The 69,407-nt window shown below is 32.0% G+C and overlaps 10 protein-coding genes across 11 annotated transcripts in view; 3 read left to right on the forward strand and 7 right to left on the reverse strand.

Annotated features, from left to right (window-relative positions):
- The first annotated feature begins 399 nt into the window (after positions 1–399).
- On the forward strand, positions 400–1,875 carry LOC107890763 (uncharacterized). The gene is made up of 3 exons (XM_016815294.2): positions 400–933; positions 1,035–1,286; positions 1,395–1,875. Exons 1-3 carry the CDS (start codon positions 577–579, stop codon positions 1,668–1,670), a joined length of 885 nt encoding a protein of 294 aa, XP_016670783.1. The 5' UTR covers positions 400–576; the 3' UTR covers positions 1,671–1,875.
- Positions 1,876–12,595: 10,720 nt separating this feature from the next.
- On the forward strand, positions 12,596–19,020 carry LOC107890764 (ATP-dependent zinc metalloprotease FTSH 11, chloroplastic/mitochondrial). The gene is made up of 17 exons (XM_016815295.2): positions 12,596–13,363; positions 13,452–13,605; positions 13,827–13,919; positions 14,121–14,206; positions 14,329–14,452; positions 14,831–14,950; positions 15,385–15,435; positions 15,627–15,688; positions 15,830–15,887; positions 15,993–16,118; positions 16,229–16,309; positions 16,671–16,800; positions 16,890–17,038; positions 17,402–17,683; positions 17,825–17,914; positions 17,993–18,046; positions 18,499–19,020. The coding sequence occupies exons 1-17, from the start codon at positions 12,786–12,788 to the stop codon at positions 18,649–18,651; spliced, it is 2,391 nt and encodes a 796-aa protein (XP_016670784.2). The 5' UTR covers positions 12,596–12,785; the 3' UTR covers positions 18,652–19,020.
- Positions 19,021–20,120: 1,100 nt separating this feature from the next.
- Positions 20,121–22,162, reverse strand: LOC107890765 (abscisic acid receptor PYL8). The gene is made up of 3 exons (XM_016815296.2): positions 21,707–22,162; positions 20,660–20,875; positions 20,121–20,504 (listed from the first exon to the last, which is right to left on the reverse strand). Exons 1-3 carry the CDS (start codon positions 21,824–21,826, stop codon positions 20,268–20,270), a joined length of 573 nt encoding a protein of 190 aa, XP_016670785.1. The 5' UTR covers positions 21,827–22,162; the 3' UTR covers positions 20,121–20,267.
- Positions 22,163–28,359: 6,197 nt separating this feature from the next.
- On the reverse strand, positions 28,360–30,482 carry LOC107892843 (probable trehalose-phosphate phosphatase D). 2 transcript variants are annotated; one of them, XM_016817882.2, is made up of 10 exons: positions 30,346–30,482; positions 30,106–30,253; positions 29,827–29,961; positions 29,637–29,708; positions 29,455–29,544; positions 29,308–29,361; positions 29,124–29,225; positions 28,946–29,023; positions 28,708–28,848; positions 28,360–28,606 (listed from the first exon to the last, which is right to left on the reverse strand). In XM_016817882.2, exons 2-10 carry the CDS (start codon positions 30,238–30,240, stop codon positions 28,439–28,441), a joined length of 975 nt encoding a protein of 324 aa, XP_016673371.1. In that variant the 5' UTR covers positions 30,241–30,253; positions 30,346–30,482; the 3' UTR covers positions 28,360–28,438. The 2 variants fall into 2 exon arrangements, with proteins under 2 accessions (XP_016673371.1, XP_016673370.1); XM_016817881.2 differs by having other exon boundaries at positions 29,827–29,967.
- A 6,305-nt stretch (positions 30,483–36,787) lies between these two features.
- On the reverse strand, positions 36,788–41,750 carry LOC107890766 (uncharacterized). The gene is made up of 2 exons (XM_016815298.2): positions 41,539–41,750; positions 36,788–39,435 (listed from the first exon to the last, which is right to left on the reverse strand). Exon 2 carries the CDS (start codon positions 39,298–39,300, stop codon positions 37,222–37,224), a length of 2,079 nt encoding a protein of 692 aa, XP_016670787.2. The 5' UTR covers positions 39,301–39,435; positions 41,539–41,750; the 3' UTR covers positions 36,788–37,221.
- Positions 41,751–44,909: 3,159 nt separating this feature from the next.
- On the reverse strand, positions 44,910–46,850 carry LOC107890767 (probable protein phosphatase 2C 8). The gene is made up of 3 exons (XM_041101107.1): positions 45,895–46,850; positions 45,402–45,507; positions 44,910–45,321 (listed from the first exon to the last, which is right to left on the reverse strand). The coding sequence occupies exons 1-3, from the start codon at positions 46,708–46,710 to the stop codon at positions 45,008–45,010; spliced, it is 1,236 nt and encodes a 411-aa protein (XP_040957041.1). The 5' UTR covers positions 46,711–46,850; the 3' UTR covers positions 44,910–45,007.
- A 1,806-nt stretch (positions 46,851–48,656) lies between these two features.
- Positions 48,657–55,086, forward strand: LOC107890768 (splicing factor SF3a60 homolog). Its single transcript, XM_016815300.2, has 13 exons — positions 48,657–49,001; positions 49,431–49,639; positions 49,733–49,846; positions 50,035–50,139; positions 50,257–50,399; positions 50,530–50,626; positions 50,872–51,036; positions 51,638–51,709; positions 52,298–52,456; positions 52,611–52,688; positions 53,299–53,427; positions 54,103–54,249; positions 54,684–55,086. The coding sequence occupies exons 2-13, from the start codon at positions 49,466–49,468 to the stop codon at positions 54,828–54,830; spliced, it is 1,530 nt and encodes a 509-aa protein (XP_016670789.1). The 5' UTR covers positions 48,657–49,001; positions 49,431–49,465; the 3' UTR covers positions 54,831–55,086.
- A 1,821-nt stretch (positions 55,087–56,907) lies between these two features.
- LOC107890769 (protein BOBBER 1) lies at positions 56,908–60,416 on the reverse strand. Its single transcript, XM_016815301.2, has 6 exons — positions 59,862–60,416; positions 58,521–58,693; positions 58,396–58,444; positions 57,539–57,705; positions 57,252–57,335; positions 56,908–57,117 (listed from the first exon to the last, which is right to left on the reverse strand). Exons 1-6 carry the CDS (start codon positions 60,217–60,219, stop codon positions 57,079–57,081), a joined length of 870 nt encoding a protein of 289 aa, XP_016670790.1. The 5' UTR covers positions 60,220–60,416; the 3' UTR covers positions 56,908–57,078.
- A 3,031-nt stretch (positions 60,417–63,447) lies between these two features.
- LOC107890770 (E3 ubiquitin-protein ligase SINAT5) lies at positions 63,448–66,205 on the reverse strand. The gene is made up of 3 exons (XM_016815302.2): positions 65,521–66,205; positions 64,202–64,588; positions 63,448–63,985 (listed from the first exon to the last, which is right to left on the reverse strand). Exons 1-3 carry the CDS (start codon positions 65,803–65,805, stop codon positions 63,623–63,625), a joined length of 1,035 nt encoding a protein of 344 aa, XP_016670791.2. The 5' UTR covers positions 65,806–66,205; the 3' UTR covers positions 63,448–63,622.
- Positions 66,206–68,159: 1,954 nt separating this feature from the next.
- LOC107892469 (CLP protease regulatory subunit CLPX1, mitochondrial) overlaps positions 68,160–69,407 on the reverse strand; it is a 6,875-nt gene continuing 5,627 nt past the window's right edge. The window contains exons 14-15 of the mRNA XM_041101108.1: positions 68,447–68,602; positions 68,160–68,353 (exon numbers count right to left, since the gene is read on the reverse strand). Of these exons, the coding sequence (XP_040957042.1) occupies positions 68,282–68,353; positions 68,447–68,602 (228 nt within the window). The 3' untranslated portion in view covers positions 68,160–68,281. The remainder of the gene's footprint in view (positions 68,354–68,446; positions 68,603–69,407) is intronic.

Consider the following 69,407-nt stretch of genomic DNA (forward strand, 5'->3'; position numbering starts at 1 on the left):
ACATACGCATATACATATCTCTTACACGTATAATAGGAGTATATATTCTGCTATTCATCAATGGTAATAGTAATAATATCGTGCGACAGCGTGGAGCACTGAAGCAAGGGTACGTCTGTGAAAATAAATATTTCCAATATCCATATCATTCTTTTAAAAAGGGTAAATAAGACAAATTAATGTTCCTCAATCCTCTCTCCATTTGTTTGCCATGTTCATTATTTTCTCAGTTATCTCGATTCATTCGAGAGAGCAGCAAGACGAGAAGCAATTGAAACGCGCCATTTAACCAAATAGTTCCCCTTTTCCCCAAATGACTGCCACGTGTTATAGACCACAAATATTCATGCATGAGGACACGTATATACTCAGCCACGTCTCTCTCCTACACTTCGACCACTTCTCCTTCTCCTTATTCTCATTTCTCTTTTCTTTTTCATTTTGATTTATCGACAAGAAAAGAACCCAAAACAAACTGATTACGCTTTTAATCTGAATAAAATTTTGATTTATCTTTCTTTTTCTGGGGAAGGGGAAAAAAGAAGAAGAGAAGTTGAAGCGGTTCGTTTCAGAATCATGGTGAAACTAGCCTCAGCAAGAGAGAGTCGAACGTACGGTCCAAGGCTGGCTCAAAGCAGGGCCGAGTACATGAACGCAGGGCTATATTTGTTTTCAACCATTGTGTTAATTTGTGGTTTTGCAGCAGAGTTTTCAAGGGAACCCAGATCGGGTCTTGTTCTAATGCTTATTGCATTGGGTCTTATAATTTTGGTTAACATCCATGACCTTTTGGCTCATCTCGCCGGCATCGATTATCGTTTCACTTTGATGGGTTTCGATCCCCAGCTTGCTCTCGTTGAATTCTCTGTTCCACTGGTTCAAATCTTAGGCTCACTGCTTCTCTTTCTGGGAATTCTCTTCCTCTTCATTCAGGTTCACAAATCATTCCTCAAAAAAAGAAAAATAGTTAAAAAAATTTCGTACAAAATGGTAGATCATTTTGGAATACGATTGAATGAATTGTTTTGATGCAGGCGGAGAAAGGGTACGGGTTTTTTAAACTGGAGAGGCATGCTTTGGGAATGCTTATTGCTGGACCGGTTTTATGGGTTGCTGGGTCGATTCATAACTCGTGTCAAATCTATGAGAGAGCCGATGCACATGTTCAAATCTTGCAACAGAGTGTCCACGTCCCGTTTTTAATTGGCAGTGTATTGTTCATGGTGGGAGCTATTCTCAACGGCCGCGAGCAAACTGGAGTTATTCGTCATGGTTTACAATTACTGGTAAGCTGATGTAGATAGTTTTTTATATAAAAAAGAACCAAGGAATGATTCATCTGGGTTTAGGTTTTATTTTGCTTTGTAATTTGCAAATTGGGTGTAAAAATGCAGGGAAAAAGATGGGTGTGGTTAGGGATATGTGGGAGCGTAATGTTTATGATAGGGGGGTTGACGAATGTGGTAAAGGTGTTCAAGATGCAGCAGATGAACGGGATTAGGCTTGAGAAATTGCGTGGCGGAGCACAAGACGGGTTGGTTGAAGGCAGGGAAGGGCAGGTGCCGCTCATTATTGACGACCTGCGGAGGAAAATGGAAGTTGATGAGGTCAAAGCCGCCACTGCTGCGACGCCCACGCCTTACAAGGATGTGCTTCTTGCTCGGACTTGAATTTGAATTTTACACATACATATATAATTAATTCAGAATTAATGATCAGCTCCTTAATTAGTCGCTAAAAAAAATATTATTCATTTCTTGTAGACATTATTACGAATCTCATCTTTCAGCTATTTTCCCAGATATCACATACTTTTTCATATGATATGTATTCAATCTTGAATGCTAATTTTTCATATAATTTTTTGAAAATTTATATCACCATTCTTCCGAGGGACAAATTTGGGGGAATATAGCTTGATCTCTTTAAGAATTTTAACAATAATCAAAATAAACTTTAATCATGATCCCTTTATAAAAATACAAATAGGTATTTTGGATCATTTTATAATCATCTTTCAACTACTATTAACTGTCAAATTTATCACATATATACAATTATTTTAATTTGTATAAATGAACAATTTCTCGATAATTTCAATATGCTTCTGGCATTTTAAATCCTTCAATGATTTTAATATAAATTTTACTATATAGTGACTTATAAAATGTTGTAGCAACAACTATCAGACACAAATTAAATCTTTTATGAAATTTCAGTTTAATAATATATTTAAAGGTTATTGTATTCACCACAAAAAAATATTATATTTTTTCATAATCAACGCCAGGGCTTAGCGAAAAACTTTATATTTTTATTTCGCTTTTGCAAAACTACTTTATTTGCACTCTCACTGGCTTTATACCTTTAGATATTTGGACTACTGATTCAAAAACTCCATAGATTTAATTGTACTTGAGTTGTATCTTTCTATTTTGACCAATTTATTTTATATTTATATTTCTCAATAGATTTATTCAAGATCCTCCTTTTATTTCATTATTTCAATAATAATATTGCATGCGAAACCATTGTCGACCACTTTTATTATCGGTTCGATGTTTTCTCAAAATGACATAATTTATCGAGATTTTTTATTTTCACAATTTTAATCTTCAATTTTAGGTACCTAAATCTTTTCTGGAGTTTTACTTATTAGTTATGTTTTGGGTCTCTTCTGGAGCACCTACCTCCACCATACAACCATCTAGAAAATTTTTCATCTTTGGAACTGATTAATATATATTTATTCTAATTAATTGTCCTACTGGACTTTGATTCAAATTAAAATATTAGATGGTATATAATACTTGGTTATTCTCATTAAGTTTATAAATACATCTGACAGTTAACTTGTAATGAGTTATCCTTGTTGAACTTCTAGTTCAAATTACTCTCCCCCTAATGTCAAGAAAACTATCGAATCAAAATTGTATTTACAAATCATGTCATAATTGAATCTAGTAGTGCAAAGACACTTGTAATTAATATATATTCCCAACTTTCTTTGAGGATTCACTCATTTTGTGCATTGTGGTGGAGCAATTGAAATATATACGCACATACAAAAATTCAAAGATGATAAATATTTAGCTCTTGATCGAAAACCAATTGTAATGGGGAGTATTTATAATTTATTAGCTTGATGCGTACAACACATAAATCAACAAAATCTCATGTTGAAATAGGAAGTTTAGTTATCATAAGTAATGATTTAGCTATTAGTTGGGGGCATTTGATAAATGATTCAACTATATTGTTTTATGTGTGAACATGAACTATAGGATGTTCAACTTTTATCCCGATTGACGTACAATAATTATTGAAAGATTGGAACATAAACTCACCAACATAAGCAAGATGAATTTTTTTAATTGCATAATCTAAAATTAATCATTTAAACAAGCAGTCTCGCAAACGACAGGTTGCGAGTTGATAATGCATGCGATTATTTTGTAGATGCATCAAAATCATATAATGTCAAAATCATCCACATGGTGAATGAATGAGCCCATATTCATTTAAAAAATGCAAGACATTAAATCTCAACTTTAGCTAGTGAGTTTTTAACAATCAATTTTTATTTAGAACAAGTAACAAATGAGAAATTTTTTTAAATTAAAGAATCTTCTAGTTCTTTAATGAATATTCATATGAATTCTCAATTAATTTTCACATCATATATGATCCAAGATGGTCTAACTGGTCACGCCAAGTAGTAAATGCATCTATGTAAGACCCCCAACCCGTATCCCTCGCCGGAACCGAGTTACGGAGCATTACCAGAGTTTATAGATTAAACAGACATAAATTTTATCATTTCATATAACATAACATTCATGTTAGAAACCAATCAAACTCATACATATTATCCCTTATTTGAGCCCTCGAGGCTCAAAATACTCGTTAGAAATAAGTCGGGACTAATCCGGAAACTCAAGAAATTTTTTGGAATACATTAAAAATTTTCAAAGCTACAGGGGTTACACGGCCGAACCACACACCCGTGTGCTAGGCCATGTGAACATACTGACTTGCAAACCTTTACAAGCCACAGGGGACACACGACCGTGTCACCTAACCGTGTGTCACACACGACTAAGACACACGCCCGTATCTCTGACCGTGTGGATGAAAATAGGCTATTTTATAAGCCATTTTTCTCACCCAATTTGGTGTCAACCTACAATCAATATTGTGTATATAAACAAGTCATATTATAGCATCTAAAATCAATCCCTAAACATGTAGTATATTCACATAAAATCAATATGCCCTTAGGCATCTTAAATGACCAATACAATTATGTTTAACCATATATACCATGTAACCAAGTAATCAACTGACTTTTATGTCTACTCGCATTAATACACAACATGAAAATCATTTACTAAAACTTACCATTTGGTACCAGTTGTACCACTTATTCAATAGAATAAAATACATATACACTTATTATAACATAGTACCAAATCACACCATGTAACACCCCTAACTCGTAACCGTCGCCGGAAGAGGTTAAGAGGCATTATCGAACTTTCAACTCAATTCAGATCGGTAATTCATCAAACATTTAACAAATATCATTTCATTTCAGAACTTTTCAATCATTGATATTCATAACATGCTTAAATCGAGCATACAAATCATAATTCATACATTGGGGACTGAACTGATAACATATAAAAGTTTTGAGAAAACTTAGAAAAATTTTCGAATAAGGGTCACATGCCTGTATACTCAGTCCATGTGGCATGAAATAGGCTTAGTTTAAGCCACTTTTCACACCCCAAAACACATGTACCTAAACCATTCATATAGTACCAAATTCACATACAATATGAGCAACTATAAACAACCATTTCAATGCACATATATGCCATTTCAAACCAATCATTTACAAACTTCAATCAATACCATTTGTGCATTTAAACATATATCAAACTAATATGATTCAACTTCATACCTATCCTAATATCAAATAACATTCACGCATTTTCCAATCACCAACTCATCACATACCAATGTTATCATATGCATCAAATCCTTAATAAGCCAACTTGCCAAAAAATATCATCTTATACACATTTGACCATTATAACAACTAAGTCAAATCCCATGGCTTAAGAACATCAAAACACATAACTATGCAATAGCTAAAGTAACCAAAAACATATTCTCATAAACTAGCCTATACATACCATATTTACATAACTTCCATGAGTTCAAAAGTACCGAGAAATCGACTGGATAGTGTGATGCTTATCTCCGACATCGTCCGAATCGAGCTAGCTAATGAACCTCTATAAAACACGAAGAAATAAATTAAGTAAGCATTAAAGCTTAGTAAGCCCGTATAATAGAATTAAACTTACCACACCGTATAATTTAAGCAATTAAATCAATATGTCCAACTCGAATATTCAAATGCCTATCACACATACACCTCAATAGGTTAGAGTCTTAAATATGCATATAACTAACATTTCATCCATGAATGATTCAATTTGGCATTCAACTCACATAGCATTTCATTCATACATTTCATAAAATCTCGTTTCTAGTTCCATACGTCCTCATAACACATCTTATATTTCATCTTTACAATTCACATAGATCATATTCCATTTCATTCTCAATCATATAATTGGTAATAGTATAATACCCGTTGAACCTAATAAAACATCGAAGTATACTTAGGTGATACACACTATGTGCATTAATCGGTAGGTAATCCTTCAATTCATTATCATTTTCGCTCTTTCGAACCATGATAGATAAGCTCATTTGGAGCTGAAGAACAGTAAGCTCATAAGAGCTGATATATCGGTAAGCTCATACGAGATGTGGTGAGTCCACAACAAATGTAGGAGTTCGACCAAAACGGTAACCCTAGTGGCATGTCACTTGTATCCTACGATTTTTTATAGTTCAAACGGGGCTCGGTATTATTCAATACATTTTAAATTAAGCAATTCAATATCTTTTATTTCAACCATCCAATTCACATATATATACCTATTCATTTCATACAATTACAATTAAATGAAAGTTCGATTCTGATTATACAAACCTACCTCAAGTTGTTCGGATGGAAATTATCGACTATTCGTCCGCTTTTCATTTTACCCAATCTAATCCCAATCTCGGCTTATCTTGATCTGTATATTATCAAAATGAGCTTATTTAATCAACTATTTATTCATTTTAGTCAAAAACACACATTAAGGCTATTTTACACATTTCCCCCTAAACTTTCACATTTTCTCAATTTAGTCTTTATTTCAAAACGACACAAAATACACATAATTTCATTAAACCTATGATTGGCCGAATCTTCCCTAGGTCCCTAGCAGCCCATTAATTCCATTTATTTCATATTTCAACCCCTCAATTTGCAAATTTTACAATTTAATCTCTATTTGGCATTTTTGTTAAAAATCACTTTACAAAACATATTAATCTATCAACAACTATTCATTTTCCATCATCAACATTCAAAAACATCAAGCTATCATCAATGGCAACTCACAAATTCATCAACCAATTCAAAAATTAGGACATGGGCTAGCTAGAATACGAAGCAACGATCTCAAAAACGTAAAAATTATAAAAAAATCGAGCTCAAACCATACCTTAATCAAGCTATGTACGTCTCGAACCGTAAGTGTTCTTCAATGGAGTTTTTCTTCTTCAATATTCGGCCAAGGAAGAAAGATGAACAAAATTTTGGCTTTTGTTTTATTTATTTTATCTTTAATTTACTTATTTACTATTTTACCATTAAAAAAATTAGTAATTACGCCAAATGTCACTCCACTGTCATCCACTAACTCATAAATAGCCTATTTACTACTTTAGGACCTTTACTTTAATGTTATATAACTATTAGACACCTTTAGCTTATAGAACAAAACTTTTACACTTTACGCGATTTAATCTTTTTTACCGAATTAAGCATTCAAACAATAAAATTTCTTTACAAAACTTTCACACATATATATATTCACATGCCGTAAATACCAAAAATAATATTAAAATAATTTTTTAACCTCAGATTTGTGGTTCTGAAACCACTGTTCCGATTTAACTAAAACTGGGTTGTTACATACCAAGTTATAAAACATACCTCATATGCATTTTCAACTACTATTTTGTCTTTCATTATTCCACACATCAACATTATAAGGCAAATTAAGCACATACTAAAATACCAAAACACAAACCAAATATATGACTAATATCAACAAAACACATATGGACCAACATTTAACCATAATAACCTATACATGCCATTATAACCAAAATCAAAACATTCAAAAGTATTGATCGAACCGATGGATAGTGTGATATAACTCTGACAAGCTTCCAACCCAGTCAAGCTTCCGATAATCTGTGAAAAGGATAAACAACTACGAATAACTTCCTTCACTTATTTTCTATTCTATTTATTAAACATAAACTTAAATAACAACATCAATTAACTAATTAATATATTTATTCATAACATAGGTAAGTTCAATCATAACATACGTAATTTCTCATATATATAAGTACATTAATCAACTCATCAATCCCTTTTTCATCATATCACATTTCAATTATGAACTTACTGTTTCATTGGTATAATACTAGACATAAGTATATACATCAATCATAATCTCAAGCTTGACATAATCCTAATCACTATCATCAATACATAAGTTAGTACATTTATGTATATAACTCATTTTCATGTTTCAAATCACTATCCCATTTTTCATTCTCATAAAATATCATCCAATATCAATCATAGTACCGTTTTATTTAATTACCCCTATTAATAAAACTTGGACTCAGACAGATACACGGATCTAACTAAACACACCACTTTAGCACCCAGTGCCTCATCAAATAATTTGAAGTAGTAAATTGACACCCAGTGTCTCATCGGTTAAACCGAAGTAAGTTGGCACCCAGTGCCTCATCGAATAAATCTGAAGTAATAAATTGACACCAGTGTCTCATCGACTCGAAGTCGAAGAAATCCCTAAACTCTTCCAATACTATGGCATGCCATCTATATCCAACTCAGTCCGATACAGTTAATAGGGTTCCAATTCATTTTTCAAATACAACTAATATTCATTTCAATTCAAATAATCAATACATTCAATATATATCAATTTCAATCCATAGTACCATTTCCCGATTAGAACTGATCTGGTAGATAGATTTCTATATCATGTCTACTAGAATATGAATCCCTCATTCTGAGGATTCGTCAATTTACCCATGAATGCACAAAATATATTCTCGGACCTGAAGATAAACTCAAATGCGTATAACTCAATTAACCTTTCAAATGAATAACCCACTTTGATTAGAATAACTGCGTCGATCTTATCTATCAGATAATAACTTTTCAGAATAATCCCTTCTTGTTGTTGTTAAGACAATCTAGATATACCATATATCATAATTCTCTCGGAATACCAACCGAAAATTACCACAAATTACATTAACTCAAATGAATTATGACATCCCATTATTGACTTGTTGACATAATTCAGGATTACCTGAGGGATGAAAACCAATGTACAAATTTGAGCTCAATCTTCCACCATCTACACTTTTGCCGATGTCAACCCTTGTCACGAAAACTAGAGAGGGATTATATATTATAAGGCTATTTCAATTATTAACATCGAAGCTTTGAACTATACCAAAACCACAACCATCAGATAGATTACAAACCATAATGCTATAATAGGACCAATGTTTCAACCATATAGATAGAATAATACCTCAATATCAATAATGCACTCCATAATAGAAGAGGAAAATCGAAAGTAGTCCCAATAATAATCAGTATAATAATACGATCTTTATACTCTAAGATTTGCATTTCTATGCTTCCATGTTCAAACCAGGATTTATAATAGTAATATATGTAATTATCTCCGACCCATAAATATCTTTTACAGATGAACCATATTTGATAGATAAAATTAAACCATAAGAATGACAAGAAAACTGATATAATAAAATCTCAAATATGAAGCTATACTGAATTTCTGAGAATATAAACCACATTGAATAATAAAGAGATCGATGATATCCTAAAGAAAATTTAGAAGAAGAATATCGCTCATACTCATTGGAATCAGTTGTGACAGAGACAACATAAATTACAAATATATATTTTAGAGCATCAACCAGTAGAAGAAATAAAATAACATCATATGTGTTTTAGCATTAAATCTTCTACCAAACATAATAGAATAGAATGCCAAAGAAAGATAGAGCAATTCCAATCATAAATCAACCAGACTAACAATACTTCCGTCTAACGTTATGATTAGCTAGTCTTTCCATATGATAAGAATCACATCTGAAAATGAACAATTGCATATGCCTTTGAAGATAAAAGAATATAGAATACCTAGAAGAGATCGCTGTAAGATACCCGACTATAACAATTGCATTCAGATATCTTTGCAATTTCTACACTATTCCTCTGACTACTAAAGTCCTCAATATTCTTACATTATCCCAATCACTAAATAAATCAATTTAAAAGAATTTTCAGTTAACCCGTTCTTTAGATACCATACCTGAATAAGTTGATTACTCGTGAATAACATTTTCCTTAATAGCAATATTGTGGATCCCAAATAATCTTCAGAAAAATTTGATATCTCTTCTAAAATCGTCTTTACTTGCTAACCCATTCTCAGTTCTGACTGCATTATTAATCATTCAACCACTAAACTCTTCGATTTCACACTTGTGAACTTAATCAATATAAATCTTGTGAATTTCTATTATATAAGACGCACAGGTAAGAGGGTGAAGGTCGTAAAACCTCAAAATTGACTCACACACACACACACACGCACACACATATAATATTCATCACCAAATAACATTCACTTTAATCAAAATTATACAGAATATAGTTCATATGAACTTATCAGGCTAAATTGCAGAAATACCAAGATTTAGGGACATTTTGGTAATTTTCTATTTTCCTCAATTTTCCACCCGATCTTGATCTAAATTTTTTTCATTCAATTTATTAATTTAAATAATAAAACAATTCATTTCATGCAATTTGGTCATTTTGACATTTTTACAAAATTGCCCCTAAAATTTTGCTTTTATTCAATTTAGTCCCTGAGCCCAAATCATGCAAATTAACCATTTTTAATGCAAACCCATGCTAGCCAAATATTAATGGAATTCAATACAGCCCAATTTTTCAATAATTTCACAAAAAAACCCTTGTATTTTTACTATTTGAATAAATTAGTCCCTAATCAAAAAATTCATCAAAATTACATAATAAAATACTTTTAAATATCAACCAACATCTCAAATTCATCATTTAATAACTAAAATCATATATATTCATCAATGGAAACATTCAAAATCTTTAACAAAATAAAAAACTAGAGTAAGATTTAGTTAGACCTAATTGTAACAATCTCAAAAATATAAAGATTACAAGAAACGGGTAAGAATTGAACTCACATGAAGCAAAATTGAAGAACCAGCTCAAGAAGCTTTCCCATGTATGTTTTTGAACCGAAAATTGGGAGAAGAATAAAGAATTGCATAGAAGCTTTCAAATTTCACTTTTATTTTATTTTAATTTCAATTTAATTACAATTTTCCCATTAATGGCTTTATTATATTATTTTTTTCCATTTTATGTCACCTCATATTTTTATTTAGGCATAATTTCTATTTAGGTCCTTCTTTATTTATTTATCAAGTCATTTAGTCACTTTATTATAATTAGCAAGTTTTACACCTTTTTTAGTTTAGTCCTTTTTAATTAATTAACTGTCGAAACGTTAAAATTTTTCAACAAAACTTTAACACTACCTTCATGAAACTCCATATATATTTATAAAAATATTTACGGCTCGGTTTATAGAAATGAGGTCCCGATACCTCATTTTCTAAAACCACTTGAACTAGAGTTTTATCACACGAATCTGATAATTCATTATAAGACATAAATTACTAATTTAAAAAATTTTTAAACTATATTTGACTTGTAAATATTAAATAATAAAATTTAAGAGCTTACTCACCGGATTTCGTGGCCTCGAACCACTGTTTTTGACATCACTGAAAATCGGGCTGTTACAATCTATATCAGTAAACTTCTGATTTACTTTAACATGTGTTCAATTATACTAAATTATAACAAATTAATAATTTACTATCATTCATTTCACTTTGTATCCACATATAAGTGTTCTTGTGATATTTACTACTGGAAATGTCTAAATTGATGTGAAGATTATAATGCCACTAAGTTAACAAACTAAATATAATTTCCAAACAATTATATGCAATATTCGCTTTAGGGAATATGCCAAAATCTTCAAATATCTAAAAAAAAATTTATAACTTCATGTGTATCCAACCATAATGAGCTTTAGATAGAATTACCATATTTTTTTACTCGTATTTTTCTTTTAAATTATTCCACAATTTAATTAGATCTTTCACAGTCAAATATTTTGCTTTCAACCCTTTAATGAGGATGATGAGAAAAAAATATCACAAAGATAATCACAGTCAATTCAATTTGATAACAAGAGTAATCAATAATTCAATCCTCTTTTAATTCATATGAAATATAATATTTTCCTCATTCACAATCTCAATATGAAATCCATTATTAATATATTTTAACAATCACAAGATATTAATATATTAGCTCTTCTGGAGCTTTCGACTAATTTTGTACTAGCAAATATTAGAATAATATTTATTTGTTTCAGTACCAAATAAGATAAATATTTTCTATTTATAATGATAGAATTCATTACTACATTCTCATATCGTTCCTCAAAGAATATTAACAGAAATAAAATATTTGGGCATACACCACATATGTGGCCAATAATCTTTCATATCACGTTCATAACATAAGTTATATTTACCTTTTGAAGAGCTATCTTGAGAACTTTCATTATTTTCTTATTTATTATTATGTTCCAACTTTTAGTAGTAAATGATTATATTTTTTATTTTCTTTATATTTGCATTCACTTCGGGGAATGCAATAAATTTAGTACGACAGATTTCTAAACGTCTCCATTGATTCTTTATTTCATAATCATCGTCGCAAACATGTGTAAATTTCAAATCAAAATCCATCTATTCATGTTGTCATGATTAGTCTCTAATTATAGTAAACATGATATAATAAATAAATTATAGTAAAATATACCTGAAAATCTGAGTGGTTAAAGGCTCTAATGATTACTTATAGTGTGCAAGCCTTAATTGAAGACTGAAATTGCAATAGCTCTAGAAGGCAATCGACAACAACTTGAACAACAAATTGTGCTGATAACTTATTATAAAATAAATAAACAGAGAATAAAGAAGAAAGAGAATAAAATTTTTATTTATAAGAAGTATAATTGAAGTAGAGAACTACTTCTAACTACTACTAAAATTTAAAGTATATCAAAATTTATCTAAATCTTGATGGAGATGGACATTCACTTAATAGCATATTCGTAACAAAATATTATTTATTGAGCTTATATTATAAGTATTATTAGTTTGATTTTAGAAATGAAAAAAAAAAGAAAAAAAATGAAGTTAAATGGTGAATGGAGATAAGGGGTGTAACTTTGACTTGCACTCGTTCCTTTCCTTCGTCCGAATAATCTGGTGGCCGTGGGTGGCTCTTCTTAACTTGTTTTTGCTTTTGATTCAAAGCTGAAGACGAAGAAGAAGCCCCAAATCTTCTCTCGTTAAACCCTGAAGCAATGATCCTCTCCCTTTCTCTCTTCTGCCCCCATCACCCTTGTCTTTCTTCTCCTCTTCCTATGCCACGCTTTCACCCTCCTCCTCCTTCCCTCTCTTTCAACCCCACTCCCTTTTGCCCTCCTCCACTTTTCCTTTTTTCCCGATTTCATCCCCATCCTTTTTCAATCCCTTGCTCATTGCACCCCGACAATGTTAACTCCGATTCCAAATTGGATTCCCATCTTGAACCTTCCACCCCTTTGGTTTCGGATGTTGATGGATTTGAGAATGCGGCCGAGGGGATTGAAGCGAATAACATCGATGAGGAACCTGAGAATGCGGTGGACAACAATGGGCAGAGTGATGAATTGGTGGGAGATAAAGGGCCCAAAACCAAAATCCCTGTCATGGTGTTTTTTATGGGAATTTGGGCTATGATAAAGAATGGAACGGACAAATTGTTAGCTTTGGATTGGTTCAGTTGGTGGCTGTTTTGGCGTCAGGAGAAACGTCTTGACCGCTTGATTGCCGAAGCCGATGTCAATCCCAAAGATGCCGCTAAACAAAGCGCTTTGCTAGCTGAGCTTAACAAGCACAGGTTTCCTTTCAACTTCTTTATTGTTGATTAATTTCGAAGCATTTTCTGTTTTTGATCCCTCTGATTTTTATTATTTAAAAAAAAACAGTCCCGAGTCCGTGATTAAGCGATTTGAACAAAGGGATCATGCGGTAGACAGTAGAGGAGTTGCCGAATATCTTCGAGCGTTGGTAGTCACTAATGCCATTGCTGAATATCTTCCGGATGAACAAGCTGGAAAGCCTTCTAGTCTTCCTACTTTGGTAAGAATGGCGCTACTTCGTGGCTTTGCTTTTATATTTGCATTTGATTCAGCTTTTCAATTACTTTAATATTGTCAAACTTGGTCGAACAGATGTAATGTCTTTGACATTTGACTTCTGTTGGACGTATCAATTGGTGGATAAGTAGTTCTATACAAATCTATGCTTTCTTATCACCAAAAGACTATATCTGATTTGGTCGATTAAAATTTAAAATGCAGTTGCAAGAATTAAAGCAGCGTGCATCTGGGAATGTGGATGAGCCCTTCTTAAGCCCAGGAATTTCTCAGAAGCATCCGTTGCATGTCGTGATGGTAAGTCTCCTTAGTTTACTGTTTTGTGTGGGAAACAATGTGGTTTACATGTTACACTTTTTGGATTAGTTGATGTTTGTACTACAATATGCGGAGTTGTGGACTATTATAACTTGTCCACAACTTGGATTCATCTTCTCTCTCTCCTTAGATCCCTTTGTCAACCAATTTGATAGCAGTTCTGTTTTCCTTTTTTGTTAGGTTGATCCTAAAGTTTCAAACAGATCACGGTTTGCACAAGAGCTTATTTCAACGATCTTGTTCACGGTTGCTGTTGGATTGGTTTGGTATGGATTCTGTGATTGTTGTTGTACTCCCTCTCTCTACTTTTTTTTTTTTTTTGTTGAACTGCCCAGTCCTTGCTTTAACTTCCTGTAGTTCATTTTGTTAACATGAAAGCTGTTTTCAGGTTAATGGGTGCTGCTGCACTTCAGAAGTATGTAGGAAGCTTGGGTGGAATAGGAACTTCAGGTGTTGGATCAAGTTCCTCATATGCCCCCAAAGAATTGAACAAAGAAGTGATGCCTGAGAAGGCAAGTATCCGATGCTTCTGCTAGCTGTCTAAATTGAGTAGACTGACATTTAGTTGCATTTGAAGACTTCATTTCTGTTTTCAGTATGCATAGATGGAATGGTTTAAGTAGATTATATTGGACTAGATGAGTAAGAAATGCAAATTTTGAGCACTGCCTGAATAATTGAAAAGTGTTCATGACTAGAGAGAAAATATTATAATTTGATATCCTTATTAGATAAATGATCAAGACCCTGTTCTGCTGACTATGCAAGTGAAATGCAGCTTTAGTTTTGGTATGGATGGGCTAGGGTTTAGGTCCCAGGGCCATTTATTGGAAATCTAGTAGATAATCCTGAAACTTGTTTTCTTTTCCTATTTAATACTTTATTTGCAGAATGTTAAAACATTTAAGGATGTCAAAGGCTGTGATGATGCAAAACAGGAGCTTGAGGAAGTAGTGGAGTACCTTAAAAACCCATCAAAGTTCACCCGCCTTGGGGGAAAGCTGCCAAAGGTTTGTGCAAGATAATATGGTTTTCGAAATACATCTCATTCTTTCTGTCTCCATTTGTTGCACTTGCTTGTGAATCTCTGTATTTCAGATTTTACTAAGGGCATCCTATAAAATAGGAATAAAATAGAAAAGATGTCAGTGACATCTATGCTAGGAGAACCAAATATATCAAGAAATTGCCCGAAGTCCTGTCAGCTCGTGTCGTAGGTGGGGAATTATAGATTCTAGGTTCTGCTTCTGAAGCTTTCCTTTATAGAGGTGAGAAAATAACAAGTGATTTAGGTTTTCTTTCCATTGTTTGGTCCATAGTGAATGATTGTGCATCTATGAGAACCACAAATTCTGAAATTTGTATCCTATGATTCATTTACTTCCAGAGTCTAAGGCTTTTTTGCTTTAATCTTAAGGCTGTATCATTCACAACTAAATTGCAGGGAATCCTTTTGACTGGAGCACCTGGAACTGGAAAAACTTTGCTGGCCAAGGTAATGTTTCATTTTTTATTCTCACTAATCTTCACTTACATATGTCAGGGTCTTTTTGTGCACTACATCTCAATTTAACCACCACAAAGAAAAGCCTATTTTGCTGCTAGTGGTTCAACACTTCCCTTTTGAAGTATGTTGCATATGATCATATACATATAATAATGGATTTGGCTTATGTCACCCTGAAGGCTATTGCTGGGGAAGCTGGGGTACCTTTCTTCTATAGAGCAGGATCTGAATTTGAGGAAATGTAAGCCACCCTCTCGTTTCATCTTTGCTTGGCCACCCTTTTCTATAGATTTCCATGTGCTTATTGTATCCCATAAAGTTGGTTCTGGGGATTATGCAGCATTATAGGTATCTTGTCTGACATTCTCTATCTCTATGGCAGGTTTGTTGGTGTTGGTGCTCGGCGTGTGAGATCCCTTTTTCAAGCAGCTAAGAAAAAGGTTGATGCTCATAATTACTAGATTGTGGGGATTATTTTGTTTGCTTGATACATTGTCCATCATGCCTTCTGACCATGCCATTCAACAACATTTCATATTTTATAGGCTCCTTGCATCATTTTCATTGATGAAATAGATGCTATTGGATCCACACGAAAACAATGGGAAGGCCACACCAAAAAAACACTGCATCAGCTGCTAGTTGAAATGGATGGTTTTGAACAGAATGAGGTATATTTCAAAAGTTCGTAATAACGTTAATTCTGTATATTTCAAAAGTTTGTAATTTCGGTAATTCCTTTTTTCATTTTCAATTTGTTTAATCTCTATCTATCTTATAGGGAATAATTCTGATGGCTGCAACAAATCTACCTGATATTCTCGATCCAGCTTTGACAAGACCTGGTAGATTTGATAGGCATGTAAGTGCTCCAATCATTAGTGTTTTGTTGAGACTTGGGTGTTTGGTACTATATGCTCAAAGTTGTTCTTAGAGGAACTAATGATGACAAATAGAGTTGGTTCCTTAAGGCTTAATCAGAGTATCAGAAGCCCTCCCCCCCACCTTCCTGCATCATGCTGCTGAAGGTTTTTGCTCATTGTTAGAAGTTGTGCTCTGATTTTGTGGTTACTTTAGTGACTGAATTGTTCAGTACACAAAATTGCTTTCACAAGGGCTAAGTAGTTTGGCTGTGGACTATTGTTAGTCTTGTAGGATAGATATGTTCTTTTTTCATGTTCTATTCTCTTTTATAGAGAAGACTCATACAGCCCGTCTTTTAGATCGTTGTCCCTAATCCAGATGTAAGAGGCCGTCAAGAGATTTTGGAGCTCTACCTACATGATAAACCTTTATCTGATGACGTAGATGTTAAAGCAATTGCTCGTGGTACTCCTGGATTCAATGGAGCAGGTAAGCTTTTCTGCAGAAACCAAAACAGGTTTGTGTGAACAAACATTCAGATCTTCTTTATAACTTTTTCCCATTATTCTGTCAATCAGATCTAGCAAACTTGGTGAACATTGCTGCAATTAAAGCTGCAGTTGAAGGCGCAAATAAAGTGACTGCTTCACAGTTGGAGCATGCTAAAGATAGGATACTCATGGGTACTGAACGTAAAACAATGTTTTTATCAGAAGAGTCAAAGAAGGTATTGACATTTTCTAGTAAAACTTTGGGTGTAGAATTCAGGTTGTGGTTGGTGGTATGAAGTGAATCATTGTGCAAATAAAAATGTAAAAGGACCATAATGATAACAAGATTACCCAAGAAAAATTTCCCAGTTCAGGATATGCAGATAAATGACCAAGAAACTTTAATGTAAGAAGTCCCTTGATGCAATTCACTGCCAGTTGTTTAATAGAGTTAGTTTTTAGCTGCAACTAGGCTGCATTTTGGTTCCTATTTGTGCACTATGTCTGTGTAGAGATTACTTCGTTAGGTTTTCAAGATAATCTTTTTTGTTATCTGAACTGGAGCATCCTTACTTGCTGACATTATTACACAACTTCAGCTCACTGCTTATCATGAGAGTGGCCATGCAATTGTCGCTTTCAACACTGAAGGTGCACATCCAATCCACAAGGCTACAATCATGCCCCGTGGATCTGCTCTGGGAATGGTAACCCAATTGCCATCAGATGATGAGACGTCAATCAGCAAGAAGCAATTATTAGCTCGTCTTGATGTTTGTATGGGAGGAAGAGTTGCGGAAGAACTCATTTTCGGCCAGGACCATGTCACAACTGGAGCAAGGAGTGATCTACAGACGGCTACAGAGCTTGCTAAGTATATGGTATGTTTCAAAGTCTCCTTTTATCCATAATTCCCTGTTTCTGTATGCCTTTCCAGTTCATGGTAAAATATATATGGAACAATAATGGAAAGAATTAGCCAAAACTGGGCAATATCTAATGGCTTTCACTTACAATGCCAGGTATCAAATTGTGGGATGAGTGATGCAATTGGACCAGTTAATATTAAAGAGCGACCAAGTTCAGAAATGCAGTCTCGCATTGATGCTGAAGTATGTTTATGCAAGCTAGAGTTCTGATAAGCAAAAATGTCTTTTCAGTCTTAATTTTTTTTTTAAATTGTTGTGCAGGTTGTAAAGCTTCTAAGAGAAGCATATGATCGTGTCACAACCCTGTTAAAAAAGGTAAGTTCATGAAACCCCCTCTTTTTTTTTGGTCAAGGAATAAGAAACCATATTATAACAAATAACTATATATGATATTTGGACTAGGGTATGAGCATCTTCATACCCATTTTTGAAATATGTGAGACACCGGGTACTTTGAGAAGAATGAAGAGGTTAGCAACATAGAGAAATAATTACAATGAAACCTGAATCGTAGTCTTCTAGCATCTAAAATTTTAGGAATATGTATGAAGAAATTCTATTTCCATGGTGTAATTTTTAAAATCACATCTTACCTTGCTAGTAGAAAAGAGAAATGACTCTTGAAAATCAAAATTTCTTTTAAGGGTATTTGAGGTTACTAGAGTTAAACCCAGGTAACTAAAAATCTATCACTCTGGTCAAAAAATCACATGTCTATTAGCTGCAAATACATTAGTTTAACACATTGCTGTTTGACATATTTTCAGCACGAGAAGGCATTGCACGCATTAGCAAATGCACTTTTGGAGTACGAAACACTAAGTGCAGAAGAAATAAAGCGCATTCTTCTCCCACATCGGGAAGGAGGTTTTCCCGAACAGCAAGAACAACAGGAAGAGGGGGAGCTAGTATTGGCGTAAACTACAACTCGGCAATCATGCAGATTGTAGGGGAAGCTCTGTATAGTGTATTTGAAGCAGCAGAGGTAATTTATTTATATAATTTCTTTCAATTCTTTGCCCCACCATTGTCATAAGATGTGTGTTATGGAAACTCTGGTTAAGAGACCGTGCAAATCCATCATCCTGATTCCCTGTCATGATATGCTAATGCCACTTTTAAATGTCCACCAACACCTAAGGCTACTAATTCAACATAGAACTTGTACCATTTGTGAAATCATGTATTATTTGACTCTTACCCCCCATTTCCGGGGCCAAATTTTGAACTATGTAGGCATAATTTGACCTTTTCTCACTAATGAGAAGAAGTCCATATTTAGTTCCCAAGTCTCATTCTTCTAAGATCTTGGTACGCTGTATCTAAATATCATGGTTGTCAGTAGCATTCCGATGTCAAAATTGGATTGGACCAGTTAGTTGAATCAAAAACCGGAGAAGTGTTGAATGGTTAAAAAACCAATTTAAGAACTGTTTGAAGTTTAAATATTACATTTCGCTGTAATATATGAAATAAATGTTTAAAGTTTTCGTATTATTTATTTGTTCTTTTAAAAGAAAAAAGTATTTTGTAATGGTTGAACCAACCATTCAATTGATCAACTTGAGAACCAATGGTTTGATTGGTTCAGTTTTTACAACATTGTTGATATATAGTTTTGATCTTAAATTGGTACCAAGTGGTTTAAGTAAATATGTTTTGGTACGATTTAGTCAATTATGGACTTACACTACAAGTCTTTAACTTATTTTTAATATTTTTCCATCTAAATTATTTTTTATTTTTATAAGTATATTTGAAAATAAAATAATTTAATTAAGTTTAATAGCTTAATTAATACATTTTTTAAACAATAGTGGATAGGGTAGAGAATGAGTTCACATGATTTGAACTTGTGAACGAACCATTACTTATTTTTCTCTAATTAAATTTAATCTAATAATTTGAGAGATTTATGAATAATAACGTATTTTTGGTCTGACACTCGTTGGCATTAATATTGACATATTATTTCTAAGTTTATCATATTTTAAAAATATTTTTCATATATTATATATACATGCAATTATACATCTATAAAATTTTAAAAATATTAATTAAGTTGTCTTGATTTGAATAAAACGGGTTTAAGCCATGTTACAACATCCTCACCCCTAATATTATATAAAATAATAATAATGATAATTAATTGAAAGCCATTTAAATGTGAAGGTTACAATATAAATCTTTAGTAGAAGGGCTTATTTTATCAAATTTAAAATTAATCTACATTCATGTCAACATTTAGATGGATTTTATTAACATTGTAATTAATTTCATCTACATACAGGGCTCTAAATCAGTGGATTCACTTGCTTCTGTAAGGAGTTTGTGAAATCAAAAGCTTAAAATCATAGTTGAAAATATATCAAATACGAGCGTCAAAATATTTCAACAAAAATGAAAAACTAAATATATTCCTTGAAGCAAATGAAACTCCAGCAGATAACAGAATGGGAAACATAAGGAATGCAATGATAAGTGTTGTAAATAGAAGATGGAAGACCCACAATTGGCACTCCATCTATAGAGCCCTTTATCTTTCAGCCCCCAACTTTCGAATATCGATCCGTTCAGTCTGGTCTTGCATTGCCAGCCCCTCCGACACATCTGCAAGTGATTTGAGATTGCATTTGATCAATGCTTCAACAAAGAAACATGTTTCATCTTTGGTATTACCCTCCGGTACATCCACCACGAAGGATTCGATCACTAGTGTCCCAGGTCTTCCATCTATTATCTCCGGATGGACTGATATGATGGAAGAGTAGTTCTGTATCCAAAAGTATAAATTGAAGATCCAATGACTTAGTTGCAGGCTTTTTAATAATGCTTAGACAATCAACAACTATCTTCATCCACAAACACCAAGGGAATGCATTAAATTGCTTAGTTCATGTAGGATGAACCAAAATGATAGAGAAAAACCTGAAGTCGATGATCCCCACCGATAATCCTTATGCTTAGGATATGCTCATTATCATCTAGGAGTTCCAGTCTTTCAGTACTCGTAGTCGCCGGGAGTCCCGACTTGACATCCACTTCTCTAAGACTCCCAATTTCAAGGTTTCCTGGCGCCACACACCGGCTGACAAAGGGTTTATACTTCTGAGGTTCATCAAATCTTCTCACCAAAGACCATACCTGTAATGAAACAAAGCAATTTATGCATATTCTTGAAAATGAAAACTGAGAACACCAAGTATCCGGACATGAATATGATATTAGACCGACCCTTTAAATATACGAAAATGAACTGTATCATACCCGTATTTGAAATGATGATAGATACCAAATTCACAAGAAAAAGAAAGAGCTAAAATTATGGAAAAATGCATTGTTTGTAATCTACAGGATCAGAATATCCACTATTAGTTATTCTTGCCATTTTTCTGGCATATTCTACTTCCACTGAACCCCTCTAAAATACAAACCATTCATTTCGTAAGTCCAAATTGGACTAAAATAAAAATCATTTTGCAGACCATTCCTTTTAGTTCAACTAAATCTTAACCCCCATTGTTCCTAAAGGTAGCATCTATATATACCATCCAAATGAATAACTCAAACCAATCAAAATCCACATACTCGTTCACATGGTTTCAGTCATGCAGAGTGTTGTAAAGGGGTTGAAATTTTCTCAGAAAATGTTCTTCTCTTTTGGCCAATAGAAAATGTTGATAATAACAAGGATCACAAATCAAGGATTTAGCATTACAAAAGCATCTGAGAAGCAAATAAGAGAACTTTTTTAATATCAGATTTCAAGAGAATTCATATGAAAAATCAAAACGCAGATCAAGAGTTAATTGTACTCAATAAGAATCCGACAAACATTGAAAAACTCAACTCAGAGAAGATGAAAAAAAAACAACTAGAAAAAGAAAATCAATGATCTTTATTTGTAAATAAATCAAAAACAAAATTTAAAAGAAGATGCTTAACGAGAAAAAAAAAACAAGGAGAGAGCGTAACCAGAGGAAGAGGAGCTTTGATGAGCTTAACGAGAGCTGAACTACACTGATTCTCTCCAGCCTCATGCCTGTGATGCCTCTTTATATACTCAGTCGCCGCCGCACTGCTACTCACGTTCATTTTCCCCCCTCTTCTTCTTATTATCCGTCACTTCTCTCTTATTACGAAATTAAGAAAAAAAAAACTCAACCGGTTCTGGTTTGCCGGCGGGAAGCACTCCGATCAGCGACCAAAAACTGTTTTATCTGAAGAGAATTAAAGAAGAGGCTGTAAATCATCGCCATTGAAAAGGAAGAAGAAAAGCTAAGGCTACTCCATATCATCTATCTCATCATCTGACAAATGATAAATATATTTTAATATGATAAAAAAGAATCGAACCAATTTATAAAAATCAAAACAAAATACTTGAATTTTATTTTATTTTTATTTGCTGATCAGCAATCAGCTGAGCTTAGCTTAATGTTATTATTACGAGAGCTGCCATAGCTTTTGTCCGCTTCTGCTTTTGTCGTTTCTGTTACTTCCCTTTGTGTTAAAAACACACCAAAACTAACTTTGCCATGCCGCCTCCAATTCTAAACTAACCTTATTTTCCGGGTCTAATTTTGGTTTTAGTCCTCTATCATTTAACATTTAATCCTCTACCTTAATTTGACATAATTTGTAGCTCCAAATTAATAATCCCATTCAATACATGAATTTCTTTTTACTGTTCTTAGATCATTAAAGTTGCATTTTAAATTTTTTTTGGTAATTTCCATATTCGTCTTACTGTCTATATTCGAGATTCATGATTGTCTCTCTCAATAATATCATCTTCAAGTTTGAACTCACATTCTCTCATTGAGAGCACAATGTGTGCTACAATCACATAAACTCTTACTATATTTAGTACAAATTACATTTTTTTGATACATTAGTAAAAGTTAGATATTAAATAATATTATTATACACATTGTAATTAATTTCATTATATTATCATTTAAAAAAACTGAAACATTGATAATTATAATTTTTTTGAGATATGTAACCACAAACATAATTTATAATATTTGTAAATATATTATAATACTTTCTTATAAATTATTGGTAATTTATATATTATATAATATTTAAATATGATGCTTACTATAATAACATTGTCCACAAAACTAGCTAAGAACATATTCAGATAATAAAAACTATTCTTGCTAACCCAATCTAGCCAGTTTGACAACTAAAAATATTTTTAAATTAAAAAATGATTCCAAGTTTAAATTAATTAAAAAGGACAAATATGTAGCTTAACAATTTAATTTTTTATTTAAATCTTTATATATAATTGATATATAGTCTAGTCAAACAAATTTTGGCTCTTCCATAACTCACCCTTAACAAAAAAAAAAGTTTTATTAATACCAAAGAGATTGGATTAATTTCTTTCTTGAGAATAAGATTAAATTATTTCAAATAATTAAAACTTCTTTTTTTCTCAATACAACTGATTTAGTTTCAAACTCTAAGGTTGAACCAAAATAAATATCCTAGGAGAAATCTTAGCCAAAGTATGAGAACTACATGTAGTACCAGCTGATTGAATTTTAATTCGATTGGCATGGGTATTGTTGTTAATGTAAGAATATGTGAGTTTGAGTGTGCTAAAGCCTATGAATAGTTGTAAATATTGTATTAAAAAGAATAGATATGATCAGAACTTATAATCAAATTGTTAAAAAAAAATAGAGACGGAGAGAGAGAGCATGACTCCCTTCCTTTTGGATTGGTTAAACTCTTGGATTTATGTCCTATTTTTCCTTAGCTTTTGGGCTTATTTTTATAGCTTGTAATAAGCTGGATGCTTGTTGTTTCAACACATACTCTTTATTTATGTCTTTGGAATGCATGCTTTCTATCTATATGCTTGACAATTGGAAATGCATATTGATAGGGGAGCATTTAGTCTTTTGAGTTTGTGATTTTTGAAGAAGATTATTAATAGGGATATGTTATTCACTGATATTTGCTTATTGATTAATATATGAGATTGTAATATTTATTTATTACGTAAATTTGTCAAAATGTTAAAAAGGGAGATTGTTGAAATATTGTTTGCCCAATTCAATGTTGCAACATAAATTGTGATGGGAATAGCTTAAATATAGTCTTTATCACGCACAGTGTTGCAACATGAGTTTCAACAGAAAGTATGACAAACAATGTAAGTTTTTATAGGTTGGTAATTTTGACTTGCATCAATGTAATGGTTTTGCATTTTGAAATATGCAACAAATGTAAGATTTTGTTGTAAAAAGAAATTAGATAAATTTACATAAAACTCATGCGCAACAAGTGTTTTCAGTATTTTAATCATTACTTGGTACACTTGTGAATACTCAAAATCAACAAAAAGGAAGAAGAGAAAGTCAACCATGAAGTTTTAGATTCGAAAATCAAGGCTACTAATTAAGATCATACCATTGTGGAGAGAGATGCTAGTGATAATGATTTTGTTGTTGAAAGTAAGAGATAGAAATCTAGAAGTAGAGGAAGGTGAAGGAAAAGGAAGATAATAAGAAGGTGGTGAAGGAAAGTAAAGAAAAAAAAGGGAGGAAGGGGGAAGAAGAAGAAGAAGAAAGAGGAGGAAAAGAAGCTAATTATGTTATTATTAGTTTTTGTACTATGCGTAAGTTGTGAATTCAGTCTCTATACTTTAATTTGGTTAATTTTGATTCTATATTTTTTCGAGTTTTGAAATTTCAGTCATACAATAGCAGTATATTTGTTAGGTCAAATTTTGTTATTAGTCTCAAATTATGCATAACTTGTGGATTTAATCCATATTCTTCACTTTGATCATTTTTAATTTCTATACTTCTTGAATTTTATAATTTCAACCACAATTCAAATGGTAACTGTTAAATCCATTATCTAAAATGATGTAGCTTTTCTATAAGTATTATATGAAAATAACAAGTTGGCATGTCATTATACGCATATGATAATATATTTGCCACATAATAATTTTAAAATAACATAATTTAACGGATGTTGTTTAATTGGGATTGAAATTATAAAATTCAAAAAAGTACACAAGTTAAAGTTGACCAAATTAGAATAAAGAGACTAAATCCACAGTTTGCATACAATACAAGGACTTGTAGCAAAATATAACCTAAAAATAATTTTAATTTACTTCCATTATATAATTTATAAAAGCTTTCATCACTACTAACTTAAAAAAAATTATTGTATAAATAAGTTTAAAGTTAGATAATTAAATATTTTTCAAAACATATAAAATTTAATATTTTTAACAGTACCTAATATTCTTTACAAATTTTAATTTAGAAGAAAATGCCTACATACTGAAATGTTATCTCACTTATTTTTAATTTACTAATTTCTAATCTACAATAATTTTTACTTTTATTTAATAATTTTTAATATAAAATAGGGTTTTTTTTCGAATGACCAAAATGATAGATTATTTGTGTAATTTACTTTTTTTTTTAAAAATCTTTGTTAGTTTTTGTTTAAATATTGTTACTTTTAATACAATATAAGTTGTTATCATATCCGCGTCTAGAACTATTCATAGTCTCTCCTCAACTTTTAACTAGGAGGATAATGCGTTTCAGCACACTCAAACTCACGTCATCCTATTCTGTAACAATGTTGATTTTAATCGAACTAAGACTCAATTAGTGGCATATCTAGGGAGGTTGATAGGGCCCGACCCCCTTAAAATGGGAAATTATCCATTTATGCCCTTTAAAAATTTAAAAATTTTAAATTGGTAAAGATAAATTACATTTTAACCCCTAAAAATAACAAAATTTAATTTAATCATTTAAAAATTATAAATATATAAACTATTAAAATTATTAATTTCTGCCCCTAAAAATATTTTCTGACCTCACCGCTCAATTAAGCTAAATATATGTGTAGTCAATTCTAGTGCAACTTTAATTGAATTGCTTAAAAGACACTTGGTATTAAATGCGAAATAAATACAAGATGGTAATAAATAGTTTTCTAGTTTACAAGTTTATATAATTAGAGACGCGTTATGAAAGAAAGCTTTGAAAAACAGTTTAAACGAAAATGGTTGAGAAAAAAAAGTAAATCTCATATTCCCATGCTAGATTCCGTCAACCCCCTCCCACCTAACTCCATCAAAAATATCAATCCCATTCGATTTGATTTAAGTGATTTTGGTTTTATTTAATTAGTGGCACAACCCTCACTTTTTGTAAATCACCAATCAATAATGGGTTTTAAAAAAATTAAATTTTTAGTGACGTTGGTGGTATTGGTATAAATTTTCAATAAAATATTCATATTTTTTACTACATATGGAATAAATAATAATAATTTTTAATGATACCATCTAATACATTGACAACACCGATAAATTTTTTTGAAAAAATAAAGCTCATAAAAAAAATTACATTAGAGACCGATTCATAATCAATCTTCACTTTGACGATAAACATCTGACGAAAAAAAAACATAAATTTAAATGTGTTTAAACGTGTTTTTTCATACCTTCACCCGTACACCACCGCGTATGAACTCTCAGTTCTCACTTTTATTGCTCCATTCGCATTTATTTTAATCCAATTTTTCTAACCATTTTCTGACGCCTTTGTCGCTCACCTTGATTTGCAGCCTCAATATTCCTCAACCACCCCAAACTATTATCTTCCATTACCAAATAGTACTACGTTCCTCTGTTTCCCTAATTTTCGGCAATACTATTCCAAATCACACTGAAATCACCTGTCATTAACCCTGGTCCATCAACCAAACTTGCAATAAGTCTAAGACAATGAGTGTAGAAATCAACAAAAATATAAAATTTGCAATTATCCGCTAGTGTGAGATCAGTAGATTAAGGTTAAATAAAAAGTTGTATCGAGTTAATGGTTGAATAAAATTATTCTTTAATGAAGTTCCGTAAAGGTAAGATTAGTAAATCTTATATGCATTAACAAATTTGTCTTGTTCTAACTCTTGCTTTAACAACTAAAAGCAATTTTTTCTTCATCATCCATGAAAAAGCAAAGCAAAAGTGAATAAACAATCCCGCCATCTTCCTCCCCAACGCAAACTAATATATGTTGCTAAATATGGAATCCATCCTTTGGCTGAAGCCAGTTAACTCTTGGGATTTCTTCAACTATTTGTAAACCATACACACTGGTATCACTTCTATGGAGAAGAGAAGAAGCGACCTTTGTTCTTTTGCTAAACTTTGCTATAAGTCCCTGTCCTATATCTAAGTTATGAATTTAGTCTTTGTAATTTAATTTAGTTAATTTTAATCCCTACATTTCAAATTGGTATGTTTTAATCCTTGTACTTTTTCAATTTTAAAATTCTAGTCCTAACACAAACTGTGGCAATTGATTTTTTTTCACTAAATTATATTATTAGTCACGTACTATGTATAAAATTGTAGATTTAGTCTATATTCTCTAATTTGATCATTCTTAGTTCTTATATATTTTGAAATTTCAATCTTAACACAAATGATAGTCGTTAAATCGATTAACTAATTTTTTTGTTAATAATTTGTGGAAATAGCAAGCTAACATAGTTTTACACGGGTGATAATATGTTACCGCATAAAATGATATAAATAATAGAACTTAACTTAAAGAATTTAATAGCTATCATTTAGTAAGGACTAAAATTTCAAGTTTTGAAAAGTATAAAAATTAAAAATGACCAAATTAAAGTATAAGGATTAAATCAATAACTTACACATAGTATTAGAGTAATAGCAACACCAACCAAAATCAATATGGAATATATTACTTTTTGTAACATTTCGATTAAAAGTGATATTGAGTTTTAGGGTTGATTTAATGAAAATTCATAATTTACTAATAATATTAGCAATTATCTTTTATTAAATCAACTCTAAACCTTGAAAAAGATAACAATAATTAACTTTCATTAACAAAATCGATGAAATCCAAACCTAATGATATTAGCACTTAACATTCATCAAATTAACTCTGAAATTTGATAAAAGTTTTAAATGAAACAACTTACGATAAGAGTTAAAAGGCCATGTATTCTTTTTTAATATTTTTCTCAATAAGATTTTAATGAGGCATATTCATTGATCGTTACTAACATCTAGGAAGGAATGTTTTAACTCGTAATTTATTATGAATGCCTGTAACTCTCAATGAAAGTATTTGTTAATTTGATTCAATGATGCTTAACCTTTAATGAAGTAGTCCCAAATAATTTATTCTCATAAATCATATAATTGGATGTGATCATATCAACACTAATACATTAAATTTCATCGAAACTCCACATTTAAGCGTAACTAGACTAGAATAGTCCTAAAATGGATAATCTCTTGAGGAATTCTTGTATTTCATCCCTAAAAGTTTTTATGTGCAATCATCCAAAAGGTTTTTATACATGCAATTATATTTTTATTTATTCTATATAATTTATGGGAAACTAGGATATTATTCATCTAATTTTGAGTGTTTTTATTTTTATGCTAACTAATTAATAATAAAAAAAGATAAAATTAAATAGTCAAGTGATGATTTTATAACTTTTTTGATCAAAAAAATGACTAATAATTGGGTGATCTTTTTTGTAACTTTTCATAGTTTAGTGAAAAAAAAAAACCAAAATTGCTTAATTTTTTGTTTTTTTATTAATTAATTTATAACAAGAAAAAGAAAGTGGTTTAATACACTAATTGTTTGTTCTTCAAATATAATCTAGTTGAAGAAAGGAAGCCTGGGATTTGTTCCATTTGGCTAGACGTAATAGGAAAGCTAAGACTTCTGATGGATCGCGTAAGGAGTACCATGCTTTTGTTTCCTTCGGAATGGAAGATACTACGATGGGAAACCCTTCCCTTTTACCTGCTATCACCTGTAAACACCATCTCCATAATTTTGAAAACTCATTTCCAGATATTCATAATTTGAATGGGTTAAGCATACGAATATTTTAATGAAAATGAAAAATGAGACCTTGAATGCATCTTCGTCAGTTTGATCATCTCCAATGTACAAAGAGAGAACATCATCGGCATTGCTGAACCCTAAAGTGTGAAGCAAATAATTGAGGGCATCACCTTTGTTCCACTCAATTGATGGCCGCACTTCTATTACCTTGTTTATTTTACAATTAAAAGAAATCCTTTTTAATACCAATCTGAAAGAAACTGAACCATTTTGCAGTAATATTGCTTTGCTTTATTTATCCTACCATTTTACCCTCAGTAAGACGAAATTCGGGACGATTTTCAACCACAGATTTCACTTTCTCCTTCAAATTTCCTTGATCCTTCAAAACATATAATTGTCAGAGATATGATTAATAGTCTGAGTTAGCCAGAGTCCTAAAAACATATATGCATCCAACAGTGGGAGGCAAGTAATTTTACCTGCGGTGGAACTTGTCGATAATGTACAGAGATGCAAAACATGTTGTCCTCTATCTTAGAACCTTGTGTTTCTCTAATCTTGTGCTCCAACTCCATTGAGATCTGTCACAAACAAATGGAGTAACCTATTTAATTAAAACAGTTTTAAAAACCTCAGCTAAAATTTACTCTGCAACCTAATTACCTCTTGAATTGCAGGTAAAAATAACTTAGCGGGTTGAAAGGCGCCTTCATTTCCCTACCAAATCCAAAAAACAAACCCATCCCTAAAGTGGATATTAATTTACTTTTTGTATATTCTTAAATATTGGATCCTTACCGTCAAACTAACCTTTTTATCACGGGATTTGGGAGGTTGCATAATGTCTAGCCCATGACTTCCAGCATAACATACATTATTTAACTGTACAAATTCTTTAACCTGAAGAAGCAATGGCTTAATCCCATTTATTCTTAGCTCCATAAAACTAAACATTTAATCTAAAATTTAACCCTCGTCGATGGATATGTTACCTTGTCTCGGCTCCTACCGCTGATTATAGATGTTGGAAATTGCTTTGCTACTTCACGCAGTGCCACACGCATCTGACAGTGAAGAACTTTGTATATGTAGTATATATCAATGATTCACATTTAACAGCTGATATGAAGATGACGTTTTTTGTGCGTGCATGCATACATACGTAAAATAATGAATGGGTACCTCAGTAGACATGAAAGCCTTATCAGGGTCTTCAACAATTGGGGAAAGTGTGCCGTCATAGTCTAAAAACACCACCACCTTTTTCCCCTTTGCTTCTTTCATTATGCAATCAAATGAGTTCAATGCAGAAGGGTGCTTCAGCTTATCATAATATTAATAACAAATGTCAGTCAACCAAAACCCTTGTTTGAATATGTGATAGACAGAGTTATCGACATAAATATTAATTTCGAAAAAATAAATCGAAGCAATATGTGAAAGATTAGACAAAAGAATTACCAGCCAGGAAGCATAGGCTTCAACATCAGGTAGCATAGAGTCAGGATCATCATAGAAAGGTTTTAATTTCTGTTTATTGGAATGTGATATTTGAAACTCCATTAAATTAATGTCTCTGCTTAAAAACTTTGCCATGTTTCTCTGACAGCTTTGGTGACCAGAAATGGAAGTTCATTAGTAAAATTATATCAATATGAAAGAAAGAAATTTTCTAACAATCACTGATTAGTTTCATGATACCTGTTTATTGCTACTGTTGATCCTCAAAGCTTTTAAAAAAAAACGAGGGTTTGTTCTCAAGATTCTGTCCAGTATTTATGAATCACTGTCCACAAAAAAGAAAAGAAAATTGCTTCACCACTATATTGCCAATACCATAACACTATATATAGATACAAATACTTCATAATCAAGCAAAACAAATGTGTATCCAATGTTAAAAGAAAAAGGTAAAAAACAAATAATCCATGAAAAAAGCTTGACTTTCTTTTGCTGGAAAATACATATATATTTATATATTCACCAAATTATCAAAAAGGATGTTTGTAGATTAATATGATTATAATCATAGAGTAAAACAAATGAAACATCTATACTAATATGGAGTTTCTTATTGAGTTACTTTTATGTGTTAAATAATAATTGGAGTATTAAAATTAAGAGTATTTATGTTTTTCAATTTTTTTAAAAATAAGTACACCTTGAATTTTTATTTTTGCTTTTATAAAAGATAAAAGTAAAAATGACAATGAGGACTTGATCATACTGATAAAAATTAAGTTTTTCGATTTTTTTTTTGTGAAAAGAAGACATTACAAAGCTAAATTACATTAAATATTTGAGAGGTATAGAAGTTCTTCTCTTTGTCTGTTTTAAGAGAATCTAACACTTCTTCTGAAAGGATTTCAACATAGTCAGTACATTGATTCTCCTCATCGGGAATGTATCTTAAAATTCATTGATTTTTTTGAGACAAATTTCGGACTTTAAATATTAAAGTTTGGTGTTTCACTTTTTGAAAAATTATTTGATTGTCTGACTTGACTTGAATTATTCAATTTAGTGTTTATCTTAATTAGAATTGTCGATATAATTAATTAATTAATTAATTATGATTTTTTTTATTTGCCAAAATTATTAACTAAAACTTAAAATTTTATGGTTAAAAAAATTGAAGTGCAATTATTCAAAAAAAAATTAAAGTAGAAGATAATGAGCCCACAAAAACATGATTTGCTGTAAAATAGTTTTGAACCGATTTAAGATTAGAGACGCATTATGAGACTTACTAGAATCCAATGCACTCTTTCTTTTTTCCTTTTTTGCATGAAAATAAGTAGTGTTTATATTACAACTTGATTTTGATTGATGCATGGAAATTTTCTAACAAAATAATACATTAAAAAGGAATATTATTTTTTAAAAGAAAGTAAAAAGTTACTTTTCAAATAAAAAGGTGATTACTTTTTTATATATAAAAATAAAAATAAAGAATGGTGCCACTTGATTTTGTGATACTAAACTTTCAAATTTATTAAAATGAAAGTAGTTGCTACCGAAATAATAATTTGTAATGGAGGGTCGATTGAGTCTTAATTCAATTGGTATTGACATTGTTCCTATTGCAAGAGGACATGGATTTGAGTGCGCTAAAACGCATTATCCTCTTATTTAAGGGTTGGGTAGGGGTTACGGGTAGTCTTTGACATTATATCAAAAAGAGCAGAACCACAAAATAGTTTGTACTCTTTTTTTTCTTAGAAAAATTAGTAAGCGGATTAGGTTTTCATCAATTATATTATGATAATTAAGTCCTTTTGTGACTGAAAATTGATAACAGAGATGAAGTTATATTTGGAAAGGCCATTTTCATGGAAAACAAAGAAAAGTGTTATGTATTTTTAAAAGCAAAATTATTGGGGGGGGGGGGTTAATTCACCAGAATGGATGGTTTTAAGAAAGGTCGCCGTTAAGTGTCTCAGTTGAAAACTTGATGTCGAAAAAGAAAGCACATAAAAATATGTTTTCTGAAAAAAATAAAGGTACATTATTATGATTAAAATCATATAAGGTTAGATTTGATGAGTCGACATTGCATGGCTGATGCTTAATGTTAAAAGGGTTTTGTCTCCGTTGTGTTGCCATGAACTGATTCAGCTGATACTGACTTCCCCTTCAAAGTATTTCCATTTTCAATTTAATCCATTCTATCGGCTTTAATCTTGGTCCATTATTTATTATTGAAATTCATAATTTAATTAACTTACTCTATATTTTTTTTGTTTATTTTATATATATAATATTTTATTTTATTTTATTTATATAAAATTATAAAAATAAGTCAATCAATCAACTTAGGCGATTAACATTAAGTTGATTTGGGTAGGTTGGTTGATTAAGCTGATTGTTTAAGATTGTCAGTTAAATTAGAAAAATCCAAAAAAAAAAACCCGAATGCTTATTTAAAATACGATGTGAACACTAAATTTAAAATACATAATAATTTATATATAAAATTTAAAAATGAGAGGCGACCGCCCCGCCACCCTGATCCATCTCTACCTCTTCCTTTACCGTTTTCCTGTTATGACATGTCACACAGGCTGGAGACATCCAATTTTCTTATAATCTTATTTAATATCGCTTTCATCTTTGATATATATATATGGAAGAAATTTGAAATAAGGACATGAAACAAATGTGTCCAATCGATATCAGAAAATATTTCAATCAATAATGGAGCTTTATTATATTCTTATTTCCATTATTTGATTTTTTTTGAATTTTTAAAAAAAAAATTATAAATCAACGTACTCATTCTTAATTTAAAAAAAAAACTAAAATATAATCTGAAATACAAAACCCCAAATGCATGATGGTTTTAAATATAGATGAGAAAAAGCATGCATGCACATATTTAAATATTTTTTGAATTATTTTGGGGTTAAAATTGTTTAGCCTCCAAAAGTTAATGAACAAATAATCGCTAGAAATTTATAATTCTAATTTGGGTCGTATTAAATTAATTTGGATTTAAAAGTAAATTAGGAGTGACAGAAGAAACGGTACGTAGTTTTCCCTTCATGAAAGGTTGTTTCCATGGAAACATGATTTTTATTATAACGCCACTAAGATTCCACCAAATGTAACACATTTCTTGGCTTTTTCACTCTTTTTTCCCCTATACCTTCACATGACAAGACAGCCAATTTAAGGTTTGCTTTTTCTCCCGACATTTTTAAAGCTTGATAGTGATTTTTAATGAATAATATCCCAAGATTTACCCTTTGAATTTTTTGCCTAAATTTTTAAAGCCGATATCTCCATTTATTAATAGCATTTGTTTTCAAGGGTTAATATATAGTTTGTTGTCTGAATTTATTCAGAATTACTTATTTTATCTAAAATAATTATTTTTTAATTCATATCTACCATGTGTCATACTAAAAGATTATCAAGTGTCACTATAGGATCGCTCATCAATGCCACATTAGCATAAACTAATGGTGCTAGTGTTGAGGTACTAACCTAGGTAATAGAATACAAGTTTAAGTACTAATTAGGTACAAAAAATATTTAGTACCAACTAAATATTTTTAGACAAGTTGAAAGAACAAATTATATATTAACCATTTTTTTCTTCCAAACAAATAAATACGCACTTAAATGTGCCCAAAGTAATATCATTGTAAATCAAATTAAGACTTGATTTATTATTTATGTTTTTTATTAATTTGTTTCTCTGACACGGACAGCCATTAATAGGATGCTTTTGAAGAGAAGCACCAAAATCCCGTCCTTGTTCTCCCACAAACATCGCATGTTCAAAGAGCACACATGTATCCAATGCAGCCATGAATTGACTCGTCTTCTTCCTTTTATTCAACTTGGATCTAACGTTTACAACAATATTGCATTCATTTTAAAAAAGTAAAATCAGTTAATTGTATAATTTTGTATCATGTTAATACATTAATTAATATGTAAATTTTTATATTTTGATTGATTAAATAGGTAAAACTATTTTTTTTAAAGGATAACCCTATTTGTATATACCAACAAAGCATTCACCTTAAATTTTACTTATATTTTCAACCCAACCTAAATAATAACAAAAAATTATCAATACCTCGTCACCAAATACAAAAAATTTATTTTACGAAAACTGTAAAAATAACACCGTTATTAAATTTTTTATATAAAGAATTAACAAATATTATGGTATTGCAAAAATTATGTAATAAATATATTTATTAAAAATATATAAAAATTGAATAAAATTTTTATTCAAATATGTTTAAATCCATTATGTCGCATAATGTACTTTTTGAGTTTATATAAAAATATGTTTATAAAAATATAATTTACTTAAAAAGGATTCAATTTTGCGTGTTTACCAATAATTATAATTTTTTAATGGTATAACTGTTAAGTTTTTGTAAACAACTTTTTAACTTAGTGGTAAAAATATTTTGTATTAAGCATTAGCGCTTGTTATAGAAAAAAAAATTATGTTAATTTTTTAGTTTTCCTAATTTATGAAAGTTAATTTCTGAAAAATTATTAAATTTTTATAAAATAGAGAAATATAATTCAAATTTGTTTTAAATGGTTTCCTTCAATAGACAAAGAAACGACCCAATCACTGTCAAGTATTAAAACATGCCTCTAACCGTTTTTCAGGTATAAACCCACCTACAAAGAAGGAAACAACTGATCAGTGGAACTACAATCTCAACCTTACACGTGGATAATCTGATTAAGACCTGTCGATTGAGGCCTGAGTCGAAGAGACAAACAAAGCAACAAAGTCCAGTGAATAAAGTCAGTCAATCAGTCGGGCGAACAAGAGACTAATTAATTTTAGGGTAAATTATATCTAAGGTCACTAAACTATTAGTAAGTTTATATTTTAATTATTTAACTTTAAAAAGTTATAAAATGGTCACTAAACTATTTGAAAGTTTTTGTTTTCTAAGTTATTGGGCTATTAAGTTTTTTTTTTAAAGGTCTGGGTAGCGAGTTCTAAATAAAAATTAGACGAACGATAGATCAATACTTATCGATGAGTAGAAAAACATACCTTAAATCCAAGTCAATTTGATAATCAGTGTCAAAGATTTAAAAAGAAAGTTGTTTGAATTTTGGTTCGTAAATTCGTCACATTCGAAGATGTTTCATGAAAAAATATTGAATTATAGAAGAGAATGAGAGGGAGAACTTTTAATCGGTGCAAATGGTGTGAATAAAGAAGACTGAATAACAACAATTTTTAGAGTTCATTGACTTAAACGAAAACATTTAAATGATTTTATAATTTTTTAAAATCAAATTATTAAAACATAAATTTACTAATAATTTTATTTAAGTTAATCCTAATTTTAAGATTCCAATTTTTGTTTATTTTGGTAATCGTAGTTATTCAGTGAATAAGGATATTAATAAAATTTCATTTGCTATTTTTTATAGATAATCTTGGAGAACAATAATATTTTACAAATGGAACTATGTCCACCGATCAAGGAAAATTAATTATACTGGAAATGATACGTATAAATAAATACATAAGAAATTATGCACTGAAAAAAAAGTTCATATTTAAATTTATTGATACTTGTTATTATACTTTTAAACTAAAAGTAAATTTGCTACTTTATATTTATTTTCTCTACTGCTCATATACAGAATGCACACTGATTAAATGAATACAACTTCTTTCAATTCTTCTGCAATGATATCTTCCTTTGCAAACAATTCTATGCATCTAGTAGGGTTTTAGGTACGCTGATAACGTTTACTTGTGTTTTTTAATTTTAATTTTGGATTTTTTGTTACTTTTTAACCAAACTTTTTATTGTTTTATATCATTTAATAAAATTTTAAAACTTTTCATAAAATTTTTTTTAAAAATATTTTTTCAAGTACATAAAAAAAATCAATAATTTGATTTTTTTTTAAATTGTTTTTGATATAACACTATTAATTTATTTTCACTAGTTTAATTATAAAACATTTATATATACAAATTAAAATTAAGTATAAATTAAACAAAAATAAAATTCAATTCAATTTCATAAACTCTAGAATGGCAGGAAGATAGTGTTAAGACTGTAAAACGATGGTGTTAAACCATCTTAAACTAGGCATTAAATGTAGATTTGAATCAAACCTAACATATAAATTAAATTGTCAACATGTGTTTATTGTTCCACCAACTTGAATCTAATATTATCAATAAAATTTAAAAAGACTTTTTTTCACACGTTGGATGTAAATTATTTGTTCAATAAAGAAAAACGTGTTTATAATTTGATTATGTGCTTTTAAACATGCTCCAAATTAAATTTGAGCTCACATTTAGTGCTCAAGCTAATGACTAGATTGAATGACTGATACTTAAAAGGATTCAATTAAAACATCTGAAGTTTAAAGACTAAATTAAAATATGAACCATAATTTGAGGGTGTTTGATATAAGTAAATACAGTATGTTGATTTCTGTAATGGCGGAAAAAAAAAACCCTAAGGAAACAGAAAACAAGTTATACCAGAGATCGTTGTCTTCCCAGTCTCCTTTTGCAATGTAGACCTCCTTAGTACAAACCCCATAAAAATGTGAAGGTCCCAATCCCATGGCAACCGGACAGACTCCGATAGAGAGATTTCAAGTTCAGCAGTTCATATTTCACAACAGAATCAACATTTCATTACCATAAAAATTGACCCATCGGATCCCAAGTACTCTAACATTAACATTAACATTAACAGACGGGCAATGTGACACAACACTGAAGCAATCATCAGGAATACAGTACAAGCAGCAATTTCTATTAAATTTTGAGTATAGTCAAACCATGAGTTTTCAAATGAAGCTTTAATATCAAAGAAGGGGGGAAAATAATGGATTGCAATCGGATCCGACTATGGCACAAAGAAAAAAACAATGCAATTCCTAAGTTTGGATCAAGCTTGAAATTTCAAAACTCACTAACCTGGTGTAGTCAGCAGTCTCCAAATTCTATATTCCTTATCTTTTAGCATCCTATGGTTTCTCTTGGCAGGAACCGTTGGTTAATAATCATCCTTAGCTTGTTTGCTATACTCTACAAACTATCCTTCATTGCTCTTTTAACATCTCTTCCTTAGTTTTGCAGAAATTATCTTCCACGGGTGCTTTATCGGCTTCATTAATTACCTGAAGTAGATCCAAAGGGGTAGCTGCAGGGTCTAGCTCACGACATCCCGCTGGAGCATTATCAGCTTCTTGGCCTGTAAGCAAGTAATTAGGCACCTGATGGGAAAAGCGAAACATCTCTTCTTTTGGAATCCTCCTCACTTCCTTGGGGTCCATTTGCTTACAGAAAACTGTCCTAAAACCGGCAACCTTAGTTAGAAGGACCACAGAAACTCCTCCTTCCTCATTATAATCATCAAGCACTTCCACCATGTCATATTTGTGTATCACATCATCTGGTGTATGTTCATTCCAGTCAGGAGACCAGTTCCTGTAAAGAGCCCAGACATCCCCCTTCCTAGGATATATTCTAATTACTCCACGCAAGCCTTTAGTCCACTGAACCTTGTGGGAGAAAGAATTTAACGTTTCACTGATTTCATGTCTGCCACTTCTGAACTCCCCGCAAGTTTTGGAGAAACCAGAGCCTACCCAGTCCAGCTCACCAAATTCACTGTTGCTCCTAGAATTGAGCCAACTGATTTTCATCTTAAAAGGCTTCAAGGAGATCACCTTGTGAACTCGAGCATAGAAACGAGGCATCCCATCATCAGCATCATAAGCAGCCCAGACCTGGTCATCTTCAAAAGAACTTTCACCTCGATCCAAGTCAAAATTATGAAAATCGGGATCAGGAACATTTATAGACAATGGTGCAGTCCCTCTACCAGATTCATCAGGAGAAGAGGCAGGCACAGGCTGCTTGCCCTGATGATCTTTATTGGTATCACATCCATCTCCATTTGCCATGCTCCTTTGTTTCCTATTTTCTTTCTCTCTGGCCTTCCCTTTAACTTTGTCACCATTTTTAGCTTCAGTTACAGAGCTCAAGTCTTTAAGCTTTTTACGAATGACACGCAGGGCCTTATCCATCAGCATGTTACGAATTTCAGGTAATGACAATTCCCTCTGACTGATGTGCTTCTGATAGCTACCAGAATACCCATAGGTGTTTCCAATTCCGAAAAGACCCCTAGATTCAGATGTACTCCCCAAGCAAGGTCCATTTCCCATGGGCATTTGAGTTGCCAGTTTACCTGCATAACCATTAACATAAATGTCATCTTTTCTCTTTTTCGGGAGTCTCTCTGCTTTAAGAGCTTCTTCACGTTCCCTTTTCACTTTCTCTTGAGCCAATCTATCATGTTCTGAAATTTGAGATCTAGAAGAATTTGTTCCATAATTAAATGGATTGTTATTGTTATTTGCATCATGATGCCCAGAAGCCCGCTGCTGCTGGCTAGACCAATTTGTTGACTGGTAAACATTTTGAGGCGGGGCCTTTTCTAAAGCCAAAAAGGCCACATGACAATTAGGGCATAGAAGTGTGTCATTCAAGTAAACCCTGAGGTATTCATACTGTGTCTTGCATCTATTGCAAACAGTCCAAAAGGTTTCAGGCTTTTTATTAGGAGGAGGAGCAAATGAGGCTTGACCTACCCGGTTGTTACCGTTTTGAGTCCTAGCATTTGACTTTATGTTAGAACTAGAACTGTGAGAGCCATTTGTTCCAGGTGGCATTGATGAAACATCACTTTGAGTATGAAACTTTTGTTGTGTTCCTCTCAAATTTATCCTCTGGTTATATGCTAATCTCTTAGCCTGATCTGATAACAAGCTCCAGGCCTCTGAAACAAGCTTAAAAGCACCATCTGCGCCTACAAGCTTGTTTTTATCAGGGTGAAGCATCAGAGCCAGCTTCCTGTATTGTTTTCTCACCACCTCATCATCAGCATATGTGGTCACACCAAGCACACCATACCAATCTGCTTCCCCACTTACTTTATTCTCGGCAGAAATATAAACATCAAGTATTGTCAACATCTGGGTGATACCATCAAGGCCAGGATACAAATTTTGAGCCTTCATAGCAAACTTTTTAGCTCCAGCAAAATCCTTCTCTCTAACTTTCCTTTCAGCAATTTCTTTTGCCCTAAATGCCTCATCTTTGTTGCACTCCATAATTTCAGACGTTAATGTGTTTCTTCCTCACCTAGGTATTATGAATATGATGAAACTACAACCAAAACCCACAATTTGCAGCTTAAAGCTCTTTCATGCCTTAAGCCAGAGGTAATAGCTCCAAGTTATTTATGCCTGATCCAAAGGAAGAGAAGATTCTTAAATAAATATACGCACATAAAATAGAGAATTAATTGAGAAGCAAATGCATTACCAATTGGATATTATACTATAAGCTTATACTTCGCAAAAAACAAACAAAACAAAACAAATCTTTATTAAAACTCGAGTTTTGCTTGCTTTCTAGAGGAACTGATAATCTTAAACAGAGATTGCATGTTTCTGTATCTTACACTAGAATCTTATCTTAACCAGAAGCAAGTTTCACCATTCTTATAAAATTTCAACATCAATACAGACACATCTAACCACCCATTACCATCACAATACTTTCTCAAAGAATATTAATACCAAATCATTCATTTTCTCAAAAAGCTCAAGACATTCCATTTTTATCTCAGACGGTGACAGTTAATTTTGCAATACAAATTGAGGTGGAATAATGAATGATATGACCATCCTTCCAAGAAATATATCATTGCGCATTTACAAATCAGCTCTCTCGAGCCTGTAAGCATGAGAAAAAGAGTTTTATGTGGATTTATCGGCATTCATCTTACGCTCAGAAGTAAATGTGACCAGGAACCCAACCAACACAAGGAAACCAGGTACTTATAAGCAAAAGAGCATACAGAAGATACTGTATATGGTTATCTATGAACATAGTATTAGATGCCATAGTTAGATTCGTACATAAGGAAAGATACAACTATCATCTAACGTCTATGCATTGACAATGAACTGAGATTACCGATCCACCCAGAAAATACATCAATGGCTAAAACCTGTAGCAATTTTTCTCAAGATATTCCATTTGATATTAACCATGGTAGGCACATGCCGCATGACACAGTAGCTATTTATATTATTTTATTATTTCATTTTTATTCAGTAATTAGTAGAAATAGATAGATGAGTAGGATTATAAGTTATCTTTAGGGTTTAAACTTTAAATCTAGGGCTAGGATTAAAACTTCATTTACAAGTCTAGTATAAACAAGCTGTAAAATAGATTTACAGCCACGTTACAATTTTTCTCTCAAGACATGGGCTTCGGAAACTAGACTCTTTTATAAAGTTCTGTTTTCAAGAGTTTCAACTTCTATCTTACTCGTTTGTCAGCCTCATTTCTTTTGACTGCTGCTTTTTTCCCCCTAAACCGCACAGCACATACCAAGTCCTACTACTCGCCTCACATATACCCACAGCATTGACCAAACATGTTTAGTTCTTGCTATCCAGATAACAGCTGTCACAGATGAGAGCTTTCTACTTTGCAGACCTAATCAGCAGTTCTGGTGTGGTTTAGGGAGATTTTAGCAATGAACCAAGGCAAAGAAGATGAACAGTTTTCCATCATAATTCTAAGGCAGGCTAACCTTCACCAAGAACAACTAACATACCAAACGTAGAAAAGCCAAAAGTTTCTTACAGGGCAACAATATGACTCATAAATATATGAAAAGCAACAATTTAATATTTGATGAGATCACAATTTCACCAACTTGTTACGAGCAGCAATAAAACGTGCTTGGATTTTACACCTCACCACCATTTCCTCTTAAGAGAACAAACTCAATTTCTCAATCTTAAGAATATTAACAGTTCAATTCCTTTTCTACTTTATGAAACAGCCCAAAACCTCAAAACATTGTTTGTTCAAGATAAAAGAATTGCTAAGAAATTTCAAAAAACCTCCAATAGTCTCCATAAAGAACTAGATTAATTAACTTAAAAAGATTTAACAAAAAAAAAATCAACCTCGACAAACTTTCCTCGGCGTTTCTTAGTCTTTACTCGTAAACCAGAAACCAAAAAAAAAAAGATGATGATGAAATTTAGGTTACATTGAATAACAAAAACTAGAAACCCAAATGTAAGGGAAACTACAAGGAAAGGACACTGAAGAGTAAATTGAAATTTCCAGGTCTCCATGGATCTAAAGTTAAACCGTATTCTAACAAGGGTTATAACGATCAAATTAACCTTCCCAAATTCTATCACCCGCTAGAATTTTGAAAACCCTAGATTCTACAAACGTTCGACGAAAATTACAAGCCACAGAGAATTACGCGTCTTAAAAATGAGTAGAAATGAAAGTGGAAATAGAAAATATACCTTTGTAAAGAAAGTCTGCGAAGAAATTTTTGAATCTGAGACGAACATCAATCAGAGCGCACAATGACCCATTTGTCAAAAAGCCCTTGAGAACCTGAGGAAATTTGTTTTTTTTTGGGAGATTTTTTTTTAATTATTTTTTCTTTTTCTTTTTTTCCCCCGCTCAAGTTGGCCCAAAGAAATGAAAATTAAATTACTTTTCTGTGTTAACCCTAACACAACAGTTCTTTTATTGGGTTTTTTAATACAAAGGACTTAACCATGGTTAACTTTTCACTCTTGTATTGGGTTTGAAAGATTCCAAAGTTAGGTGAAATATTTAAGAAAAATCATTGTGTAAATATAAGGGATATATCTTAAAGTTATACATCAATTTTGATATAACGTGTAATTATAGACATGAAATTCTAGTTGTGATTTAAATGCATACTTAAAACTTTAATTTTGATTTAATTATATACATTTAAATAAATAAATACATCAAGTTATTTTTATATTGGATAAATATAATTATATATTATTGCAGTATATAAACATAAAATGATGTTATATTAATAATTGTGTTAATAATTTATAAGAATTTGATCAAATCAAGATTTCATGTATAAAATTGCACCAAATTAAAGTTTATGTAGATAATTACACGTTAAATCATATTTCATGTATAGTTTTGAGATTTATCCCTAATTATAAATATTTTTTTATAAAATATGTATTTTTATTATTTTTAATTCTTAACCATTAGATATTAAAAATATAATACTTGTTTTTATTAAAATGATAAAAATATCGAATTTATTTAAAATTTAAGGTGTACAATGAATATAATTATATTACTAAATTAATCATCGTTCATTGAAATATTAATTATATAAAAAATAATTAAAATGAATTAGTTTAAACTAATATAAAGAGATTTTTTCTTAAAAGTAAGAGATTATTTGAGAGTGTAGCCGCGTAAGGCTCAGGCTGAAAAGGGCCCAAAAAAATATATTTTCAGCTTTTAACATGAGAAAATAAATCAGACTAAAATAAATTAATTAAATGTCTAAAATTTTTAATTTTTCACCATAAATACTTCGTCTCCTCGGACTCCAAAGTTTTCTTTAACTTTTATTGTATTACATTTTATATATTTAAAAAAAAAAGTCCAATTTATTGTTTTGCCAAGAGGTCCTAAAATATTAAAAATGAACCTACTTAAAAGTAAATATATTTAATCGTTAATCGTCATAAAAATTAAAATAAGAGTGATTTTTTTTTTCATATAATCAGAATTTGTAGATTAGCAACGTACCATTTTTGTGAAAACCTTGGTTTTTGAAAAAGGGAAAGATAAAATAGTGGAACATTACAAATACAAAAACAAATTAAAATCATAAAGTCGAATGGGGTAAGACAATTATTTCTTGGTCGAGCTAAAGCATCTACGAACTTATACCCCTCCATAAAAAAAATTGAAGGATACGAAATCTAGCAAGGCTCAAAATTTGACAATATTTCATATCAAATTTTTGTAAGATATTGTCAATTTTGCAAGTATTGTATTACTTTCTGTCATGTGATATTTTAATGTTATTCAGTATTGTTTTTGCAAACCTTGTTTTTCTTAGATTACTTAAGTTAGAATTATGGTATTTATTTTTATTATATGATTATTTTTCTTATATTCCAATTTTAGTTTTATATTTTTTAATTATTTTATTTGAATCTTTTTTTCCATTTTAATTTTTCAGTTGCAACGTTTCACACGTAAAAATAATAAGATATAATATATTAAGAAAGGAAATTAACAATGGTGAAATGTTTTTGTCAACAGTTTAAATATTACTTTTTATATAATTTATCTGATTTGCAGTGACATATTACTTTAGCATATTTAAGAATTAAGAAAGAATTATGAATAAGTTGAAGTCTTATATTAATTTCTTTTTATTTTAATAATATTTACTATTTACTATTTACTATTTCAATCCTCGTTTCGATTCATCAATTTTATGAAAACTTTAAGATTTGATAGAAAGCGCCTTACAATTAAATTCAAATATAGTTAATTTACTTCTAACATACTAGATTTGTTATTACCAATATCATACAATATTTTAAACTATAAAATAGTATTAATTTTGCTAATTGAGTTTTAGGTCTGATAAAATCGATATTGTTATTAATGTATGATAATGTAAATTTAAGTATGTTGAAGTGCATTATCTTATTATTTAAAGATTGAAAAAGAATTATGACTAATTTTAAGTATTATATAAAAAAATAAATATGATTTTAAGTTATAAAATTAGACTTATATAGAGCTATGAAGTCTTTTGGGTGCTACCTCCAATAGCCCACTCACTCTTTATGCTCACCCCCTTTCTTAGGGTGGGTTTAGATGGGCGATTGGGTGGGTGCGGTGCGTTTAGTTTATTTTTTGTCTCACGCTACGGTATCGTTACAGTGTCTAATCTCACCGCTACCGCTATTTTTACATTAACCGCAATTAAACATATTGCCTATCCAAGCTCACCCTTACTCATTTTGAGATCCAGACAAAGAACTATAATAGCCACTAAAAACCAACCACCATAACAAAAAATACTGCTTGGGTACTAACTTTGATAACCCCCTCAATTGTTATACCGTTCAGGTGTTATCTCCAATAGTCCTTTCACTCGTCTTCGACTAATAGGGCAGGGTTAATATGACAAGTGACCAATGAAACACCTAGAGTATGTATACTATAGTCCCACCTAGGCCAAGTTATTCTACTTGTTACACTCAAGTCCCATAATTCATATGAAGGCCAAAAGGTCGAGGTAGACTGCTTTGACAAAGGACTCGGTACTCTTAGTAGGGTAACCCTGTCTTAGGGTGAGTTTGGATGGGCGATTAAGTGCGGTGCAGTATGTTTAACTTACTTTTTGTCTCACGCTATAATACCGCTACAGTATCTATTCTCACCGTCACCGCTGTTTTTACACTAACTGCAGATAAACGCACCGCTCATCTAAACTCACATTTAGACTTTAGTGTAAGGCTTCGCTCTTGGTAGCTATATCTTAGCGAACGTAGCTCAACAGTACTATTAGAGGGCAAGGACAGGTGACAAGAAAGATGATAATGAAATTAATATTTAAAAAAATAATTAAAAACAAAAAAAAACTCAAATTGAGCTAAAAATCTACCTTATCCAAACCCATAATATCATTTTAAAAAATTCATTAATACTAAAAAACTTATTATTAATACTTGTAATAAGTTTGTTTTTAATACAAAAATATTTGAATACCATATAATTATATAATATAAAATAATTAAAATATGACATTAAAAAAAACTCATTATATGAATTAAATTTCGACTTTAAAACCTAAAAATTAAAATTCCAAACATGTACAATTATTTTATTCCCGAATTTCTATGCCTCGTTTGTACAAAATTATCAATTATAATACACGGATAGATTTACTGGAGATTAGTGATAGGTTGAGTTTCTGAAGTCAACCACTATGACACTAATGTTGTCTTGGCTACCTCGAGCAATGGCAAGCTCAACCAACATCGCCACGGCTGCTTCGGCACGTCGGTTTCCGTCGACGAACTGAAGCGATGACTTCCTCTTCGTCATTTGGCTGTACAAACATCGCCTCACTACTCCACATGCCACTTCATTAGATACCACATCCCACAGCCCATCACTCGCCAGTATCAGGAATTCATCGCCATTGTTAAGCTCGCTTACTCTCACTTCTGGTGTGGATGTAACAAATGGTTTGAGGCACCCATCGCCTGCAAATGCACATTCAAAAATGTTACTCTCCTGTTACAAAACCATCTCCTTATAAATGAGAAGCTTTTGGTTATTTTACCTATGGATCTTGAAGTGGCGAGTACTCCAAGCACGCGATGTCCATTCCATTTTATCACCCATCCGCCGGCGGCTTCAATTCTCTCCAACTCATCTGCTCTCTCAGGCTTCAATACATATTGATAACAACAAAGTCGAAAATTATTACTACATTGAATTTATAGTCATTCGTTATATTAAAATGTTAAATCGATTAAGATATACAATTATTTTATTTAATTTTCAATAATAATTTTTATATCACTAACTAATTTATCCACCAATCACTTAAAAGGGGAATGCTGGGTTTGAAAATAAACGATTTTTATCAAATTTTTTAACTCAATCGTTAACACTTACATATCTTTTAGCGAATTTTTACCAAAAATACCGAAAATGTTATATTTGGCTAAATTTTTTAAAAGAAATTATAGCAAATTATGTCGAAATATATAACCACGTTTTTAAAAAGAATGAAAATGAAATAATGTACTTTTATAAAAAATAAAAGTTACCTTATGATCAGAAGATAAGGCCACAGCAACGCCACTTCTGGAGAGGACAGCTCTAGAATCCCCACAATTCGCCACCACTAACTTTCCATTCCCAACCACCGCAACAACAGCCGTCGATCCCACCATCTCCTCTCCTAACTTCCCTCTGTTCACCTCTTCATCCATCTTTTCAAAACATCTCTCCATCGTTCTTCCCCAATTAATACCACATCCTCCCTTACCATCCTCAATTATTTCCTCCTTCAACACCTTATGCAACCTTTCCTTACACTCCTCTGCCACCCTGGACCCGCCGTGCCCGTCATAAACTCCATAAAAATCAAACTCTAACCCACTTTTCATCATTAACCCTAACTCCACTTTCACTGCATCTTCCATCTCTCTTCTCCTACCGATAATTGATAGTAACCCGTGTGTCGACGTCTTGCACTTTAAATTTTGAACATCATCATTTTTTATGCAGGTCTTCTTGGCTGAAACGATGTCGTTCTCCTCTGGTGATGATTGCTTCGACGACGATGACGAAGAAGAAGAAGTAGACGATGAGAGCGATAATTCCGTTAAACCGTCGCTTGATTTTGATTCATGAAGAAGACCGTTGTCACTGTCAGCATCGCTTCCGTTTTTTGTGATGGTTATATTCATCATCGTCTCACACGTGCACTTCAATCTTCTTATTTCCATTCTTCTCCGGCGAGCATTCCTGGCTCTGATGACTGTGAATCTGCCAAATTTACCTTGATCTAACGGCATATTCCGAGGATCTTTCGTGATGGAGACTGAAGATTCAGTATCTGTCCCTCTTTTTTTCTGCATTAAATGAAATTGAAATGAAAAGCAAGAACCGAAAAATGCGAAGTTGACGATTTTTTTGGTAAAAATAACACGAGTTTAACACTTGATATATATAGGGGCAGAGTGAAAACGCATTTGAATTAGGGCAGTTGGTTTTCAGCGAATGAGATCACGTGTTGAGGACGCATGGGCTTTTATGTGCCACCGACTATGATTATCCAAGAGGAGACGTGACGGCACTTGATTAGGTTAAGAAACACGTGGAGCTTGGATAGAGCGTCGAGTGATTCGAGGTGGGGTAAGGGAAACGATGATCTATTCAAATCATATTACGTGGAGAGTTGTGCTTGTTTAGCGCTTTTTTTTAATAGAAACGGTGTTTTCTTTGACAAGGAAGATCAGACTTAGACCTGAGAAAGTAGGCTAATAGGACACGTGTCTGATACTACTGGGTGGCGTGTAAGATTAGGACCTCTTACATGGCATATTTCGTGTCCTAAAACTTCAGCTCCGTCACATCAATGGTTCACAACTATGCTGATATATATAAGGGAAATAAAAATTTATGTAATATTTTTTAATTTGTTTTATTTGAATTAGTGAAATATTAAACAAAACAAATATCAGTAGATTTTTTAATCGGATTACCTCGGATAAAGTTTTGGCCATGGAATCTGATTAGTCAACCCAACATAATAAAGCATGTTTTCTGTAGGGAGACTATAACTCGAAATAAAAATCTTCTGGAAATATAATTAAAAGGTCTTTGAGTATGTCCGTAAACTTCTTCTGCCCACCGTTCTACAACGTTCTACAACTGCAAGAAAGCATGAACTGTCAAAGGGGCAAATTTTTTTTGGGGTGTTGAATTAATTTATATATTTTAAAATATTAAATTAAATTTTTATAAGGTTAAAGTATAATTTTATTATTATTAATTTAAAATTTTATAAATTATGAAAAGTTTTGTATTGTGTATTGTATACAGTAGGCATGTGAATCTTTTATGGTTTAAATTTTAGGGTAAATCATATAGTTAGTCATAATTTTTATTAATTTTTATTTTAGCCGTAAAACAAAAAAAATTGTAAATTATACACAGCTGTTAACAAATTTTCATTTTGGTCAGTCACGGCTAATTCAATGTTATTATACACTCATGTTAGTTACTCAAATTTACTAAATTTTCATTTTGGTCACTCATTTAATATTTTTAAAAATTAATTTTATTTTTCCTTTTTCTAAAATTAATTTTATTTCTCAATAAAAAGGCAAAACTTAAGGTTTTATATGGAATTATCTAGATTTTTATGAACAATCTTGGATCTTTACCAAGAAAATCATTTTATATTTTTAATTTCCCTTATTTTTTTCCTTTTAAGAATTAATTTTAATTTTTTTTCTAGCAAAAAAGGGAAAACCCTAAGGTTTTAGAGAAAATTACTTGAGTTTTTACATAAATAATTATTCTATATTTTCATTTAATTTGATTTTTTATAATTAATTTTTAGGTTTTTAAGGAAAAAAAACTTAGTTTTACTTTTTACACAGAATTGAATTACAGGAAATAATTGGGTATTTTTTCCACAACTAAATAATTCAATTTCCTATAAACACTCCTTTATTAATTTAATTTGTAAAATGATAATAAGTTATCAAAATGAAAATTTATTAAATCAGATTTTTTGATATTTTTTAATCAAATTGGCCGAATCAATTGATTACACACCCTTATTTAGAAATACAAATCAGACATAAATACTTATAATTTACATGAGTTTAACTCAAAAATACTTAAACTCAATTCAATAATTATCGAACTGAACTCAAGTTATTGATCAAGCTGCATTCCAACTATGTAAAACCCAGCTCGAACGAATCACTAATCTTATAGAGCTTTTATATTATTAGATCACAGTAATGCCCTTACTATAATATTAAACCTAAGCCCACCCAAACCCTATCTCACCGTGCCTCTCCCCATTCCCAACCCAGCCCATACACCAAAATTCCTAGCCCCTTAACTGCCACTCATAACCAGATCCCGTCCCGTATACACAACCCCGATATTCGAAAAGAATTCAAACTCCCTCGACCCATTTCATTTTGGTACTTGAATCACTGTGAATGATAGCTAGACCTAGACGGTGACCTTTGGCGGTGGTCGAAATTTTCACTGGAGTCAAAGTCTGGAAAGCTTTATCTTCCCGGCAGAGAAAGCAAAGAGAATTTGGGAAGCTCATTTGGACTCCATCAGCATCGGCTGCTTACTCACTCTAATTTTGCCCCAAGTCTCCAAATTTGATGTGCTGGTAACCCTACATTTCTATGTGTTTTTTTCTATTTAATGATAAAATATTTGTCATTTTTATTGTTTTCATTGCGTGTTTTCCTGCCATGATATCACTTTATATTGAGTATGATGATTATGTTTTTATTATATCATGACATTGATCTGGTGGAAGTATCTATGCTACTTATGATTTCAAACTATTTGGACTTGGTTATTGAAAAAGTCGTATTATTGTTATTATTTTGTGTAAAACAATACTTTATTTCAATCGAGCTGAGTATGAAAATTGGTAAACGAGCTTGAGCTCGATTGTATCTCGAGCTGAGTATTGAACTCCGAATTCGAGTCGAGCTCAAGCTTGCCAGTATTCGGACTTGGCTCAATTACATCCCTACACTTACGCTTACCCTTGCTACTGCAATTATTAACTGAGATAAACAATCCCTAGACTGGTTGAATCGGCTAAGCCAACCGGAAGCCGAGATGTCCTCAACTCTACTAGAGGTGACTCGGGCTGCTCACGAAGATGTGGAACGGCTTGAGCGGCTCATAGTGAAGGACTTGCAAAATGATCCACCTACCACGAAAGACGGATTGTATCAAAGCCACCGCGTCCGCAATAATATCGACACCATCATCTCCACCGCGGAGAAGCTAGTAATTCTTCCCTATCCCATGCGAAATTGAGATATGGTTAATATTTTGTTTTATTTTGTGTTAATTTTTGTATTTATTTTTGAATGGCTTCAGGTTGAAATATATGAAGATAAAGACAATGCTAGGAAAGACGAAATCGCTGCTCTTGGAGGTCAAACGGCTACTGGAGTTAATGTCTTTAGTGCTTTTTATGATAGATTGAAGGAGGTAACTTTTTAGTTTGTTTTTAACCTTGAGCCGAAAATGCTAAGCTGGAAATTTATACAAATCCTGCTTTTTCTTAGAAGCATGAATAAATCCCAGCTATTTTTATTTTCACAATTACTGTTTTAGCAAAGGAGGATAAATTTAATCCAAAATCGATATTCAGTGAAGTAATTGTTACTTAATTGCAGATTCGTGAGTACCATAGAAAACACCCAGCTGCTCGTGTTGTCGATGCTAATGAAGAGTATGAGGATTTACTTAAGGAAGAACCAGTCATTGAGTTCAGTGGCGAGGTCTCTCTGTCCCACACTCACATACAATTAAGCACCTTTTGTTGTAGTAATTTCCTATTTTATGTTATGATTTCCTTTCTGCTGTCTGGTCTTACTTGTTAGCAAAATACATTTCAGGAAGCCTTTGGTCGGTACCTGGACCTGCACGAATTGTTCAATCAGTACATTAATTCTAAATTTGGAGCCAAAATTGAATACTCGGCTTACCTCGATGTCTTTTCACAGCCACACAATATCCCTTGGAAATTGAAGTCAACAAGGTAAAATTTCCTCAATCCTGCTTTTATTCTTGCTTTTCATAAGGTGATTTGCCACAGTTCAATAGCTTTCTGTTTTTCTACCTATTTGGCATGCTTCTTATACTGGATTTGCAAATATTGTTATTTGTAGGCAATACAGGGAGTACATGGAGAATCTTCTGGAGTATCTTATTTACTTCTTTCAGAGGACTGAACCACTGCAAGATCTTGACAGAATCTTTTCTAAGGTTTCATATTATTTACTTAAAAGTTAATTGAATATCTTATCCAAAAAGAGGTTCTTAACCTTGAGGATGCAAAGATGCTAAACTTTAGCCTTTTTTGTAACATGGGGTTATAGATTTTTTAGGAAAAAAACTTGACATGAGTGACAAGTCTGACTTGCGCTATATAAATATAAGATGGAACTTTTTTTTTTTTGAAATACTATGGTTCTGATAAATTGAAATACTTCTATGGTGGTTTGTGATAGCTCGAGGCTGAGTTTGAGGAGCAGTGGGCTAATGGCCAGGTACAAGGATGGGAGAAGCAGGGTCAAGAAAATGAAGATGATCCTGCCCAGCTTACCATGATTGATCTTGATTATTACAGCACAGTTGAAGAGCTGATGGAAGTTGGTCCAGAAAAGTTAAAGGAGGTAATTTCGGTCCTCTTTGATTATGTCATCATTGCAAGCCAGTTTGTTGTAGTGACTCCAATCTCTTCAGTGCTGAGAAATGTGTGTTTTCCATTCTTTCTAGGCAAATGCATGATCAAGTTGTATTAAATAGTGAAAAATGAAGAAACATGTTGCTATTGTATTATCTGATCTTGTTGTTGTAAACATCTTATCTTGCTGATTACTTTCAGTTTAAGTAGTTATTTTGAGAGTGAAAAAGATTATGTGGAGAAGGCTATAACTTCTCCTGCTGTTATATATTGTGTTCGTATGTGCTATCTTTGGAAACATAAATTTGGAATTCATTTGTTATCTGAACTGTGGGAATGAAATGCAACCTCGGAGTAGTTTTCTTCTGTTTAATTGCTCTAATATGGTTTTTTAAGATCCATCTCAATTGCATTTCAAGCTTTGTCACTTTACCAGAACCCAAAGGCATTATTGTTTGAGATGTTCAAGGCAATTATCTGATATGCACTTAAAAAACTTTGCTAACGGCTTAAAAGTAAAAACATGAATTAGCTCTTTTTTGGCTTCCTGCTTAATTAATGATGAGTGAATTGTCTATTTATCCTTGCAGGCATTGGCAGCCTTAGGACTAAAAACTGGTGGTACTGTCCAGCAGCGGGCAGAGAGGCTTTTGCTCACCAAGGTAATACGTGCTCCAACTTTTCACTTTGCTTGAAATACCCATGTTTGTTGCTTATCTATGCATGTATTTGGGGATATTACCTTCCAAGATTCTTCCAAATACATGGACCATATAAGTTGAACATACTTGCGTCAGACAACATACCTGTATTTGACACACACACCTGAGTTTGAGTAACCTAGGCTAATAACTCTCTCTCTCTCTCTTTTGGTGTTATACTTTTGGTAATCGTGATTATATTAGGATGGCAACTGGAGTTGTACCATTATTTTGAAATTTAAAATGGTTTTTGAGAAATCTGCATATCAGACTCTCTTGCTAGAATTTGCTTTAATGAATTTGGAATATATCATTTGGAGTCATGTAGATAGGAAATAGGTTAAAGGACTTGTAGACTGGAATTAGAGGATGATGATGGACAACCAATGATGAAACCTGATACAGCTATGAAATAATACGATACTAGGTTTTATGTTGTGAAATGTTGATGGGATAACTATAGACTGGTCTAATGGTAATTGTGTTCTGGTAATGTGATATCAAATAAATTTGACAAATTTATATTCGATGTCTATATATTTTTCACAGCACACACCGCTGGAAAAGCTGGACAAGAAACATTTTGCAAAAGGCTCACATGGACCTCGACAAAATGGGTCTACTGCAGTTTCACAAGACATTAACAGTCTGAAACAGATTGCATTAGTGGAGGCCAAGATGAAGAAACTCTGTGATTTACTGAGTAAGGTTAGTTGGTTGCTTACTTTGCCCTTAACTATCTTTGATAAAAATGTAAAATATGAGAGAAAGCCTTTGCAAAAGTATGTTGCTGCTGTTTGTAGTCCAGATATGGTAATTATAGGGGTTGATTTTTAACTAGTATTTCTGTGATCTTTTGCAGACAATTGAACAAACAAAAGAAAATGTAGTAAAGAAGCAAGCGTTGACATATGAGGAAATGGAACAAGAACGGGAGGAGGTAAGTTAATCTCTTATGGCATGGTAATTCAAGTGTTTCTAATACTAGAACAAAATTTCATTGCTTATATTGTGATGGTATGATTATAGTTCACTAATCTCTGCCCTCAACACCCTGTAAGGATGGCTGTAGGTAGAGTTTTAAATGTGGGGGCCTGTATGAACCAACTCACTAAGTATCAGTCTTGTTTCAGGTCTTCAGCTCACTTTTCGGTGTAACTTGGCGATTTTTTTTCTGTGTTTTTTACTTAAATCTGAAGGGCACATTTTAGATGGGAGGAATTAGGAATTTTAGTATTTTACACAATTCCTATATATATCAGGCAAAACAAATATAGGGGATGAAATATCTTTGATCGAATTTACTGATTAATAGAGGAGAAACAACCATTGACTTCTATTGTTCACTGAATGAATGTTGTATTGATTGGACATTTTTTTTTTCATCCTAATAAGGCACTAACGATTGGGCAACTGTCATGGTTAACCAGTGCCTTTTGAATTATCAATCCGGTTATAGATTTTAAAAAAATACAGTAAACAAATGCAGAAACTTTTTCTTGAAAATTTTAGGGTGGTTTTCTTACTAAAAATTGTTGCTCTCTTAACAGGAAGAGACACAAGTTGACACTGAAAGTGATGATGAAGATCAACAGATCTATAATCCTCTTAAATTGCCAATGGGTTGGGATGGGAAGCCTATCCCTTACTGGCTTTACAAACTTCATGGTCTTGGTCAGGTAATTTCTCCTACTAATTCTTTACGTGATGTAGATTTCGGCATGTGCAACTATGTTGTCAAGTTACAGATAACTAATTAAGAAGCTGTCAAACCTCGAATGAATATGACATTCATCTTTTTTTTATTGTTGTGTTTTCTTAAATCTATAAGTATATTTTCCTTGATGTTTTATGACTAATCCTAATAAAAAGGTTGATGTTTTTTTCTTCCACATTTTCTTCTAATTCAAGGAGGAAGTACAGGTGGTAAAGTCTTAAAGAGACATCTGTACTTCACGGATTTGGCTCAATCATTGTTGAGTCAAGGTCAAGGTCGATTTATCAAGCAAGCTAAATTCAAAGATCCTAATACTTGACAGATTAACTTGCGAGCCTAATCGAGCTTTTCCATTTTTAAATAATATTGAAAAATCTCAATTTGAAAACTCAAGCTTGAGCATAAATAATCAAGTTTGAAATTAAGCATGAGAATCATTCTTATATTTTACTAGATAAAACAAGCTTAATTGAATCGAGTTGGGTGAACTCAGCTCGATAAGAACCAACCTAGGAGGAAGGATGGAGTGGCTGCACAGGGGCTTTTGAACTTTTCTTCACTCTTTGATTGCCTAGTTTTTATTCCCAAGTCACGGTATCTCATATAGCTCTGTCCCCTTTTCATTTCTATTCTTCAGGAGTTTAAGTGCGAGATTTGTGGGAACTACAGCTACTGGGGTCGTCGGGCCTTCGAGAGGCATTTCAAAGAATGGCGGCATCAACATGGCATGCGATGCCTTGGTATCCCTAACACTAAGAACTTCAATGAAATAACCAATATTCAGGTATGGGATGCTTATTTTTCAGATATTGTGCAATGATTTACGTTCTTTCTGCTTCATTTGCCTATATGTGGTCTATTTCATGATTTGAGTTTATGTGCCATTGCCATTGGTTTTCGGTTTCACAGCTAGTGGCATTGTTTGTCCACATAAAGCAAAAAGATAGCTAGACAAATCTTTTTTTTTTCTTGATAATTATTAGCTAAAATACTAAGTCCATGAACTGTTTTATTTTTATTAAAGAAGGCTTTATACTTGTTCTTATACTCAAACGAGCCCGTATGTACTTTGATAAGTTTTTATTTCAAATCTAAGTTTATTTAGATATAAATTAATAGTGATGGGCTTTATTTATTGGGGGGGGGGGTTATCTCTTATCTGTGGGGTCATTTTAGTGATTAACCTGGAAGCATTAAATCAAAAAATTGGTTGCGCAGGAAGCACAAGAACTGTGGGAGAAGATAAGAGAACGGCAAGGAGTGAACAAGTGGCGTCCGGATCTTGAAGAAGAATATGAAGATAAAGAGGGCAACATCTATAACAAGAAGACGTATACCGATCTGCAGCGGCAAGGACTGATTTAAAGACGCTTCCGTTAAGAAACGGAGTGTTTTGTGTTTGACATGGTGCGTATCGCTGCTATGGTTTCCTTGTTCATCATGTATGTATAATTAATACTTTTGTGGGGAAGCCTGAGGGATAGAAGTTGGAATAGTTTAATTGTCTCAATTTGTAGCTGAACTAAACTTAAATTCTAGTTAGTTCAAAGTGAGTTAAAACCTGGAAGTTTCATTTGCACAAGACCTTGTGAATACGAAAGCTGAGCCATTGACGCCTTAATTTGGTTTCGTATGTTTTTCCACGTTTATCCGCCAAAAGGACGTTGTCTTCCTTATTCAAACCCCCCAAAATACCAAAGTCTTAGGTGCAGCAGGCAACTCTAGTTATACTGTTGGGGATGGTCGCGGATTTTGAAAGAAATGATTTTTGTTCATCGTAAAATGAATATGATATTGCATAATTTAAGGAAAAAAGGACAAAGATAAAACCAAATCTGTGCATAATAATTTTCCTGTGTTCAAATTTAGGATGTTATGTAAATTATTTCTTTTTATACGGTTAGATTATTTTCAATTTAATTATATTTGTTATGTATGTCAATTTTCGAATAAATTTGATCTCTCTATCATATTTATATATGATACTCAATATATTAATATATATATTTAGTGGTTGAATATTTTTTAATAGAATGAATAGTTGTAAAATTCTAATTTACATCAAATTCGATAAGTATGTTCTATATAAATGAAATATTAAATTTAATGGTTGAATTGTTAAAAAATTAGTAGTACAAAAAATACGAAAAACAATTTGTGTTACCCGATAAAAATGAATATATTCCTATATATATACAATATTTAAAGGGCTTATTAAGTTAGTTTCACTTATCAATTGAGCAATTATCAAAAGCACATTTATTGTATAAAGTAACCAATATTAATTTGAGGTATTTATGTTCTTTTTTATCCTGATAAATCTAGAAAGATATACGCACATAATAACAGGGGTGTAACAAAGGGTTAGCAGGACTTGCCCCCTAAAATGATTTTTTTTTAATTTAGGCTATTTAAAATTTTTAAAATTTTAATTTAGTAAAGATAAAATTATAATTTGACCTCTTAAAAATAATAAAAATTTGACTCAATCCTTTAAAAATTATAAAGATATAAATTATTAAAATGATAAAATTATATTTTTACCATCACAAAAATTACAATTTAATTTTGCCTCCCTAAAAAGATTTTTGATTTCCCCCTACAACCACAACTAATCAATTTTACTATTTTAACTAAACTCACATCTAATTATTATTTTAATTTGTTTATAAATTTACTACATAAATGTTTTCATCCAATGTTTGACATAATTTTATTTTTTCCATAATATTTTACTTTATATTTTTAATTTTTTCATTACATTTAAATTAAAATGTAATGAGTTAAATTAAGTCACTAAATTTGATTAGTATTTTCATATAATTGAAATATACACAAATTAAAATATATATTTTTCAAGAATTTTAGTTTGTACTACTCTAATCAAATAAATAAAAATTTGGATTTAAAAAGATATCAAATTTCTTTTTCAACTTTCCCATACTGTTTTTTCTTTCAGATGGAAGAAACTAAAAATCATATTATTTCCCAAATGTATCGCATTGAAATAAGAAAGTTAAAAATGGCAATAATATACTATATTTAAAAGAAAAAAAAGCATTTATTTAACTTCGAGAAAAGAAATAATAAATACTTTTAAGCTAAAAATGTTTTTAGGCTAAACTATTAATACCATTAACAGTTAAATTTACTGAAATGATTTTTAACATAAAAAGTTAATCAAATTTACATTTTTAAATTCAAAAACCCGATATGTGTAATTGGAATTATTATCTTTGATCATTTTTCACCACGATAATACCATCTGCACCGAATTTATAGTAGTGATAGCTGAAAAAAAGTTTCTGACACTACATTGGGTCATAGGATACGAGGTGGGAAATATTTTTTAAAGCTTCTCACGATAATACTTAGCCGGTTGTAGTAAAATGTAAACATCCACATCCATACATACCCATACATATGCTCATATGTGTGTATATAGGATAACTAAAACTCTTGAATTACTCTTAAATTCAAGTCTTAACAAAAACCTGATGTCTACAAGAGTATAATATCCACTTCAACACTGTTCAAACCGTTCACCATTTCATATTCTGCCCAAAACAAAAAGGATCATAGGACAAAGGCTAAAACTGGGGTACACTCACATTTACATGAGCTTTGCCCTTGAAAAGTCCATCTCAGGGTGCTGCAAACACACAAGCAAATTTTATTATTATCAGCTAAAGCTCCATATGGGGATCAAAAAAGTTGGGAGGAAGAAAGAAAGAGTAACCCATAGGTGTATCTTGGATGAACGAATTTTGGAAGAGAATAGTTTACCTCGGACATGAATTTCTTTAGAATTTCCTGCTTCTGAAGCTCATCACTGGTTGGAAGGCCCATCGCCTTCTGTCTCTGGTCAAACTGCAACAAAGAGCACAATTTGTGACAAGTATCAATTATGGTTTATGATGAATCTGAAGTTTACAAATGCAAACAAGTAAAATTAAAACTGGAAATAAAAGAGAAAAACTAAGCAATTTGGCATGTTCCGGGATGAGAGCTCTTTTGGCAGATAAAAACAATATCCAGAGGCAAAATATAATGGAAAGGGCAGAACTAATTACCATCATCTTCTCTACAGTTTGCCGTGTTTCAGGATCCAAGTCAGATAGTTTGCTGTTCTCTGGTTCGACTTTCTGAGTGTCAATTTCAGGATCTCCTTTCACCAATGATTTCCACCACTCCATTTGGTTGTGCTTGGTCAAAAGGATCGACAGTGCACAACTATCCTCTACAAGAAGTGTGGGAAGATTTTTATAGTACCGATAAAAGAGAATGTTGCAGAATTAAACATGGTTTCATTTTCACAAAAAAAGTATAGGAGTTTCAAGATCACAATTGCAATGCGATTATATAGACGATCCTAATAATAATGAAACAACTATTTGGTTGGTCAACAATGCTAAAATATTACTCAATGTAAAATTTAACCAGAACATGAACTTTTCTCTTTGAGAAAATAAAAGACAGATTCAAAAGCATTTCCGTATAAAGTTCAAGTAAATTGCATAGAATGAAAGAAAATAAACAAGGAGAGAAGATAAGAACCAACTACAAAATTGATTTCGGAAAAGTCAAGATTTACTAGGTTGGAATTTAAATATATATTGCTAGTCCTCTTTAATTTTCTTTTAAGTACTTATATCTGACACCCATGTCAGGCACACTTTTTAGTAATGGGTACGGAGACATAACTCCCCAAAGACCCCAAAAATATATGGAAATTTTTTTGAATATATAGTCATTGGATACATGACCGTAAACATCATTCACACCTCAGTCCAGGTGACATAGGTTATTGAAATACTTGCAAACCTAATAATTGCGAACTTGTAAACTCTAGCTGAAGGGAGAAAAGAAAAGTAGAAAATGAAGTTCAATTTGCAGTACTTCAACTCTTATTTTCATTGAGATAACATACCTATGCTCCAGTAACAGTCATCAGGTTTGACAGTTTGGAAAAGCTCCCCCTGAAAATATAAAGAAGTATGTGACTAGGATACAAACAAACTAAGATTTGCTCAAAAAGCACATGGACTAACTTACATCAATAATAGGAGGCTGGCCCTTAAGTCCAACTTTTAGATGATTCTTCTTTATCTCGCATACAACAAACCTTGATTTTGTTCCATTGGGAACTGGAACATTGACAGTGACCTCTTGAAGGGACTGTGTCCAAGAGTACTTATCCAGATCAAGTCCATTGCCTTTGTTTGGAACTGTCCAAGATTTAGAGAAGTATAAATAATACAGTGAGTAATATAATTAGTCTTTGTGTTTCATTTTCATTTGCCTCTAACAATACCAAATTCAAAATATCCGATGCAAAGCTTAATCATAAACCTCCCCATCCTCATCCCACTAACCAACAAAAAGAAGACACCCATACATACAAAAGTAGAGAAGTCCCTTTTTTACAAGCATTCCAACAGGGTGCACATCTTTGTAGCCAACTTATGAAATTAACAAACATAACCGTGTAATAAAATCTTACCTACCATTAGCCCCAATTGTGAGAATGCACATCTAAATTGGCTAACAAATGAACAAAAAGATAGATGGATGGATGGATGAAGAGAGAGGCAGAGAGAGCGAGTGATTGAACAAGAAGTTTCGGGTGAATGCAAGCTCAGGACAAGGAAATCAAATCCCAATTTGCACCAAGACTATCATCAAGCTCAGGCAATCAAACCTCCCTGCTTCAACCAAATCCCAAAAAATATTGAGGCAATAGAATTCTTTCCAACATGTTCCCATATTTTCTATACAGAATAAAACGAGCATTTAAAAAGCCCTCACACCGTGGACAATTACTAACTTAATTTTTAGTAAAAGACATTCACTTATCACACCATCATGACACTAAGTGGGAGACAAGAGGATGGAGGACCAGCATAACATTACTAGGGGTGTAACTGAGCTTGAGTCAAATCCAGAGACAGCACAAAGCTCAAGCTTGATTATGTAACTCAACTCTTGAAACTTGCTCGAGCTTGCTTACTATAAGGTCCCTTTCCATAACCAAAATACAAGAGGCCCTGCTCAAGTTTCAAGACAGGGAAAGAAAAAGCATGGTGTTGTTCATCATTTCATTCCTCACAACTACTAGCAAACGTGATATAAATACAAATTTAAACCCTAAATAATCTAGTAAGTAACAAGTATCTTTATCCTTTAAACGCTTTTCATCATCTAAATTTCAAAACACAAAGCAAACATTTAACAATGCAGACCTCAGATAATTTTCCTGTTAAACAAAGACCCAAATGTCCATAAAATAGCCTTGCATTCAAAATAAAATTTACAATAATAACAATAATAAAAGGAGAAATTTAGCCAGAAAAAATATAATAAGAAGAGAATTAATAGAAATTAAGAAATAGGAACCTTTCAAACCAGAGCTAGACTGGTCTTCGTTTTTATCGACCTCCATTGCCTCCCTATTCACTTCTTCCTTGATCTCCTTCTCTTTCTTCACTTCCTCCTTCTTTATCTCCACCTTCGGAGCCACCTCTTCAACCTTCTGCTTACGTTTCTCCTTAGCAACTCTCACGACCACTGCAATCTCCTTATCGAAGTTCTCTTTCTCAAGAAAATCAGTTTCTTTGGCCAGAAAATCGAAAACTTTCTCCAGAAACCCAACAGGGTCCGACGGATCCAAGCTGGCGTTAAACGGCACCGCTTTCGGCGATGAAGAAGCGGAAGGTCTGGCCTCTTCTTCTTGAAACTCGGAGATAATTGCCATGTTTTGACTCAGGAGAGTTTAGCTGCGTGGGAAGTGTTGAGTATGCGATCGGGTGTTGAAAGACTGTGGTTAGGGTTTTATATAACGAGACCTTGTGTCGATGGTGGGAGTCGGATGGAATTTTCTAGCTTCTTTGTGGAGTTAAAAATGAAGAAAGAGTGGGTAATTTAAGCAAATTTAAAGTGTATTTTCGAATGGACATGGAGTTGACATTAAATTTATTTTGATTTATAAATTTGGATTATGTCAAAATTGATTACCATTGTTACTGGAATAAGATCGAATCGAATGGACCAAAAATTGATCGATATAATCGTCCGACCAAAGAGGTTGAACCGATTAACTTGAAAATTGTTTGAAATTGATAAAAATTGAAAATCAGGACAAAAATCGAGACCTGAACTAGTTTAACAATTTTTTTAATTTTCTTTTAAATTTTTTTTGAGTTTTTAACTATTTATTTATTATTGTTGTTTGGTAGTCGAATCGATAAAACTAGTTGAAAGGAGAACCAGTGATCTAATATGTTTTACCACCGGTCCAGTTATTAAAACATTGAATTAGACATTTTGAGATTGTATCACATCATCATAAAATCTATATAAAATTTTTAGTTTTCAAGTGATGATGTGATACAATCTCAAATGTTACATCGTTAAACTTTTATCTTATTTAAGTTCATGAATAAAAATAGACCTAATTGTCAAGTGTAAGTGTCAAAGTAGACCAAAAAAAAGTATAGGTATCACTTTTTGAAGGGTGTATTGTATTGGAATCACCACTGTTGATTTGCAAAATATTAACCTTTTGGTGACTAAGTGCATTGTATTGGAATCACCATTTATTTGCAAAATCTTAAAACCATCATGGTTGATGTATTGGTTGCAAAATATTACTTTGTTGAAATCACCATGAAAATTATATTGGAATTATCATTCATTTACAAAATTTTATTGGATTGAAATAATACGTCCAAAACATCTTAAATGGCACAAGGATGCAGGACAACAAAAAAATTCTTACTCTTATGAGCTCATCTCACCGTTACAAGCTTTAAGATGAGTCTAACCCTACTAAGGCCACTATATACTAAGAAACTATTGGTAAACTCTAATGTCTTTCATTTACAAGACGTTGGTTGTGAACAAACTTTTTTAATTTATGTATGTTTCATCATTCATAGATTGGAGAGCACTGTAATCCATTCTTCGATACTTGAAACAAATTTCCAGCTATGCTCTTTGATTCACTCATTCTATGAATCCAAACTTTTATATGTACTCAAACGTTGATTGGGCAAGTGATCACATTGATTACAATTCGACAATTGATTTTATTCTTTATTTTGTCCAAATCCAGTAAGTTGGTCCTCAAAGAAACAATCTACCATTGGCCACTCCTCCGCTGAAGCTCAATATCAAGCAATTGCAACTGCTGCCTCAGAATTATTTGGGTTATGAGCATGTTAAAAGAGTTCAAACTTTCACCATCTCATGCTCCGAAATTTTTTTGTGACAAACAATGTACGACATCTCTCAGTTAACACTCAGTTTTGCATAAAAAAATGAAACATGTCAAGATAAATTTACATTTTGTTTGTGATCATGTTCAGAAAAAAAAATTGGACGTCACTCATATTTTTGCGGCCGATCAGATTATTGGCACAATTACAAAAGCACTACCTAAAGCAACCCTAGTCTTAACAAGTTAGGTGTTGTTTCATAACCCCAAACTTGAGGGGGTGTATTGACTTATATTATTATATATATTTTTATTGCTATTTTTTGTACACATTATATACAATACAAAAAAGTAAAGTATCTATATTGATCCAATTCATCTCATTAATATTTGTAGTACAATCCTTCAGTCGATTTCGCTTCATTTAGTTCAATTTTAATTTCAGTTTATGAAATTTTAATAAAATTCAAATTAATAAGGAGTCCTTATGTCATGTTACCGAGGGCCTCGATTAAAAAAAATACGTCGTCTGGGGGCTTTACTAGAACTAACTAGTAAAAGGCCTAGAGCCGGAAACGATCTTAGAAACCAATCGTGCCCCGGTAAAAAATCTCAATACCGTATTCGTTTAGAAGAAAAACAAAAATTACGTTTTCATTATAACCTTACAGAACGACAATTACTTAAATACATTCGTATTGCCAGAAAAGCCAAAGGGTCAACAGGTCAGGTTTTACTACAATTACTTGAAATGCGGTTGGATAACATCCTTTTTCGATTGGGTATGGCTTCGACTATTCCTCAAGCCTGTCAATTAGTTAACCATAGACATATTTTAGTTAATGGACATACAGTAGATATACCAAGTTATCGCTGCAAACCCCGAGATATTATTTCAGCGAGGGATGAACAAAAATCTAGAACTCTAATTCAAAATTATCTTGTTTCATCCACCAATGAGGAATTACCAAAACACTTGCCCTTTCACACATTACAATATAAAGGATTAGTCAATCAAATAATAGATAGGAAATAGGTTGATTTGAAAATAAATGAATTGCTTGTTGTAGAATATTATTCTCGTTAAACTTAAACTTAATTAAAATAACAAAACTAGGGTTATATGTAACAATTAGATTTCTTTTTGAATTAAAAAAACTCTTTTCATCTAAAAGTATTGTTGATAATTTGTGTATAAATAGATGCTCATTTCAATAATATTCAGCTCATTTTCATCTTTTCATAAACTTCTTTACTTCATTTCATTTTCTGGTTCAAGCAATTTCTTCCATTACCAATTTACCACGAAGTAGCTGCAATTCCCTGTCGCAGCCTGAAAATCAAACAAAATTTGATGCTAAACTAGTTTTGCAAATTCCCTATATGTGAAAGGAATAAAAGAAAAGGAGAAGGGAGAAACATGGGGAGATAAAGTTTAAAACAAGAGTTTATTGGGGAGAGGGAGAGAGGAAGAAAAGGAAATAGAGAAAATATTAAATTTAATTAAAAAAATTTACACCATGTTAAGATTTCATTCATCCATATGATTTCAGGGATTTCACCCAAAGAATATTTTAAGAGCCAATTAAGGATTGAATTTTTTGGTAATTTTATAAATAGTTTTCTAATTCATCTATGATAAGTGATATCAAAATCAACCTTTGTTTGATTTCACATCTAATGTCCCAATAGGTGAGATAGATCAAATGAACCAATCAGGATTTCAGGCCATACCTTTGAGGACGAGTAGACAAAATCACAAAAAAATTGACCATAAATGGACTATATGTATTCGAGACATCAGTTAATGATCACAAATAAAGGGTTATGGAAGAAAATCATGTTTATTACACATTTCATAACGCTAAAAACTTCCCATCCGTTACGACACATCCCAAAGCCTTCCAACAAATCAAGAATAAGTTATCAAGAATCAATTCTTTCAACTACACAAATTTTGAATGCACGGTCCAGCGTCGGGATTTTGTTGTTCCTTCCATACCCTTCCGGTGACCCTCAGCTTTAGCTCCTTCCGGTCCCCGCCAGAGAAGAAAAGTGCCATGTTTCGCTGGATAATCAGACCATCATGGCTGTCCCTGACTTTCCGGTGACTATCACGGATGCTACGTGGGGTACCTTCCCATGTAAGTTTTCGGCCATTTGCTCCAACCTCAAGGCTGTAGCTATAGTTCCTAGCCTCGGCCTCATCGCCCATGAAACGAAGAAATGCCATGTAGACTGGGGCCATGCCAAGCTGGAATGCTTCAAAGTGAAGGCAGAAATACTGACCAAAAGAATGGAAGACCTGATAAAGAGCAAATAAGCCAGCAGATTAAGGCTCATATTAAGAAGATTATTACGTCATTTATTCAGGTAGTTGCAATGTGCCCGACCATAACCGATTCCCTCCAAGTAACTCAACAAAAGATGGCATGAAAGAAACAAAGGGCACATCTTACTATATTGTTCTAAAACATAGTGTGGCCTATTGAAAAGATAGTAATAAAATCGTAAAACTTACTGTTAGCATCCAAGTAGCATTTTCGACTTCTCGGGGGTTGGACTTCACATAACGATGGTTAAATGTGCATCCAGTGTGCATGTCCACTTTGTGATCATCTCTCAGATGGGCAACCAGGAAGGGAATATCCCCAACAACTGAACACTCTGATCCGGCATACGGGCAATTGTATGGTCTAAAATTGCAAGCTGCCTCATGTTTGAGTTTACTGTAATAGGGAAAGATTTCAGGGCATCCCAAATTGTAGTATTTGCATGGCAATTCAAGGGACTCAGCCACCTTCTCCAACGCTAAACATCTAATATCACCCAGTTCTGATCTACATGTGGGGCACTGGTTGTGTACTCTTGCTTTACAGGTAGAACAAAGTGTATGTCCATTTTGGCACTGCAAAAAACTGTTGTGTTAAAGCGAGCAATTTATCCTCTATTATTTACAAATACCCTTGCAATTTAATAGTGTCATCTATCATTGCTATATATTCAATCAAAATTCAGATATCTCCAAATTCCATTACAACATTCTCCTGTATAAAAGCAAGCAAAAAGAGAAAATTTCAAATTATCCTAATCTTTCTAGTCTCTTATCTTAGCTAGAGGGCAACAATTAACAAACAAACCTCCAAGTCCAAGAAATCTGAGAAAACATTCCTCTACCAATCTGTAACAGTTCTAATTAGAAAAGACTCTCAATATGAATAGGTAACCATTCCCTCCTTCAGAATGGAAGTTGAAGTTGCAGTTTTTCTCTTCTATTTCGATGACGATTTCAGGGCAAAACAAGAACTACCCCAGAGGTTTTCCCAGGAAAATCTTATGTTTTTTTTTTCTCAGAAAACTTGAATTGAGTGCATTAGGAATTGTACTACAACAATATCAATACAGTATCCAATACAAAGAATCACCTCGGTTAAACCCAAATAAGAAAACCAGTTCCGAATCACAATCATCTATCTGCATATGTTGCATCACAAGTGTTTATAGGCATCAACACAAAAGTTCATTTCGATCCTATTTATTTGACAACAAATTCATAAAAACATTATTGAAGAACTCTAATTTCTGACACGGCATTTCTAAAGCAAAGTGTAAGTTGAACCCAAAAGAAAAAAAATCCAGCAATTCATTCCAAATTTGAAAATAAACCATAAAATAGACAATGGAGCTTAAAAATCCTAAATCTAGATCCAACCAAGAAACAATCTCAAATCAAAGCATAATGAAATCCCATTTAAATGCAAAGCAAATCTATTCAAGCCCATCAACCAAAATCAACAAAAATAGCAAAATTAATAACAATACACAAAATGCAAATTAAACCTGATGGATTGGTGGGTACATAGAATTGGTACAAACAGGGCATTCTAACAATTCATGAACGCTGGTAGCGGGAGTGATCCCGGTAGCACCCACAATATTGTTGGCCATATTACTATTGTTGGCCATATTACTATTGTTGGCGTTGTTGGTGGCATTGTGAGGCTTTGAAGATGAGAATGGATGGTGACCATGATGAGGATTCGGATGATGCAGATTATGGTGATGGATCTCATCCTCATTCAATCCATCTATGGATGACACACATTCTATATTATCGTACTCCATTCATACACAGAGACAGACACCACCTTCGCAATCTCAGATTCTAATTATTTGTTTGAATCAGATACAAAAATTCAAAGAAAATTTACAATATAAAGCCCCATCCCAAAACTTTATATAAAAAAGAAAAAGAAAAAGAAGCTCTCCCTTGTTCTCTTCTCCTCAAAATTCTTTTACTTTTCCTTCCTATTTTACCATTTTTAAAAATATTTTTTTACCTTCTTGAAGTGAGAATTAGAGGAAGAAGAAGAGAAAGGATTATGAGAGAGAGAAAAAAAAATGGAGTCCCATGAATCCAACTGCCCTCTTTCCTCTCGTCTTAAGCAACTCTTTTCTTAGTTGGTTTTCCTTTTTTTTGTTTTTTTTTCTTCATTTATTGCTTTATTCATTGCTAAGTAATGATCTGCCAATATTACACGTCACACCATTACACTCTTTTAAGCAAATTACTACTACTTTTTTCTTGTTTTATCCATTAACAGAATAAAAATATTTTAGTTCATAAAAAAAAGTTATCTTAATAAAATGTTAAAATTTTCAAACTATTCTCATAATTCGATTCTTGATTCGATTGAGATTGCAACACATTCGAACCTATTTCCTCCTATATTGATAACAATACTGATGTCAAAATTCAATCGACAATAAAATTTTAATTTTTCTAAAAAAAAATTTCAAGTAAATGAAAAGTGATTAATAATTTTTATATGATATGTTTTAAAAATATAATTTTTTTTGTAGAAATTTAAAGTCATTTTTACTATTTTAAATATAAAACATATATTTTACATCTTAAAAAATTAAAATTAACTGAAAATTAAATTAAAATATAACATTCAATTTGAATATCCACAACCTTTTACCTTATATAGTTGTATTTATAAATTCGTTCAAACGTTTCGATTCGAATTGATTATTACTTTTTTAATTTTTCTTAGTCAACCTACCTCTAACAATATAAAAGAATCTAGCATGCAAAACTATATAATTTTTTTCTTACTATATCAAACCTTAACAGTATAATAACTTTATTTTGACCCTCCAATTTTATAAAAAAAAATTTATTTTAACTCTTAATTTAAATTTTCGTCTATTTTAACCATTCAACTTGCATTATTTATTGAAATTGCTCCAAAATGAATAGAAAAATTAGGTTTGTTAACTTTGTTAACGTGACATACACATGAATTGCTATGTGTATACCACATTAGCAATTATTTAATTTTTTAAAATTTTAAAAATATTTAAAAAACATTTTTTATATTTCTATATTTTTAATTTTTTTTTAATTTTAAAAAATAAATAATTACTGATATGACATTCACATGGCAATTCAAGTGTATATCATGACATCAAAATTAACAAAATTTAAAGACAAAGAGAGACGAAAAATTAAATAAATGGCTAAAATAATTTTCTTTTATAAAGATGAATGTCAAAATAAGTTATTATGAAAATAAATTATGTTTATTTTATTTTTCAACAATTTTCTATTTAGTTTACTTCATTCAATTTCAATCGAGTCTAATTAGACATAATACACAGTTTTCTTCACTTTTGTTTTTGTTAAAAACGATGTTCAGGGGTACTAACTTTAATTATGGGTAGGAGTGTTCAAACGGTTAATCGATCGGTTAACCGAACTGAATTAATATTAACAGAGCTTTTTAATCTTTTAACCGTTAACCTAACCGAAATTTTTTCTAAAAAAATTAACGAAACCGAAATATTTTGATTAATTCAATCAGTTAACTTAATTAACCGAATTTTTTTTGTTAAAACAAGTATAAAACATATAAAATAAATAAATTTATAATGTTCATTTTGACCGGATTAACCGAATTAACCGGAATAGTAATAACCTAATACATATAATATATACTATTATTTATTAAATTCGGTTAATTCAATTAATTACTCGATTTTGAACCGAATTAATCATTAATTGAAATTTCAAAAAACTTTTAACTAACCTCCAACCAAACTAGATCAGTTAACAGAATTCAATCGACTCGGTCGATTAATTCAATTTCAAATATATAATTAGAAAAACATTATTCTCAATTAACTTGATAAAAGATATATCTCGAGTTATAATTTTACAACAAATTATATTGTTAAATCTAATAAGAAGTAAAATTATATGGTTAAATCCAGCCATTACAGTTTTAACCAATAAAAATCATGAAAATGAGTAAACCAAGTTTTACGCTAATGTGAATGACTCCTCTCTCTCTCTCTCTCTCTCTCTCTCACACACACACACACACACACACACACAAACACAAACACAAACATATATAATATTTATCAAAGGGCTGGGATTTGGTTTGCCTGCTCCATGCTGCTATGCAGAATACAACTAAAGAACTGCATATATATCATAAAATGGTTTATGCATATTGTACAGTCTATTTTAAAACAATGTGAGCTTATTATGTACAATCAAGTTACATCTACAATTTCATCAATATATGTATCACATACTGGCAACAACCGAACGAAGCTCTGCTTCCACCTCCAGCTCCCCGTCCAATCCGTCCACAGTTGTCTGCAATACAGTGTTTTAATTATTAGCTATTGACATTTCATGATTCCTGATATTTGCAGAATCATGACTGATTGAGACTTAAGTCATACACACCTCCAAGTCCCTCAATTTTTGTTGTGAAAGGTAACGGTCTAATGCACCTTTACCATAAAGAATCTTAGCTCCTTGTCTATGGTCTTCAGATCCAATGGCTTCCTCATCAACTACTACAGCATCTATTACATCATCACCGGTCCTAACATCTGGTATCTGCAAGAAAAGATGTACCAAAATCCATGAAACTAAAGTAGCATGGTATAAGTAGTTAAGGTTTAGCCTTGTTGATTCATGCAAGGACCAATAAGAGGCGACATTTAGCAGATTTGATCTTAGCCAATTGAGTTTGTTTAACCACAAAGCCAAAACTCTCTGGAACTTTCTGTTGTATTTCACAAGGTCTGCACGTCAAGCTGAGGTCGAACAAGGTGCCAGAGCTTTGATTTGGATGGCAAAAAAGTTCGACAGGGGGTAGGTGCTAGAGATTGGGGATAGAAAGAGATCACAAAATAGTTATGGTCTCACCAGACCAGGGCCAATTGAAGGATGAACCATAAATGGTGCTTCCACTAGGAGGACTTATCATAGTGGTGCTCAATTTCATATAAGGCCAAAGCATGCCAAATAAGATAGTTCTATCCTACGCTACTCGGGCTTGACTGCAAATGTCAGAAACAAATATGTCCAGTGCAGGTATACTTTATTTTTTCTCATATTTCTATATATTTGTAGGGTCAGATTACCATACCACGTTTGGATATGTGTCAGACAGAAGTCTTAGATACGAGTACTTTTAAGAAAAATGGAAAGTTAAAGCAACATAGGTTCGAACTGTACAAGGCACATTTCTCTAGATGTAGGGTCCGTAGCGAGAGAAGCAAAGGAGTTCTATAAAGAAAGGCCCTCTTAGTTCTACTAAGACAAGGTTAAAATATAATTCTAGTCAGAAACTTGGTTCTAATAGACACCAAAGTCTCCTAATTTAATATGCGAGATTAGTTGGAGAGGCGCCAAATTT

This window comes from Gossypium hirsutum, chromosome D09, assembly GCF_007990345.1.
Source record: "Gossypium hirsutum isolate 1008001.06 chromosome D09, Gossypium_hirsutum_v2.1, whole genome shotgun sequence".
Taxonomy (NCBI): domain Eukaryota; kingdom Viridiplantae; phylum Streptophyta; class Magnoliopsida; order Malvales; family Malvaceae; genus Gossypium; species Gossypium hirsutum.

What these genes read in the sequence shown, in the direction of transcription:
- LOC107890770 (XM_016815302.2), bottom strand. Translation starts at nt 65,805, where the DNA reads ATGGAGTACGATAATATAGAATGTGTGTCATCCATAGATGGATTGAAT. An exon ending in TGTACCCACCAATCCATCAG is followed by an intron (nt 64,589 to 65,520) that starts GTTTAATTTGCA and finishes AGTTTTTTGCAG; the next exon opens with TGCCAAAATGGACATACACT. An exon ending in ATGCTACTTGGATGCTAACA is followed by an intron (nt 63,986 to 64,201) that starts GTAAGTTTTACG and finishes GCTCTTTATCAG; the next exon opens with GTCTTCCATTCTTTTGGTCA.
- LOC107890763 (XM_016815294.2), top strand. Translation starts at nt 577, where the DNA reads ATGGTGAAACTAGCCTCAGCAAGAGAGAGTCGAACGTACGGTCCAAGG. An exon ending in TTCTCTTCCTCTTCATTCAG is followed by an intron (nt 934 to 1,034) that starts GTTCACAAATCA and finishes GTTTTGATGCAG; the next exon opens with GCGGAGAAAGGGTACGGGTT. An exon ending in GTCATGGTTTACAATTACTG is followed by an intron (nt 1,287 to 1,394) that starts GTAAGCTGATGT and finishes GTAAAAATGCAG; the next exon opens with GGAAAAAGATGGGTGTGGTT.
- LOC107890764 (XM_016815295.2), top strand. Translation starts at nt 12,786, where the DNA reads ATGATCCTCTCCCTTTCTCTCTTCTGCCCCCATCACCCTTGTCTTTCT. An exon ending in GGATCTGAATTTGAGGAAAT is followed by an intron (nt 15,689 to 15,829) that starts GTAAGCCACCCT and finishes TCTCTATGGCAG; the next exon opens with GTTTGTTGGTGTTGGTGCTC. An exon ending in TCCTGGATTCAATGGAGCAG is followed by an intron (nt 16,801 to 16,889) that starts GTAAGCTTTTCT and finishes TCTGTCAATCAG; the next exon opens with ATCTAGCAAACTTGGTGAAC.
- LOC107892843 (XM_016817881.2), bottom strand. Translation starts at nt 30,240, where the DNA reads ATGGCAAAGTTTTTAAGCAGAGACATTAATTTAATGGAGTTTCAAATA. An exon ending in ATCGACAAGTTCCACCGCAG is followed by an intron (nt 29,024 to 29,123) that starts GTAAAATTACTT and finishes TATGTTTTGAAG; the next exon opens with GATCAAGGAAATTTGAAGGA. An exon ending in GTCTTACTGAGGGTAAAATG is followed by an intron (nt 28,849 to 28,945) that starts GTAGGATAAATA and finishes AAAATAAACAAG; the next exon opens with GTAATAGAAGTGCGGCCATC.
- LOC107890765 (XM_016815296.2), bottom strand. Translation starts at nt 21,826, where the DNA reads ATGAACGTGAGTAGCAGTGCGGCGGCGACTGAGTATATAAAGAGGCAT. An exon ending in TCAAAGCTCCTCTTCCTCTG is followed by an intron (nt 20,876 to 21,706) that starts GTTACGCTCTCT and finishes GTTTCATTACAG; the next exon opens with GTATGGTCTTTGGTGAGAAG. An exon ending in GTGGGGATCATCGACTTCAG is followed by an intron (nt 20,505 to 20,659) that starts GTTTTTCTCTAT and finishes TTTTGGATACAG; the next exon opens with AACTACTCTTCCATCATATC.
- LOC107890767 (XM_041101107.1), bottom strand. Translation starts at nt 46,710, where the DNA reads ATGCAGAAAAAAAGAGGGACAGATACTGAATCTTCAGTCTCCATCACG. An exon ending in CCTTATCTTCTGATCATAAG is followed by an intron (nt 45,508 to 45,894) that starts GTAACTTTTATT and finishes TATGTATTGAAG; the next exon opens with CCTGAGAGAGCAGATGAGTT. An exon ending in CGCCACTTCAAGATCCATAG is followed by an intron (nt 45,322 to 45,401) that starts GTAAAATAACCA and finishes GTGCATTTGCAG; the next exon opens with GCGATGGGTGCCTCAAACCA.
- LOC107890768 (XM_016815300.2), top strand. Translation starts at nt 49,466, where the DNA reads ATGTCCTCAACTCTACTAGAGGTGACTCGGGCTGCTCACGAAGATGTG. An exon ending in GTCCAGAAAAGTTAAAGGAG is followed by an intron (nt 51,037 to 51,637) that starts GTAATTTCGGTC and finishes TTATCCTTGCAG; the next exon opens with GCATTGGCAGCCTTAGGACT. An exon ending in TCTGTGATTTACTGAGTAAG is followed by an intron (nt 52,457 to 52,610) that starts GTTAGTTGGTTG and finishes GATCTTTTGCAG; the next exon opens with ACAATTGAACAAACAAAAGA.
- LOC107890766 (XM_016815298.2), bottom strand. Translation starts at nt 39,300, where the DNA reads ATGGAGTGCAACAAAGATGAGGCATTTAGGGCAAAAGAAATTGCTGAA.
- LOC107890769 (XM_016815301.2), bottom strand. Translation starts at nt 60,219, where the DNA reads ATGGCAATTATCTCCGAGTTTCAAGAAGAAGAGGCCAGACCTTCCGCT. An exon ending in AAACTGTAGAGAAGATGATG is followed by an intron (nt 57,336 to 57,538) that starts GTAATTAGTTCT and finishes TCTTTGTTGCAG; the next exon opens with TTTGACCAGAGACAGAAGGC. An exon ending in TAAAGAAATTCATGTCCGAG is followed by an intron (nt 57,118 to 57,251) that starts GTAAACTATTCT and finishes GTGTGTTTGCAG; the next exon opens with CACCCTGAGATGGACTTTTC.